We start from the raw sequence: 60,948 nt of genomic DNA on the forward strand, positions 1-60,948 counted from the left end.
TTCGGGTTATAAAATGTGGTTCCCTACTGGTTCCGTTGTGAAAAATGTGGTTCCGTAATGGTTCCGCCTTAGAAAATGTGGTTCCGTAGTGGTTTCGGCTTATACAATGTGGTTCCGTACTGGTTCCGGTTGAAAAATGTGGTTCCCTAATGGGGTGAAAACTGTGGTTTCCTAATGGTTTCGGGGTGAAAAATGTAGTTCTGTAATGGTTCCGAAGTAGAAAATGTGGTTCCGTACTGGTTTCAACTTATAAAATGTGGTTCCCTAGTGAATCCGGGGTGAAAACTATGGTTCCCTAATGGTTTCGCGGTGAAAAATGTAGTTATGTAATGGTTCCGCCATAGAAAATGTGGTTCCGTAGTGGTTTCGGCTTATAAAATGTGGTTCCCTAGTGGTTTCGGGGTGAAAACTGTGGTTCCCTAATGGTGAAAAATGTAGTTCGGTAATGGTTCCGACATAGAAAAAGGGGTTCCGTATTGGTTCGGCTTATTAAATGTGGTTCCCTACTGGTTCCATTCTAAAAAATGTGGTTCCCTAATGGTTTCGGGGTATAAAATGTGGTTCCCTAGTGGTCTCGGGTTGAAAAATGTGGTTCCCTAATGTTTTCGAGGTATAAAATGTGGTTCCGTAATGGTTCCGCCATAGAAAATGTGGTTCCGTAGTGGTTTCGGCTTATAAAATGTGCTTCCCTAGTGGTTGCGGGGTGAAAAATGTGGTTCCCTAATGGTTTCGTTGTGAAAAATGTGTTTCCGTAATGGTTCCGACGTAGAAAATGTGGTTCCGTAGTGGTGTGGGCTTATAAAATGGGCATCCCACTGGTGTAGAGTTGAAAAATGTTTTTCCCTAATGGTTTCGAGGTCTAAAATGTGGTTCCGTAATGGTTCCGCCATAGAAAAGGTGGTTCCCTAGTGCTTTCGGCTTATAAAATTTGATTACCTAGTGGTTCCGTTGTGAAAAATGTGGTTCCCATGGTTTCAGGGTGAAAATGTGGTTCTGTAATGGTTCCGACGTTGAAGAAGTGGTTCCGTAGTGGTTTCGGCTTAGAAAATGTGCTTACCTACTGGTTCCGTTGTGAAAAATGTGGTTCCCTAATGGTTTCGGGGTGTAAAATGTGGTTCTGTAATGGTTTCGGGTGTAAAATGTGGTTCCGTAATGGATCCGCCTTAGAAAATGTGGTTCCGTAGAGGTTTCGCCTTATAAAATGTGCTTCCCTAGTGGTTGCGGGGTGAAAAAAGTGGTTCCCTAATGGTTTCGGGGTGCAAAATGTGTTTCCGTAATGGTTCCGACGTAGAAAATGTGGTTCCCTACTGGTTTCGGCTTATAAAATGTGGTTACCTACTGGTCCCGTTGTGAAAAATGTGATTCCCTAATAGTTTCGGTGTGAAAAATGTGGTGTCGTAATGGTTCTGCCATAGAAAATGTGGTTCCGTAGTGGTTTCGGCTTATACAATGTGGTTCGAAAAGTGTAATAGTTATGTTTTGGTCCAATTAATATGATAAGTGTACTAATAATGGTTCTGATCGAAACAGGGTGTGCAAAAATGGTGGAAAACAGGGCTTCTTTTATGTTACACGTTGATGGGTACTTGAAGGATGAAGTATCATTCGAATATATTGGCGGGACGAAAATGTATTTAACTGTGAATCGCCATATAAATTTTCTGGAATTTCAGTCTCTAATTCACCAAAGGATTGGGACCACTGGATGTCGCGTGTCATTATCTATAAAATGTCGATATGTCATGGATCCATATCAAATCGTGTTATGCGACATTCGAAATGATCATGACCTAGGTATGGTGATGATGGTTTTTGAGAATAGCCTCTTTAATTCTATCAGCCTGTACATACGTAAAGAGTACAGAGTTGGAGAAATTATATCTGCACCCATGAAGAGGTAAAATATTAAGTCAGCTGGACTTTGGCATTCTTTAAATTCTCATTCCATTAGAATATTATCTCATGTGGAAATTTTCATTGCTCAGAAATGTAGTTCAGATAAATGAACATTATGAAGCTTCTACTCCAATCGAACCTGCTTTGAGTCCCAAAAATAATTCTGTTCGTGCAGTGTCAGCAACACCTATTGCAGCTGAAGCTCCCAGCAAACGAAGACGACATGGCGAAGGACATACCAACAATAGGTACTATCCGTGTATTGAATTGTGATTCCATTGATGAATTTATGATTCCATTATTGTTACTCTAATTGTTGATCGGGTTGGCAGATATTCAGTAGACTTGGATGAAGATTATGAGGATCCAATTTTTAATGAGACAGAGGAAGATACAACTGAACATAAGAGCACTTCCATGTAATAAATTAAAGAAATTATATTTAGTTGGGAGGTTATATTTTTCTCTCATTGAATTTCATTCTAACCTAGTCCTTTCCTTACCATACAGGCACGATGCACGGTTCAGTAGGGATTTTCATAGTGATATGCATGTTAATGATGCCATTTGCGAGGATGGTAATGAGGACTTTGATGAGGACAATGACGACTTTGATGAGGACGATGACAACCGATTCGGAGAAGAGCAGGATGGTGTAGATGATCAGGATAGTTTAGATAACATTATCGGGGACAAGGATGGTGTAGATAACATTATCGGAGACCAGGATGGTGTACATAACATTATCGGCGACCCGTTCGGTAATACGTATACAAGGGAGCCGATGGAAGTAGATGAAATGGTTGTGGATGAATTAAATGTGGGGAGAATAGGACTTGAGGAGTTCAAGGTGGGGGGAATCTTCCCGAATTTTAAAGTATTTAAGAACAAAGTTAGAGAGTATGCAATTGATAGGCGTTTTGTATTCGTCCCAGTAGACTCAAAACCTACAAAGTATGCTGTTAGATGCAAGAATGGAAGTTGTCCTTTCAGAATTACTGGGACAAATTACCTGGATTCTGTCAGGGTGAACAGGTTTGTGCCAGAGCATACATGCTCAAGTACGATGAGTGGTAATGATCATCCCCTTGCCACAGCATCTTGGGCAGCTGAAACCTGCCTAGGGTTATTTCCCCGTCCAGGAGACGTGACACCTAGTTTGATAAGAGCATACGTCAAGGATAAGTGGAGTATAACCTTAAGCTATACGAAGGCTTTCAATGCGAAGGTCATTATACACGAAATTATGTGTGGAAATGCGGAGGCTTCTTACCGCATCCTTCCTGCATATGCTCAGGAGATGGAGAGATGTAATCCCGGCACCATTATGCGTGTATACCGAACCCGGCAGCTATGGGCTAGTGGAGATAACACATTTGGTCGTTTATTTTGGTCATTCGGCCCCAGCATCCGTGCGTTCAGTCGCACAGTTAGACCCCTGATACTAATTGATGGGACACATTTGCGGGGGAAATATAAAGGAATCTTATTAGCTGCGACAACTGTAGATGGTGATGGTGGATTATTTCCGTTAGCTTTTGCTGTGGTTGAGAACGAGAACTTTGACAGTTGGCTATGGTTTCTTGTTTTACTCCGCCAGAGAGTGATGCCAATAGAAAAAAACAACAATGAATTTACGATTTCCTCCGATCGGATGAAGGGTCTGGTTAGAGCTGTTGCTGAAGCATTACCGGGATCATACCATAGCTACTGTATTCGTCACCTCAATGCCAATCTGTTGAAGACCTTTAAGAGTCAAAAACTTTGTAAACTATTTTCGAGAGCGGCATATGCCTTAAGGGAGAGTGACCATAAGGAGGCGATGGAACTCATAAAAGCAAAGAATGAAAAAGCAGAGAAATGGATATCTGATATTCCTAAAGAAAATTGGGCTAATGTACATTTTAAAGGGGCCAGGTGGAATGTGCTCACCACTAATGCAGCAGAGTGTTTCAACAACGTATTGAAGGGCGCAAGGGAGTTGCCGATTGCTGCTCTAGTTGATCACACTAGATGGAAAGTACAAGACTTCTTCCAGTTTCGCCGGAAAGCTGCGGCTACATGGAAAACGCATTTAACTCATAGAGCAGAAAAGTGGTTGGACAGATCATGTTCGTTTGGCAGTAAGTTTCTACCCCGCGCGTGTAGTTGGAATGAATATGAAGTGCTCTCATCCACTCATACGGATAGTGTGGATTTAGAGAAGAAAACATGTACGTGTGGTCTTTTCCAAACGATGGGATTGCCGTGTGGGCATGCCATAGCAGCTATGGGATTAAATAAGCTTGACCGATATAAATACTGCCAGGATTGGTTTTTGGCTTCAACATATCGGAGTACGTATGAGGAGGTGATTCATCCAACTTTAGATCGAACACAATTGCCCGAGCCATCCACTGATTTAGTAGTACTATTGCCACCGCGAGTAAGACGACAGCCCGGACGACCGAAAAAAGTACGAATAGAGAGAGGGTTGCAATTTGGCAAACATCACAACTGCAAATCATGTGGGGAACCTGGACATAACAAAAGAACGTGTAAAAATCCTCCCCTCGTAAATCGTCAGTTAAATATGACTCCCATCGGTCCATCCGCACCTACACAGAACAGGTATGTTTCATTATTACGCACTCGATATGATTTTCATATTAAACCCATAATTGTTATTGATTGTACCAACTTTCTCTTGTAGGTCCGGAGTGTCCTTCGCACCTCCTTTCTTTACTTAGGGATGGAGTTGTTGGTTTTTCTGTACAAAGTGGCAATGATTTTGGGAACCTTGTTACTACACATGATACTTACTCACACGAAAATTGTAAAAAGTGACAATGATTTTGGGAACCTTGTTACTACACATGATACTTACTCACACGAAAATTGTTCAATTTATACGTTGTTGTATCTACTACTTGCCCGGAACTGTACATTTTTTGGAACCACAATTTTGGAACACCTGGTTGAATAATTTTGTCTGGAACCACAATTTTAATTGCTATTGGATACACCCTGTTCATATTCGAACAACTGCTTCAACACTTTTGTTTCGTTATTGCCATGTTTATGTTGACCTCTCTCTATGTCTCTATCTCTCTATCCTCTCTCTCTTTCTCACTCTGTGTATAGAGTTGGTCTCCAATCTGGGTTTATTTGGGAGTCCGAAACAACCTTCGGAAGTCTTATCCGGAAGTCCGACGATTAATTCGGACTCCCGAATTCATGCAAGTAGAATTGCCATCCAATCTGGGCATCACCGGGGATGTCCAGTACTTTTTTGTTCCAACTGGGCATCATTCGGGAGTCCAAATGCGTCGTCGGAATTCGGAATCGGAAGTCCGATAGTTCCTTCGGACTCCTAAAGGATCTCCAGTAGTTTATGGTATCTACTGGACATAATTCTGGAGTCCGAATGCATCGTCGGACTTCCTCTTCGGAATTCCGAAGGTCCAATCGGACTCCCGAAGGATGTCCAGTACTTTTTGGGTATCACTGGCCATCATTCGGGAGTCCGAATGCATCGTCGGAATTCCGAAGGTCCAATCGGACTCCCGAAGGATGTCCAGTACTTTTTGGGTATCACTGGCCATCATTCGGGAGTCCGAATGCATCGTCGGACTTCCTCTTCGGAATTCCGAAGGTCCAATCGGACTCCCGAAGGATGTCCAGTACTTTTTGGGTTTCACTGGCCATTATTCGGGAGTCCGAATGCATCGTCGGACATCCGAATCGGTATTCCGACGGTCCAATCGGACTCCCGAATGATCTCATGTTTCTTTTAATTGTCAGTGGAGTTATAAATGTTAGTTCATCCTATCTTTAGAACAGTTTAAGATTAGGTCCCTTAGCTCTTAAGTGGTTTTATTTGATATAAAAACCTTGTAATGGCTAATTTTTCAAATCGATGATGAAATTTACCCAAGAATTGTGTATTTCAGTAGAAAGGAGGGCTGACTCATCCCTCGACATGGGAGAAGAGGTTGATCTTCGCTCTAAGAAAACCAATCACATTGGGAATGGATTTGGGTTCGTACAACCAACTAGCTTATCACATCCCACATGTAACAGAATGGAGTGCAATAAAAAAAAATTTGTTTCCAGAGGCAATCCATACCTCACTGTCCCAAAATTACTTACACCTGAGTGCCTGCTATAAAGTTACAACATCAGTTCCTCCCAAAAGTTAAATGGATACTTTCCCATACACCCCATTTAACATTTCAGAAAATAGAGAAGTTCGCATAGCTGTAATATCTTTCTGCGTGAAATCCAAACTAGCGTCACGGCTGAGGTATTCCATCTCTTTCAAAACGAATAGCCCACAATCGTAGCTGCAAAACATGAAGAATATGCAACAATAAGAATTAGAATTAATCGTTTACGTAGATTTCCCTAACTCAAGTAATTGGAAGTTACATCACCCGTTATTTTGTGGGCCGAACAACGACTTCATCAATGGGGAATGCACTGATATCAATGTCTTTCACCCTTTTGAACCATTCAACAAGGTAATCAACCTACAAATCAATAATTCAGTACGTTATGCAGGTAGTCAGCAGAAATTAATATTTGGCTAACGAAATTGGACTTAGGGTAGTACTCACAAGGGGTTGCACCCTTGTAGGATCCGTGCGAGCGACTAGCGAGTCGTAAAGAGCGAAGGTACACTGACCCATATCCAAGAGTAGAAGAACCCAATGAACCAAATCTATGTTGACTGGAATGAGTACTTTTCTTAGCTCTTTAACTGAGATATGCTCTAGACGCTGTACGAATCGGGAACATACTTCGGGATTTTCACATCTATCGGTTATTATAAGTTGCTGCAACCACGAAAAGAAATGTTATAATTGCCGGCAGCTTCAAATATAGAAATCATTACTTGTAATGTAAGTCACTTGAATCTCACAGCTAGATGGGTAGTCAGGGAAATGCATGCTCCCTTTTGTTCTTTTCGCAAACATTCGTCCCGCGAGTTCAAGTAGTCTGTATATACATTAACGATCTACAAAACAGACCATTGGTCAACGAGAAGGAACTTAATAAGAAATGTGCGCTCACTCTTTACGTTACTCAATGAACCATATCTAAGAAATAACATAAAATCTTACCGGAGATGATAACCACCCTCTACGATCGCTTAGTAGAAGCAAGTCTTCTTTACACATGTAGTACCCATCACTTTGAATGACTTTGTCACTGCAAATCCAGTAAAAAGTCATCTCCCTCTATGGACCTTAGCTCAGATCATTCTACTGAAACAACCTATCTATGAATTTGATCGGAGAAGATAGAGTTCCAAAAAATGAAACGGGCTTTCCAACACAATCTAAGTTATAAGGAATTTACCAAGGTTGTAGCGCTGCCAATGCATCCACCTTGGTCGCTGCAGGCCCGGTGACTTTGGCAAGAGCATCCTTGAATTTCCGCTGGTGGATGTAATATGGTGATCTCATTGCTCTACTAGGTCTTGTTCGCCTTCGACGTTGCTTTACATTATTTTCAATGCTCCATTGTTTACTCTTCATTTCGGGAGTGTCAAGCAAGATAGCAACTATATTAGCTGCAGCCTCTCGGTCATCCTCTGTAATTTGACTATTAATATAGATCTCGTCTTTTCGATCAACAACCACATCTTTCCCAACATCATACCCAAACTCTACAATATCCATCGTCTTCGGATCTTCTACTAATCCACCCTCCGAACGTCCCTTATCACTCCCTATCCCAACGTCCCCATCTTTCTTTTCAATATGTCCTGTTTTATCCATTTCTTCATCATCATTTGTTTGCTTCTTCTTTCTTCGACTATATTTCTTTTTATCCTTCACTACCTTCTCCTCCTCACCCGATAACTGTACATCTTTCTTCTTCAATGAATCTATCCCTTTCAACTGACTGAACTCACTTTTTAGCTCCCTCACTTCACTTTTTAGCTCCCCCACTTCACTTTTTAGCTCCCTCACTTCACGTTCAAGTTTCTCTATCGTCTCCAACGAAGAACTATGAGATGCAGATTCCTCTACTTCTTTCATAACTCCCTCTCTTACTTTCATCCCTCTCCTTCTTCGTTCTCTCCCCTTACATGCCACAATTGGCCCGATCGCATTCAGAAGTCCCTCTCTTACTTTCATCCGTCTCCTTCTTCGTTCTCTCCCCTTACATGACACAATTGGCCCGATCGCATTCAGAAGTCCCTCTCTTACTTTCATCCGTCTCCTTCTTCGTTCTCTCCCCTTACATGCCACAATTGGCCCGATCGCATTCAGAAGTCCCTCTCTTACTTTCATCCCTCTCCTTCTTCGTTCTCCCCCCTTACATGCCACAATTGGCCCGATCGCTTCCCCCACTGTAGGCGCAATTGCCCCAATCGAATCCCCCACTGAAGCCTCTACAGCACTAACAACGTCGGCCTCAACCTGGCCGAGCAGTAGGGCTTCCTCTCTCGCCATAGTTTTAACCATCAGAACCACCTGAAATAAATGTCATATTTTTTTATTACAAATACGAATGTAATAAAACAACACGCAAGACATACATACATACAACGACCAATTAACATTAATCTCTCACCTCAGTTGGTTTTACCATCCCATCACGAACACGGTCAATCAACTTTCTATGCTCCGTCTTCTTCGTATCCTCACCGATCCACTTAAATAGACGTGGATAAGCATCAGGGTAATCAGGTACCCAGAACGTGGTATGCTCAAATACCCATACCTGAAATGCGGCTACATTATTTACGCACTCCTAATAATTTAGAAACAAGTAACTATAAGGCATGAATGGAAAATTACCTGTAAAATGATAGAGCAACCCAATATATGGCCCTTCCCACCAAGTGCAGCATGTGAATTTAAGGACAGGACCAAGAATTCATGAACGAGATAAGCCCACGCAACATCTCCTATAGTCCCCATATCAATATAAGGGAATAGGCAAGAACATGCCTTGTGATCCCTCTGTGCGAACAACACAGTACTGCAAAATAACAATATCAAATGTTTCACTGTAGACTTTATCGACTCTTCTTCATTTGAATCCATTTCTGCATGAATAACGACCTCTTCGAAGGTGGCTGTTGGAAGCCGAAACCTCCAACCATCCACCGTTGTGATGCTATCCCAATCTAGTTGCACCCTCTTCCCTCTCATAGTTAAGCCTAATATTTTGGCTACATCACTAACTAGAAAAGGAACTACAATGCTCCCCAATCTAAATGCTTTCCGCTTCGGATCCCACTTTCTCACCAATGTCGACAAAATCCTCTTGCGCAACTCCACATCCTCGAGGTTCTTGTGTAGTACCAAATCTCTGAATGGGGTCTCATTTATCAAATTCTTATGCGCATCATGTAACCGGAACGTTTTGAAGGACTCCTGGAAGCGGGAAGGACAGCATCTAGAGAAGACATATTTGGCCTGCAAAAAAAGCTATTAGGAAACAGTTGAGGTAGAAAGTTAAGGAGATGCAAATGGAAATGGAGAAGTTAATCACCATGACGAACCCGCAACGAAAGAAATGGGAACCTTTGTATCCTTAAGTTAAACACAATCTGTACAAAGCAGCGACAACCACTTCAAACACAGTGTTAGTCCCATGCACAGGTAAACAGAATCAAAATTATCCATAAAGGCCTCACAAATATCCCCAAGTCACTTTAGAGTTGTACCATTCATTGGATTAGTAGGACCATTGCTATTCATAACAACCATGAAAACATACCAGTCATCCAAGACAGAGAAATTGAACAACCATAATAACATATCATCCATTCATCCATCCATAATAACATATCAAACCCAAATATAACATACCTACCATCCATTAATCCATAATATCAACCATAATAACATACCATCCATATACATGCCAAAAAAAGTAAACCAAAAAGTAAATAACTGCATAGGGATCATGTACAGTTCTCATCGGCAGCAACAACCTAATGATCTGGGGGCAGAAGGCGGCGGACGAACTCGCTGAGTGAAGAAACCTGCTCAGTGAGGGAGCTGAATGACGTCCCATACTCCTGCCGGAGGGTGGAGACCTCAGTGCGTAGGGCGCTCACAGCCTGCTGTGTCGCGACATGGTCCTCACGATGAGATGCAAGGAGCTGAGAAAGCGCAGCAAACTTCTCGTCAAAGTACTGACGATGTGCAACGAGCTCCTCTGCCGATACACGCTGAGCCTGCGGACGAGGTGGTGGAGCGGGCCTCTGGTCATCAAGTCGCATTGCCTTTATAGTTGTACGATTCATTGGATTAGAAGGACGAACGCGTTCTTCGCTACCTTCGATCAGCTTCTCATGCTGGAAGATACGTGTCAAAAGCATCCCAAATGGTAGACTAGCCAAGGCCTTTGTCCTGGTGTCCTCCATGAAGCTAAGTATGATATAGCCAAGGTGAAGGGGCTGGCCCTTTAGAAGTCGATACATAATAAACGCCTCAAAAGGCCGGACCATGTCACTATTACCTCCACGAGGCGTGATATTGCTGATCAGAATCTTGTGTAGGACTTTGCACCTACGGCTAAGGGAATTGTAGGACACGTTGGTTGACCCGTCATTAGGTGGGGGTCTGCAACCAAGCTCCCCATAAGCAGTGACAGGATCAACCATATAACGATCAAAGTCATCCATGGTACCGGGCCAAAAGAAACTCTCGTCGCCTGTGGTGGGAAGAGAGGCGACTTCACAAAACTTCTCCATGGTCATGCGAAAGGTTTTATTATTGACTGTGGACTGGAAGAACTTATAATCTTCGTCGACTCTATAATTGGCATAGAATTGTTTCACAAGAGTCGGGTATGAATCGCAATGTACTCCGAGAAAATTGACCCATCCAAAGGCCACAAAAAGGGATCGAACATCATATGCGGCAAGATCTTCAAAGACGATTTTCCTACCTCGCAATATGCCCTTCCTTTCTATACGACGGACGGAGGATGCCGCCTTTACGGAGCCGACCTCGACATCCTCCTCTCCTTCGCCCATATATTCGGCTTCCTCGGAGGAAGGTGAGGGAGGGGAGGGCTCACGGACAGCCTTCCCTTTCCGTTTGCGGCTGGAAGAGCGTTGGGGCACAGTGGCAGTCTTCTTCGCGTTCTTTGTGCGCGGCATGATCTCTATATTGGGGTTTTGGCTTACGCTTTTAGGGGGTTGCAAATACGAAAAAGGAAACCACTTCCACTTCTTCTCTGCAGAAACCAGGACAAGATACTTGAACGAAAACAAACTTCAAACACACTATTATTCCATTCACCAAAGTACGATGCAGTATAACACACTTCAAACCACATTTAATTACTATTACACACATGGAACACTATATAGATACTTGAATTTAAAAACATTTACAAACTTCAAACAAAACCACTCTTTACCGCAGAGAAGATCCATGCATACCATTGAAACCACTCAAAACCATTGAAACCCCAAGTGAATGAAACGCATTGAATGAAACCCTTTCACACCGAAAATCAAAAATGCTGAAATACCAAGTCAAATGAAACCCTTTCGAACAACAATTTCGACAGTTGGAACCACATATTAGACTGTTGGAACAGATTACTGATTAGCGCATCCAGGGAACCTTAAATTACACAGTTGGAACCAATATTACTAGATAGAGGATCCATCGAATACTGCTTCCAACTTTCTAATATTTGGTTCCATGGATCCAACTTCCATGGAATACTGGTTCCAATTTCATAAGCCCTAAATAAAACCCTTTCAAACCCCAATGCAACCATTGAAACCCTAATGCTCTGTTTGGTTGCCGGGTTCTTTTTGGCTCGTGGGAGTTATGTGGGAGAGTTAGTTAAATTTTGGTCCCATCCCATGTTTGGTTGCCTTTTACCACTAGGTTTATTTTAATCCCACTCTTGTAATGATTACTTGTGGGGTGACTTTTTTAATCCCACTTTTGTAATGATTGCCTTTTCATCCCATCCCAACATAACCCCAGGAACTAAAATAAACTCAGGAATCAATAATAAGCTTCAGAAGAATTTTTTTCTACCCAACAGTTCAACCAACCAAACAAAAGTTATTTTTTTCCCACCATATCTCCCAGGCTATTTTTTTCTCCCACATAACCAAACATGGGATTTTTATTTTACCAGGATACTTCTACGACTTTTTTTTCCGACCTATCTCCCAGGGTATTTTTTTCTCCCACATAACTCCCAGGAACAAAAATAACCCGGCAACCATACAAAGCATAAATGAAACCATAAATGCAACCATAAACCATTGAAACCTTTTCAAACCTTAAATGAAACCCTATGAACTAGAGTGAAATCCAACATGAAATATGCCGAAACCATTGAAAACCTAAATGAAACCTTTTCAAACCATTGAAACCCATTGAAATCCTAACTGAAACCCCTTAAACCATTGCAAGCATTGAAACCCTAAATGAAAGAATTCAAACCCCAACTAAAACCCTAACTCAAACCATTCACAACTATTGAAATCCTAAATCAACCCTAAATTTTACCCTAAACCATTGAAATACTTTGAAACCCAAAATGAAAATAATGAAACCCTACATGAAACCCTTTCAATCCCAAGATGCTGTTTGAAACCCTAAATGAAACCCTTTCAAACCATTGAAACCATTGAAACCAAACCCTAAATTAACCCATTCAAACCACTGAAACCATTGAAACTAGGGTTGCAACTTGGGTCGGGTTTTACCCGGCCCGCATCAGCCCGGCCCGAAAAAAGCATGGGCCGGGTTCTAAGTGGTTGGGTAGGGAGTTGGGTCGGTTTTCACTTTCCAAAGCCCGAGTGATTCTCGGGTCGGGCCGGTTTTAAAGGTGGAAAACCCGGCCCGACCCGAGAACCCGCATTTTTTTACTTTTTGATTTTGTATATTATAAAATTATACTTGTGTGTGTGTGGAGAGAGAGAGAGAGAGAGAGAGAGAGAGAGACCGGTCAAATACTCAAATCACAAGTTCGTAACAGAGAAAAAACAACGAGTCATAAATTGGAAGTTCGTAACAGAGAAAAAAAAGGCCTCTCTCTCTCTCTGTAAAAGAGAAACAAAAGGCCTCTCTCTCTCTCTCTCTCTCTCTCTCTCTCTCTCTCTCTCTCTCTCTCTCTCTCTCTCTCTCTCTCTCTCTCTCTCTCTCTCTCTCTCTCTCTCTCTCTCTCTCCCTCCTCCGTCCTTCACTCCTTCGTCTCCCCTCGTGAGTGGACTGTTGGAGGAACCGAGGAAGGTCTCTCTCTCACACACTAAACCAAGGTCTCTCTCTCTCTCTCTCTCTCTCTCTCTCTCAGCAAAAGCGAGAAGGGGGTTTTCTGGAATTTTTTTTTTTTTTTTGCAGTGAGAACTGAGAATTTGTGGAGTTCAAAAACCCTAAGCCCTTATTTGTTTTGGATTTTTAGAACCGACTATGAGTTCAAAAACTTATTATTGTACCCTAAACCCTAAGCCCCTATTTGTTTTGAATTTTTAGAACCGACTGTGAGTTCAAAAACTGAGTATTGGACCCTAAGCCCTAAGCCCCTATTTGTTTTGGATTTTTAGAACCGACTGTGAGTTCAAAACTGATTATTGGACCCTAAGCCTAAGCCCCTATTTGTTTTGGATTTTTAGAACCGACTGTGAGTTCAAAAACATATTATTGGACCCTAAGCCCTAAGCCCCTATTTGTTTTGAATTTTTAGAACCGATTGTGAGTTCAAAAACTGATTATTGGACCCTAAGCCCCTATTTGTTTTGGATTTTTAGAACCGCCTGAGTTCAAAAATTGATTATTGGACCCTAAGCCCCTATTTGTTTTGGATTTTTAGAATCGACTGTGAGTTCAAAAACTGATTATTGGACTCAAGTTATTGTTTTAACTTTGACCAATAAATTCACAATCAGATACCAAAATCCAAAGAAAAACAAGTCCTTTGGATTTTGACAATGATTTGGACCCTAAGCCCCTATTTGTTTTGGATTTTTAGAATCGACTGTGAGTTCAAAAACTGATTATTGGACTCAAGTTATTGTTTTAACTTTGACCAATAAATTCACAATCAGATACCAAAATCCAAAAAAAAAAAACAAGTCCTTTGGAATATGGTTCATCTATTTTCATTCTGTCTTTGTTTAGAGCATCCAGAGGTTACATCAATTGTACATGGAAATGGAAATGGAAATGGAAATGGAGGATATCGACAATGATATTGATGTAAGATTTATTTTTTTGCTTAGTATAGCTATGCATCTATCTCATTCTCAATTATGTAGCGTCCACTTAATCGTTTAACCCTTTTGTTTGTTATCAAATAATTACTTTTGTATCATATAGGAATTAAATTCTTCTGAGAATGCCGCTAATACTATTAGCACTGCTGGAGGTTCCACAACGAATACATCTAAGAAAAGAGCGTCTTCAGTCAAATCTTATGTGTGGAAACATTTTACAAAGGACAAAACAAGTGTAGGATTGAATCAGAAGGCTAAGTGTAATTATTGTAAAAAATTCTTAGCATGCCCAACCAGTAGTCTTATAAGGCATCTGAAAAATACATGTATACCGTACTCGACAAGAGATAAGAGACAGAAATTATTGGCTTTTAATCCAATTAGAGAGGGTGATGATGGTGAGGAAGGGGCAGGTCTTACTCCTTGGGTGTTTAACCAAAACCGAGCTCGAAGGGAATTGACAATCATGTTAATCATGCTTGAACTGCCATTTAATACTGTTGATAAGGTTGCTTTTCGAAATTTTATGAGGGTAGTTCAACCTCGGCTCAATATTGTGTCACGCACAACTGTGAGGAAAGAAGTACTGAATATCTATGGAGAGGAGAAGTCTAAATTGAAAAGATTGATAAGTACATGTCAGAGGGTTTCTTTAACTGCGGATATGTGGACATCAAATCAGACTTTAGGTTATTTATGTCTTACTGGACATTTTATTGATGATAGTTGGAAGTTGCATAAAAAAATTCTTAATTTTTGTATGGTTCCAGCTCCACATAGTGGAGAAGTTATGGCCGATGTAGTTGAAATGTGTTTGATTGAATGGAACATTTCTAAATTAACTACAATTACATTGGATAATGCTTCGAGTAACAATGTACTTGTGAGAACACTTGCTCCAATCCTTTCTAGAAAAGGAATGTTCCTACAAGAAGGTCGATTTTTCCATATGCGTTGTGCAGCACATGTGATCAATCTCATAGTACAAGATGGGTTAAATGAGATAAAAGAATCGGTCACTGTCATTCGAGGTAGTGTCAAGTATGTTAGAGGTTCACAAGCTAGAAAGCAACAGTTTGAAGAGTGTGTTTTGCAAGAAGGAATTTATAATAAGAAAGGCTTATGCATAGATGTGTGTACGAGGTGGAACTCCACATTTCTTATGTTAGAATCTGCCATACAATTTGAGAGTGCCTTCACCCGCTTAAAGGTACGGGATTCTAACTTTGCAAGAGACGCTCCTACTATCGATGATTGGAAGAAGGCTAAAGTTATTTGCACTTTTCTGAAAGTTTTTTTTGATGCAACAAAGCTTTTCTCCGGCCATAAATATACCACTTCCAATCTTTATTTTCATGAAGTTTTTGAAATTCAAGTACGCTTGCGTGATATGGCAAATCATGATGATGTATCTATTAATTTAATGGCTAAGAAGATGCAAATTAAGTTTGATAAGTATTGGAAGGAATGCAATGTAATGTTTGCTATTGCAGTGGTTTTGGATCCCAGGTATAAGATTGAATATCTTAGCTTTATGTATGATGAAATTTTTTCCAAGGATGAAGCTAAAGCACAAGTTTCATGTATTAAGCGGGAGACATTTGCAATTTATGATGAGTATGTATCTACTTATAGTTCAAGGCAAAAGCGTGTTGTACACTCAATGGAAAAAGATCTAGAAGTGGATAGTGGAACTTGTAGTGGTGAGAGAAGGATTTCAAATATGCAAGAAAATTTTTTCAAGATGAATGCAGCGAAAAATAATGTAGGGTCGTCATCGGAGTTGGAACAGTACTTGGAAGAAAAAAATCATCCCACTGATGACTTCGATATTTTGAGTTGGTGGAAAATTAACAGCTCAAAATATCCTCAACTTTCTCATATGGCTCGTGATATCTTGGCCATTCCTGTATCTACGGTTGCTTCAGAGTCAGCTTTTAGCACTGGAGGTAGAGTTCTTGATAATTATCGAAGTTTATTGAGTCCTGGGGTTGTGCAAGCATTGGTCTGCACTCAAGATTGGCTACGAGAGGATACATGTGAGGATACGAATGAAGAAATTGAAGTCTACCAACATGAAAATGATATTGAAATCATTGAATCAGGTACTTTAACAACTCATTTGCTTTGATAAGTATGAATATATTTGAAAAATTCTTATGTATTTTTTTCCTTTTTTGAAGGCCTCGCCGAACCTCTACAAATTCCGTAGCATGCAACAATCTTGCCATATCTATACCATATTTTGAGATGGGGTAAATTTCATTTGTGAATTTTTTAATCATGTATGTTACTTTTAATCACGTTTCAAAAAAACACTCACATATTATTTTTATACTTTTCTAAATAGTTGAGTGATCCTCTTTTCTTTCTGGTTGCAGAGTTGAATGATGTGTTAGGCGTCGTTATGTTTTCACCGCTCCGGAGCTTGATGACTAAGATTGAATGACTCTCTTTTTGCATTTCAAACTCTCTTATATGTGTCACAGTTGCAATTGTGGTTAAAAGGAACAAGGAACTTTTTTGCCTCAAATAACTTCCAACTTAAATGCATCCACAAGTTTGTTCCATATTTATTTTCTGCTGGAAAGTATGATATTTTAATATGTGTCCACATATTTGTCTATATTTACTTTTTGCCAAGCCTAAATTGTCTCTCACCATATTGGCCCAATGAATTAGGCAATAGAGCTGAAAGAAAAAAGATTGAGTGCAATTAACAGGCTGGAGTAAAGAGTTTGAGTGAGCTCAAGGATAACATAAACACAGACACAGAGCCAAAGAAGCTTGTGTTTGACACCATGAGGTTTGAAGAGTATGTGATTTTACTCCAGTAGACGAGAGAGACTAATGACTTCAGTATTATGAAGCCAATGATCATAGGAATACAATTTGAGTGTCTTATGTGGGATTGTAACAGTTCAGTTGTCCTATGCTGGAGTGAAAATTTTACTCTGTGTTGGCAACAGAAAAAGAAACACATGATAGAGGAAAGGGCTATTCAAATATTCTTGTATGGAAGACAAAGTCAGTTTACAAATTTTATTTCTGCTTGGAATATAATTAGAGGTCTAAGTGAAGCCGTAAAGTTTAGAGGTCAGTTTAAACTTAGATGTCACACCCAAAATTCTGCTCTGCCTACTTCCATTGCTGCAATCAATAGACCTATGAGGTCCAGTGAATAAGGGCAGTCCTCCTACGAGTCCTTTTTCCATGAATATGTTATGGCTGCTTTGTTTGGTTTGGTATTTTGTATTTGGTATTTCTAGGCCAAATATGTAGCCGCTTTGTTTGGTTTGGTATTTCTAGGCCAAATATCCCCCATTCATTTGGACAAGAAGCTGATATTATGTCTAAAGGTTGAATCTAAGTCGACCATGAAGCCCAAAAGAAGTACAATAACAGTATGGCTTTGTTTTTCTTCTGCTAATTGTGAACATTTATATACACATAACCGTCTGTAAAAGGAACAAGGAACATTTATATACCATGTTATCAAATGGTTCCAGGGCCTCCAATCTAACTTAGGCATTCTGTTTATGCTGTGGGAAAAATGAGTTTTGGTGGCCTGTAAAATGTTAATTAAGAATCTTCTTCACTAGTAATTTTCTCCTTCAATTATTGTCATGAAAAATCTTCATCATCCTCCAATATTTAGCATCTTTTCATTTATCCAATCATGCTTCTAGAGCCTCCAATTTAAGCAAGGCATTCTGTTTATGGCCTAGGAAAAGTGAGTTTAATTTGGTAGCATGATGAATAAAATTAAGAATTTTCTTCACTAGTAATTCTCTTCTGCAACTATTATGTCATGAAAAATCTTCCTACAACTCCGATATCTGGGATCTTTTCATTTATGTAATTGAAAGTTTCAAAAGGCGATGATATGAAAAAACCCGGCCCGGCCCGACCCGACCCGAGAAACTACCTCGGGTAGGGCCGGGTATAACAATCCTGGGTTTTCCAAAAAAAAACCCGACCCGACCCGACCCGAGATAGTTTCTCGGGTAGGGTAGGGTTTTAGAAAACCCGACCTGCCCGACCCGAGTTGCAACCCTAATTGAAACCCTAAATTAAAGCATTGAAAAACCCTACAACAAACCCTAAACCGTTCAAACCCATTGAAACCCTAAATGAGATCATTGAAACCATTTAAAGCTCTAAATCAAACCCTTTCAAACCAAAAATCAATGCCCAACGTTTCAAAACCTACAAACCCTATATCAAGATATTTTCCTCCTAACAATTAATAGTTCCAGCCCATTGAAACCCTCAAAATTCCGAAACCCTCCAAATGAAACCACTTCGAAACCATTTCAAAGCCTTAAAAATTACATACTAATGCATATCCGTTTCACACACTTGTCAAGAGGCACTTAAAAGAGCTTCAGAGAGCAATGTAGAGCAACATACATTGTTGAAAGTGTGTGAGATCCAACCCCTAAAAAAAACCCAAAATAAAATAAACCCTAGAAGAAATATTTGAAAATTACCTTCGTGTAGGGGAGGAAACTGAATTCCGGCGAGAGGGGGTGCTTTCCGCCGACTATGTCGTGCTTCCGGTGAGTAGAACGGGCTTCGGGAGAGACGTACGAGGTCGACGGCGAGTTTCTCCGTCGAGATAAACCGTCCTTTCGGAAGAGAGAATGGGAAAAGTGAGAAACGGTGAAAGTTTATGGGATCCTGCTTCCGGCGAGTACAACGGCTGTCGAGAGCGACGTCGGAGACGAGTTTCTCTGGCGAGTTTCTCCGGCGACTCGTTTGGGAAGAGAGAAACAGAGAGAAACAGAGAGAAGGTTAAAGGGTTAAAAGTAAAAACTCATAGGTTAAAAGTAAAACTAAAGAGGGGTATTTTCGTCTTTTAAAAACCTGACAACCCCTCTTTTACAAATTCTGCAACTCTACCCTTACTTCACAATATCATGAAATCTTTGCATTTTCCTAACAAATTTTCCTTTATTTAAATTGGCTCCCAAGAGCATTTCGATAAATGTAATAACCTTTGATAGCTGTTTACGTAATAAAAGACAAAATGAGTTAGTGCAGTTATCAAAACATGCAGTGCCAATATCAGTAGCCTAAACCTATTATAAACTGACATTTATATCCTTGTTTTATCGTGACAGTTTGAAGCACTGACAAAATCGTGTCTTCATATCGTTTCCCTTCTTAAAATAACGTAGTGTGGATATCAACTCCCACCAAGTAAGGCCATATTGCTTGTATTAATAATAGACAAGACATTATATGCAGTGTATGGTTATAACGCGTTATATTAATTAAACCCCACACTTTCTTGTCTGGGAAATTATGTATTGGCCCTTTTTTTCTTATTACTTGGTTGGGACTTGGGACAACACCCTCTAGCTTAAAAGAGTAGCAGTCAAAAACAAGGTTTTAAATTTCGGTTTCGGTACCGATTTCGGACCCCAACGAAATCCAAAATTTCGGGGCGAAATTCCAAAATTCCAAAATTTTGGGCAGAAATTCCGAAATTTTGTAACATTTCGTTTTTTTAAGAAAATGACATTTTCTCGAAATTTCAGGAAATTTCGGATTTCGGCCGAAATTTAAAACCTTGGTAAAAAATACACTAGAAGGGGCCGTCTCAGGTTAAAAAAATGGGCAAATATATCACCTCATTTTCTTGTCTCTATATCTTCAACTATACGTTCTACATCAACAATCAAGAAAAGAAGAAAAAGTGAGCTTGAAGTTGGGAATAAATTATAATGATCTACATTTGGTCCCACATTGGACATATGTGTAAAATTTGAACCGTTGATCTAGTTGATCATCACGAGGTGACTCACATGATCTTAGTCTCATCCGTAAGATTGAGGCCCACAAAAGTCATATGGTTTCTCTTCGCTTGGCGTGGAAGTAGATAAGGCCAAATAGATCAAGGGCTAGGATCATCCTACCAAGGGACTTGTGTTTGTCGGTTAGATCAATTGGCCCGATAATTGTTAGATAAAATTGAGGGTACTGTTGTTGATAGAAAATAGAAACTTGTTGCTTCAAGGCGTGATATCACTTTCCTTAAGACAAGATTCGCCCCTACTAGTAGTGTGCAAAGGGGATCCGCGAATTGCCTCCAAGATACAATGAAGCCTAGTAGGAAGCCCTACTAATGTTTGATGATGCGTAGCACTAGCGGAATCAAACTCGAAATGCCCTTCCAAAATTTCAAGTCTTAGAGAAATTTCTAGATACTGTTTCTGCAGAAAAACAGTATCTATAACAGTAAACAAAAGAAAAACAGTATGTAGAAATACTTGGGGATTTTGTATGAGGGTAGAAGAGAGTGTAAAGTCTGTCAGAATTGCCAATTCGTTTTTCTGTTATGAAATGACTGAATTCTGCACATTTTGTAGACCACCTTGTGTCTTTTCAGTGTGAAAAACACCTCTACAGGACACATTTCCAGAATGTTTGAAATCTGACTGTTAGATCGCACCCATTGATATTGAACGGTCCTTATCGATCCTAGATGTGCGCCTAAAAAAGCGCCACTATGCACCCATTGCCCACGCCGTGCGCGTGTGCGAACAGTGCGTTGCACCGTCCCGCAGGTCCAACCATGGGTTCAACCCAATGTGCAATTAATAAGTATTATAGAAGTGTAGTGCTTTATAAGCCCTTCTCTTTCCATTCTCTCATCCGGTACGGGACTATCTTTTCAACTACACTTCTACATCCTTTTGTAAAAGCAAATTTTTCCAAGAAAATATTTTCTTTTTCCCAAACGTTTTTGATAAAATATTTTCCAAAACACTAAAACATGCAAAATACATGATTTTGAAAATCCAAAATCACTAACAATAATGACCATGTGGCACACATGGGCTGCCCAAAGGTCTTAGTTAAGAAGAAATCCTTGTAATGATCATCTTCTTCCCCTTCACCTAAATAAAAAAAGGGAACTCATGTTACCTAAAGGCTCACCTTTCTTCTTAGACTAAATTTCAGTATAAGTGAACTTAAGTTGGCATAATAAAAAGGGTTATGTGTAGTTGGACTCAATATCTTCGCGTCAATCATCAACTCGTCCTGAGTTCTCACTTTTACTTTGGCTGAGTTCTCATCGGAGTCCAAGTTTTGCCCTATTAATTAAAAGTCATTTGACTCTAGTCCTTTGACACACCCGAGTTAATGAAAATTTGACTACAACAAGATAAGTTGCTGATCATACTTGTAGGGAATTTTCCGGGTAGAACTCACCCCTAAAAGCTAGCTATTAAAGGTGAGTTCTACCCTGCTAAGATTCCATAGAAATGATATCAGAGCTGGGGCGTGGTAACTCCCTGAAGATCTCGGTAATCCCGGTGTGCCTCCGAGGACGGTGGAATTCCCTCGATGAAGATCTCGTGGTTCCCACGTTGCCGCCGCGTGGAGGGGCGAGATGGTCCACGTTGCTTCCACGTGGAGGGGGAGATTGTTGGGGTTCCATGCAAAAGCAAATAGTCCCACGTCGGTAAAGTGGATTGGATGGGGATGGGTTATAAGGGAATGGCACCCTCCCTGTAACATGCTAGCTTTTAGGGGTGAGTTCTACCCAGTTAGATTCCCTACAAATGGTTTCAAAGCTGAGGCGTGGTAACTCCAGGGAAGATCTCAGTAACCTCGGGTGTGCCTCCGAGGAAGGTGAAATTCCCTCGGAGAAGATCTCCTGGTTCCCACGTTGCCGCTGAGTGGAGGGGCGAGATGGTCCACGTTGCTTCCGCGTGGAGCGGGAGATTGTTGGGGTTCCACGCAAAAGCAAATAGTTTCACATCAATAAAAACTAGTGGATGTGGGATGGGATATAAGGGATGGGCACCCTCCAGGGGCGGAGACACAAATATCATGAGGCGGGGCATGCCCGCCCGCCCCCCCCCCCCCCCCCCCCCCCCCCCCCCCCCCCAATGACATGCAAAATCCTTTTTATGTTCATGGCTGTACATGCATGATTGGCTAGTTTAGTGGGCATGGCGCCCCAATGGCCATGGTTTTAAATTTCGACCTAAATCTCTGTCCGAAATTTCGGGTTTCAGTCGAGACCGAAACCAAAATTACACATACCCGAAACAGTATTTTATTTCGACCAAAATTTCGACCGAAATTTTGGTATTTTCGAAATTTCATCCGAAAATTTAGGAATTTCGACCAAAATTATCGATTTTTTAAATTTTTTATTATTTTCCATAAATTTCGACCGCAACAGATGCATTTTTTCCCCATTTTAACGAGGTTTTTTTTGGATATCTGAGATCTCTCATCACGCAATTCACGCCCAAAATCACAAAATAAAGCACACTCCTCTCTCTACCTTAACCTAACCCTAAATAACAAGAACACCAAGAACAACTCTTTGTGCAGAGCAAAGCTAAGTTTTGTGGTCTCTGGATTTGCAGAGTTAGCATGGAGTGCGTTTTGGATTTGATGTGAATGCTATCTTTCAATTCTCTTTAAGGCTTATCTTTCAATTCAATTTCTCCCACAGAAACACCAGTGTAGCAGCAGCTAATTAGAACAATTTGCCATTCCATAAAGCATTAACTTGCAGTGTGAAATTAGGATGATCTAAACCATCCATTTGATGGGTCCATAAACGTTAATTTCACAACAACATAGGATGATCCAAACCATCCATTTGATGGGCCACAATATAAATTGATTGTGGCCCAAGAATCATTTCCATCGAATGGACGGTTTGGATCATCCAATGGTGTGGGTCTATGGTATGAAAGTACATTCCACAATTTACTTTTCGGTGACTTGTAGTGTGCAATTAGGATGATCCAAGCCATCCATTTGATTGGTCCATAAACTTTAATTTCACAACATAAGATGATCCAAACCATCCATTGGGCCACAATGTAAATTGGTTGTGGCCTAAAATTCATTTCCATCAAATGGACGGTTTGGATCATCCTATGGTGTCATCTGTGTAATGTGGACCAAGGGTAATAGGTGGGATGTTACCGTGATTTTTGGTTCGGATAAGGCGTCTTTATCACGTTTTGGATCAAAGAGAGGGAAAGGCGCGTTAATTGCTTGTTTTTCGTAAATAAAATATTTTAAAAAAAATTTCGACCGAAATTTCTGAAATTTAGGTTGAAATTTCTTACATTTCGGTCGAAATTTTATATTAAGAAAAATTCGAAATTTTTACGGGCTGTAGCGGATTTTGACTGAAATTTCGGTTTCGGAGGGTGGCGAAACCGGTTGCGAAGCCGAAATTTCAAACCATGCCAATGACCAATGCTTAGCAAGTATAAATTAGCCCGGCCCCCAAGTGTAAATTCCTGGCTCCGCCCTTGGCACCCTCCCTCTAAATGATAGTGATAGGAGCTATACTGTAGTAGGTTTAGGTTCATTTAGCACTTATCTATTCAAAGATAAGACCAACTGTCCTCTACTAGGTGTCTCCACTGTGCTACAATGAGGTTGGCCCCTAATAAAGCATTACTCATCGTTCGCATGTGCAATAATTAGAACAAAGTCAAGGGGTGGGCCTCACTGCGGAGCGATCCTGACCATCCAATTGATGGCCTACAAATTAATCGACCAAAACAAAACAAAAATCCAGTGATTCAGATCCAACTAGTAAAACTAAATCAATCAAACAGTTAAAAACATCCAATCAATGAGACTTATGGCCACTACCCATCAGGGCCCACTTCTTAAAAACTTCAAAACTTCGTATTGGGAATTAGCTATTAACATGTCTAATCTTAGATTAAGAAGACCCGCAATTTCAATGAATCCAGCAGGATAAAACCTATGCTGATCAAATAACTTCTGGCCACTACCCATCAGGGCCCACTTCTTAAAAACTTCCAAACTTCGTATTGGGAATTAACTATTAATAACATGTCTAATCTTAGATTAAGAAGATCCGCTATTTCAATGAATCCAGCAGGATAAAACCTATACTGATCAAACAATCCTGGCCATCCAAAACGTTCCAAAGATAAAGATCCAAGACGTTAAATTACATCAATCAAACGGTAACGGGCATCTGATCGATGAGAGCCCACACCCATCAGGACCCACTTTGAAGACCCACTGTTTCATCAAATCCCGTGGGCCAAAATCTATACCGATCAAGCAATCCTGACCATCCAATCGATGCGGCTTCTGACCCAGTCATCAGGCCCCCATTTCCTGATCAATTCTGAGATTCTAATTACAAATTAAAACATCTAATGTAGATTAGGATGACCCACATGGGCCCCAAACTAGTAAAGTCAGTCTTTCTTGAGTCTCACCATAACAAGTCTTTTCATTAGTCAGAAAGTCAAAAGCGCGTCCTTGCCCGTTGGCCTTTTTAACCGTTTTTCAAAAAAAAAAACTATGAAACAGAAAAAAAACCACTGAACCAGCTAAATCCATTCTCCTTCCATCATCCAAATCTACAAACCCGCAAAAGAAAAAAGTTCTAACAGAAAAGAAAAGGAACCCAACAGAAAAAAAAAACCCATAATCTCTCCCATGGCTGAAATTGGGGTTTTCAGATTCCAATCCGTCCACCACCTTCATCCTTGCCTAGAGCAAAAATGCCCCATTTGATCCCTCTCAAAAACCCTTAAACCAAGAAATATAATTTGGGCTTTGATCCCTTTCAAACCCTTAAACCAAAAACCCTTATTTGGGGAGAGGACTAGAAGGAAAATTATTGCTGATAATGGAGGGAGGAGGAGGAGATTTGGTGGAAGAGGAGAATGTAACAAAGGCCCAAGATGAGAATTACATGACACAGGGTATGATTTATATAATTTCATCCGTCGGATCATTTGTTGATTTTCAGAGAATGCAGAGGAAGGAATGTTTCAATCTCATCCGTCGGATGAAAATGTTATTGCCACTATTGGAAGAAATTCAAGAGATTGAGGAACCGCTCTCGGTTGAGGCGATCACGTGCTTGTCGAATTTGAAAAAGGTGTTGAGTAGTGCGAGAAAATTGTTGAGGAATTGTAATGAAGGGAGCAAGATTTATCTGGTTAGGGATTTTATTTTTATTTTTATTTTTTTTGTTTAATTTGATTTTTTGGGTTGGATTTGGATTTGATTTGATTTTTGATCTTTGTGTTAGGCATTGGAGAGTGAGGCATTCATGGGTAGATTTCATGCGGTTTATGAGAAATTGGGTCAGGCTTTGGAGGGTATGCCCTATGATGAGATTGGTATATCAGATGAATTGAAAGAACAGGTATTTTTCTCTGTGTTTCTTGTTTTTTTATTTATTGATGTTTTTATTTTTTTCATAAGAACATGTAGTTTTCTTTATGTTTCTTGTTTTTTTATTTATTGAAGTTTTTTGGTGATTGATATTGGCAATACCATGTTTTAATAATTACACAAATTCAGCTTGTCTTTTCCTTTTTTTAATTGGCTTCTGAGAGCTTTTTGGGAACTGTAATAACCTTTGACAGCTGTTTGAGTAATAAGAGACAAGATGAGTTTGTGCCATTATCAAAACACAGCAATGCCAATATCAGTAACTAGTTTTTTTTTTCCCATTACGGATTTCTGTTATATGGGTTTTAGGAATTACATATACTGTCTTCTAAATATGCTTTAAGTTCTGTGTTATCGCCAAAGTAATCAGATGAAATTGCCTTGAATCTTGATAGTCTTCAGTTTTTATATAGATTTTCTTTATGTTTCTCGGTTTTACGGGTTTTTAAGAACCACTGTATCTAACAGCTTGCTGCTTACTAAAAAAATTCTTCAAATAAGTAATAAATTATTGAAAAATCCTGAATTTTCGAGCATTTTAAACTTTGAATTATCCCGAATAATTAAAAAAAATCTCATATTTTTCGAACTAACTGCTAATTTCTGGATTAAACTCAAGCTTGATTAAAGTGATATTAATGAATAATTGACAAATTTCTAACTAACTGCTACTTTCTTATTAGAGGTATGAATTTGAACAAATTATGATAGACCAAAATATCCAAACACTCTGTTCTGGCTGTGAGAACTTACCATCTTCATCAAGTAGACCCCTCGTTGATGAGAAAATATGTTTGATGAGATTATTTTCTCATAATCCACCCAAATAACATTGAACACTTTCTAGTTATTAACGATTGAAACAAATATCTCCCATCTGTGAATTTTGTTTATGGTTCATTATTGTTTAAGTGATTTTCTGGGCAATTTGCATTAGCCTTTTGTACTTCTAAGAATTTCAGGTTGAGCTAATGCGGATGCAACTTAGAAGAGCGAAGAGGCGGACAGAAACTCAGGACATAGAGCTTGCAATGGATATGATGGTTGTGTTCTCGAAAAAGGATGGAAGGAATGCAGACATTGCCATACTAGAAAGGTTAGCCAAAAAGCTGGAGCTACATACTGTCCCAGAGTTGAAAGGAGAAACTATAGCTGTAAAGAAACTCATTAAAGAAAGGGGTGCTCAAAACGCTGAAAATAGTGAGCAAATCATAGATGTTCTAAACAAATTCAGACAGATTGCTGGCATGGAAGAGACCAATGGACTCGACGATGGTACATTGCTGAAAACTCTACAAAAGTGTCCATCTTTGACAATTCCTAATGATTTTCTTTGCCCAATATCTCTTGAGATCATGACAGATCCTGTTATTGTTGCTACTGGACAGGTAAACTCATTAAATCCAAAATGGGAATTATTCTGTTGTCGCTTATATTATAATGTTATTGTTGTGCACACGTCTTGTATTCTGGCAGTGATTAGTGACATTAGCATATAAGTCACATATTAGGGTTATGAGGAGTAGGTTTTTTTGTGGGTTTTCTTGGCCAAGAGGAAAGGAGAGGTTTGTAACCCTACAGCCCTGTTCGTTTAAGATTATGAAAACGGATTGCAAGTGCCAAACCTATTATTGGACTCAAAATTACGTTTAAACTTGAGTCCAATAATAGGTTTGGCACTCACAATCGGGTTGTCATAATCTTAAACGAACAGTGCCTAAGGTCATGTTTGTTTTGGATTTTGAGAATCGATTGTGTCCAAAACTGTTTTTTTTTTTTTTTTTTGAATGGTATGTCCAAAATTGATTATTGGACTGAACATAATCGGTTCTGGACTCACAATTGATTCTCAAAATCCAAAACAAACACGGCCTAACTGAAACAGTGAAACTCTTCTCCTGTGGACATAGGCACACTATAAAACCACATAAATCATGTGTTCTTGCTTTGTGTATTTGTGTTTCTTGCATCTCATCTTGTCATTTGCTGCACACCATGCTTGATCCTTTTTGAGAGATAGATTTCTCGGATTTCTACCGCTATAGCATAATCGAGCCAGATAATATTTCTTTTTACTTGCAGACTTATGAAAGGTCAAGCATACAAAAATGGCTGGATTCCAATCATCGGACCTGTCCAAAGACCGGGCAAACACTGGTTCACCTATTGCTTGCACCAAACTACGCCCTCCGTAACTTAATTTCGCAGTGGTGCGAGAAGAACCAAGTTGAATTGCCCAAAAAAGATGCTTGTGCTAGCTCAGAGAGCTCCTCAGACCACAAAGAAGAAATTTCTTTGTTGGTTCAAAACTTGTCTTCTAGTCAGCATGATGTACAGAGAATGGCTGTCATCAAAATTCGAATGCTTTCCAAAGAGAACCCAGATAACCGAATCTCGATTGCTAATAATGGTGGAATTCCACCATTGGTTCACCTTCTATCCTATCCAGATCCCAAGATCCAAGAGCACACTGTCACAGCTTTGTTGAATTTATCGCTCGATGAGGGAAACAAGAAATCTATTGCTAAAGAAGGAGCCATACCGGCCATAATTGATGTTTTGCAGAAAGGTACTGTGGAGGCTAGAGAGAACTCTGCCGCTGCCTTATTCAGTTTATCCATGCTAGATGAAAACAAAGTGATGATTGGGTCTTTGAATGGAATTCCCCCCTTGGTTGATCTCTTACAAAATGGGACAATCAGAGGTAAAAAAGACGCTGCAACTGCTCTCTTTAACTTATCTCTTAATCATATGAACAAAGGTAGAGCCATTGAGGCGGGTATAGTAACACCTCTACTTCAAGTACTTGGAGATAAACAATTGGGTATGGTAGACGAGTCTCTTTCAATTTTGCTTCTTATTGTATCGCATCCCGAAGGGCGTAATTCCTTAGCGCAGCAATCTTTCATTCAAACACTTGTAGATTTTATCAAAGAAGGAACCCCCAAGAACAAGGAATGTGCAATTTCAGTTTTGCTTGAGTTGGGATTGAATAATTCGTCTTCGATTTTGGCCGCACTTCAGTTTGGTGTATATGAGCATCTGGTTGAGGTATCAAAGAGTGGAACAAATAGAGCCCAAAGGAAAGCAAACTCTCTCTTGCAGCATATAAGTAAATGTGAACAAGTTCCATGAGATTCAAAGCATTAGATGTCAAATGTAACAGTTTAGAAGCTATTCCTTGTGTGATTCTGGGTGTGTACTTATAATCTTCATTAGTAAAAGTGTACATCTCAATGGGTATGTACTTATAATCTTCTTTAGTAAAAGTTCAATGTATTCTATCCCTACTGTGTATTTTAATACTAAGAATTGGTTAATAACATCTGATTTAAACACAATTCCTGTCAGGACAAGCTCTTTCACTGATAATAATTGTCGATAGCTAGCTGGGTTCATGCATGGTTAATGAAAGATTGTTTTTTGGTTGAAGGATTATAGTAAGGAACTAAGAAGGAATGTCCTAGACCTACAGAAGGGGATACATCCAAAAACTTACATTTCTAAGCCTCCTATTCAGACTATTGTTTTCTCTGCCTAGGAAAGCATCTGAGCTACATTCTTTGCTTCTAACACTAGTGGTGGACCTTCTATTGCTTAAAAATGGCGCAGAATGTAAACAGTCTAATACTGTTTACCTCAGGTTCCACGCCAAGAAATTTGTCTGGTTGGCACATTGAGCATCCAGGATTGCCTCTCAGCTTGATCGAGCCTGGTGGGTGTGATGATCAAATAACAAAGATAGGCTCAACGGGGAGCGGAGTGGATATGTCTAGGGGTGCAGTTTGGGTTGGGTCAGGTCGAGCTTTTGCTAAAAAAATGAACTAGAATCAACCCAAACCCAGCCCCATTTTATGGTAAAAGCTCAACCCAAGTTTCGGGGAAAAAAAAACGACCCAAGTTGCCCATTAACTTCCATAACTAACAAGTTAAATCACAAGTCTATCCCTTGTTGGCATTCTATCTAGGATTATCTACCATGCTAAGAGTAATTTTTGAATGGAATTCCACAGTGGTCTCCAATTGTTCGGGCTGAGGCCATGGCAATTGTAATTGCTAATCTTCTGTTTGATGAGTTCTTTATATGCAGTTTTTAGCCTGAATTTTCATGCAGAGGTTAAGGTTTACACACACTCATTCCTCTGGGAAAAAAGGTGTGTCTGATAAATTTTAGCAGGCCAGAGAGTTTTTATTTGGGCAATGATTCCCCCCTCCCTTTAGGATTATGCGCCCCTCTTTTAGCATCATTCGACGTCAAAAAGCGTTAAAGTCTGTCCACAATTATTAAAGTCCGTCCACAATTCACGTTAAAAGGGAGCGCATAATCCTGCACGAGGGTCGAAAAAATCATCTCCCTTTTTGTTTTTGTAATGTAACCATTTATTCTGTTCACCAATGGGAGTCTCACCCATCTGAATTCCCTTTCAAATTTAGTTTACCCGTCTAAGCAATGTTAACTTTAAATTTCTAAATTTCTAATTATCCTTCCGTATTAGATTGGCAGAAACTTTGCAAACCATCTTAGGCCGCATAAAAGAGCTCAAGCCTCCTCTTCATTGGAGTTACGATGGCCAACTGGTCTGAGAATAATTAGATGATGTTCCCTTCCTACTCTGTTTGGTTGCAAGTATTGATGGTGTAAGTAGTCAGCATGGAGGAGACAAGCATTGGATATACCTGGAACTTACCTCGTAGAATAGTGGTAAGTAGTGTTTGGTTGTCAACCACGTAGAGTAGTGATATTAGGTGTCATTACCAATAGAGAGAGAGAGATGAGAGAAAGAAAGAGCATCATTCTCAAGAAATCCAAGCAAAATTCCACTTTTTTTGGGAATTTTTTGCATAGATTTCACAGAGGAGACAAGGGTGACATATCAGCAGACCTGCAATGATTAACCAGGACACATTCCTGGTAGTTAGTCGCCTGGAATGTCAATGCTATTTTGGCAACCAAACAAAGGGGTTTTGCTGACATGGCACCCAAATGCCAAGCAAAACCGCTAAGCTTTCCAAGCTTTTGTGCAACCAAACACACTGGGATTCCCTTTCAAGCATATGCCCCGGATTCCAAGCAAAACCCCTAAAGATTCCACCAATTCAAAGTATGCCATGGATTCCCCTTCAAGCTTCCATCAAAATTAATCTTCAACCAGCCCACAAGGAGAAAGGCACTGGAAATGCATTTCTGAAGCTTCTTTCGTTTGCCCCACTGACAGGCATGAATCAAGCAGCACAGGATAAGCATGATAATAAAAAAGAAAGGAAATCAGAAACATCTTTTAATTATATAATGGACCTCAAAATTCTGAAACATGGGAGGAGGGAAATTTGTAATTCTTTTTTTTTTTTTTAAATGGACTTCATTGATAAGGAACGGACCCAGCAGGGTACAAGATGTCCCCAACCAGGGCTCAAGTACAGCAGCCCGAAAGCATTACATCGAAAAAGATACAGTACCAAAAATGAAATTACCCTTCCCCACCCCCCCTTACATTTCCCGCAATAATAACCTGCATGGAATCTAACAGAACACCTTTTTAGCCAAATAATCCGCCGTTTCATTATCCGAACGCCATTTGTAATTCTAATATGGAGCTCAAAATAGATAAATATCAAAAATACACTTACATATAATGTACAAGCAAAAAAAAAAAAGAAATTTGCTTACAAAATTGTTAACTTATCTGAAGAGGCTAGACAGGGAACGATGGCCCTTCTCATCCTTGACTGCCTTATGCTTCTCCATTCTTGTTAGCTTACCTTCATTGTCTCCTTTTTCTGTTATTTTTTCTCTACCTTGGCTGCCTCCTGTTTTTGTGCTTATGGTTGTTTCTCCTTCTGGACTCCCTCCTTTTTTTGTTTTTATTTTCCCTCCTCCATGGCCTCCTGGTTTTGTTGCTGTTTCTCCTCCTCGCCTTCCACCCATTTTTGTTCTTGTTCTTGCTTCTCCTCCTCGACTACCTCCTGCTTTTGTTTTTGCATTTTGTTCTTGTTTCGCCTCAATTACCGCCTCCAGGTTTTGTTTCTGCTCTTGTTTCTCCTCCTCGATTGCCTCTCCTCTTGGCTTTTGTTCTTGTTTCTCCACCTCATCTGCCTCCTCTTTTTTATTTTGTTCGTGTTCTTGTTCATGTTTCTCCCCAACTGTCTCCCACTTTTGTTCTGCTTTCTCCTCCTTGACCGCCTCATGTTTTTGCTCTGGTTTCCCCTCCTTAACCGCCCCATTTTTGTTTTGTTCTAGTATACACATGCTGCTCATCATGTCCATGATGACTTTCCCGAGCACAAATCTAGTTTCATTTTTATTTCCTTTAGAAAGCAGCTTGCAATCAATGTTGTAACTCTCTCTTTTCAAATCATAAGAATGCATATCCGTCGTGAAGACATCAAAAAGCTCGGATACAAATTTACCCTTTTGGTTGGATATAAATACCTAAAATTCCACATATTTTCATATTAGATCAACCCATGCAAAAGAAAGATGCATAGGCACACCAGCATGCATTTCTAATTAGACGGCACATGCCCATGCATAATTACAACAGAATGACAATACACTAAATATAGCGCCAACACTACTGGGCCATTTGGATACGCGGATTTTAGAATCTTGGATTACCTCAAAATCCTCGATGGGAGACGAGAGAAAGAGACGGTCCGTTTCGCTTCTCTTTAGAATCTTGGATTTTAGAAAAGGAGACCGTCCGTCATTTTTTTTTTCTCGCCCTTCTTTCCGTCAACAAGAGAGTAGGAGATCATCCCATGTTTCCAGGTTTTAGAAATCTCAGGATGGGGGAGAGATTTCTAAAACCTAGATTTCTTACTTAAAATCCAAGATTCTAAAGAGAAGCGAAACGGACCGTCTCCTTCTCTCGTCTCCCATCCAGGATTTTGAGGAAATCCATGATTCTAAAATCCGCGTATCCAAACGGCCCCTTACAGTAGGCAAATCCACTAACAGAAAAGACAGCAAAAATTCAAGCAGTAAGAAATGAAAACTTACATGTTTTTTACGCAAACAGTGAGGGGTGCAAAAAAAAAACTAGCAGGTTATATCTTATATGCACTGGACGAGGATGTGCTACAGCTCTGCCTCTTTCTCTATACTTAAAAACGGAGACAGCCGGAGAATATTTCAAGAGCGAAAGAGGTTTGAGACTAGGGGATCCCCTATCATCGTACTTGTTTATTATGGTGGTGGACACATTAAATCTCTTGATATCTAAAGCCGAATCAAAGGAATATATCGAAGGCTTAAATCCCAGCCGACTACCTCACCCCATTAGTCATTTTCAATTCGTTGATGACACTCTGATATTCCTTGAAGAGCGTGAGACATATGTCGATAATATCAAAAGGGTGTTAAGGTGGTTTGAAATTGCCTCCAGGTTGAAGATCAATTTCTCTGAGAGCATCTTGGCCGGTATAAATGTAAAACAGCACAAGATTAGAGAACATGCTGATACCATTGGTTGCGGTGAGTAAATTCCCAATGTCTTACCTTGATCTAAATTAGGTTTTGGAATTCCTACTCATTCATAGTGGGTTCTGGTGGTAGAAAGAATAGAAAGGAAGCTAGCAACATGGAAGAAAAAAAAATATATATCTCCTTTGGTGGGAGAATTACATTGATCAAGGCAGCTCCTGCAAATATGCCGGTGTACTTCATGTCGCTATATAAGGTACCAATTAAAATTGCACAAAGAATAGAGAAGCTGCAGAGGGATTTTCTCTGGGACGGGGATGGCAAGGGGAAGAAGCTGAAGCATCTACTAAATTGGAAAAAGGTCACTAAATTGAAGAAACATGGAGGCCTAGGAATCGGTAAAATTAGAATGCGGAATAAATCATTGCTTGGGAAATCGTTGTGGACATATGGAGCGGAAAAGAATTCTCTTTGGCACAAGGTAATTGGGAGTAAATATGGACGTGAATGGGGGCAATGGAATGCTAAATCACCAACCAGTGGAAAAGGGTTGGGAGCGTGGAAATCGATCTGCTCAACTCGATCGGACTTTGATTCTCTTATCCGGTTCAAAGTGGGAAAGGGGAATGAAGTTCGTTTTTGGAAAGATTTGTGGGTTGGTGAGTCGAAGCTGTGTCTCTTTCCCGACTCTGTTACGTCTTGCTTCTAATGCCGATGCAAAGGTTTCAGATTATTTGGTGAGAGGAGTGGAGGGTGGGAATGGTTTCTAGGATATTCGAATAAGGAGGGCCAACAGCCTTGCCGAAGTTCTAAATGTGTTCCAATCTTGCTATTGTTCACCTTTTCAAGAGGATGAGAGAATTTGAACCCTTGAATCTGAAGGAGATTTTTCAGTTAAATCTTTCTTTCCTGCCAGAAATGAGGGGAGTAGGAGTGCTTCACGATGAGCTAAAATTTTGATATCTACTGTCCCACCGAGGATAGTAGCCTTTGCATGGACGGTGGAGCAAAAGTGCATTAATACTCAAGATCGAATGAAGAGGAGGAAATTTCAACTGCCAAGCAGGTGTCTTATTCTATGTCTGAAGGAGGAGGAATCATTCATTCACTTACTATTACACTGCCCGTTCTCTTATCAGCTATGGTCCAATGCGTTGAAAGCTTTTGGTGTAGCTTGGGCCTTCTCTAAAAGGATTAGTGGGGTATTATTAAATTGGACTGGAGGCTTTTTCGGTGAAACCGGGCGAGCATTATGGAATATGCTCACATATGCTATTGTCTGGAACATCCGGAAGGAAAGAAACAATGGCATATTTGAGGAAAGAGTAGAGTCGGTGGAGAGGGTTACCCTTTTAATGAAAATTGAATGTATTTCATGGGTGAGACAAAAAAAGGTCTGACCTATGCAGTTGGTGAAATATTACGCAATTGGAGTGCTGTGATATGGGAAAGAAAAATAAAGACAGATTACTCCGATGTGCGTAGCACCACTTAATGGTTGGATGAAGCTGAATTTCGACGGAAGTTCTATAGGGAACCCCGGCAAAGCAAGCATTGGCGGTGTAGTTAGAGACTCAAAAGGTAATGTTAAGATGACTTTCTCGGGCCCGGTGGGCATCAGCGATGCGAATGAAGCGGAAGTGAGAGCTCTTTGTTTTGGTCTTAGGTGGTATTCTAGTAACAATTTGGGACCGTTAATTATAGAGGGTTTTTCAAAAAATGCGGTAGCATGGGCGAAGAATGAACCTCCGGGACCTTGGAAACTTCACAAATTCATTGCAGAAATACGTGATTTGGTCCGCAAGATTGGTCCCCAAATTCAACACAGAAGGCGGTCGGCAAATAAAGTTGCGGATCGATTGGAAAAGGAGGGTGTCCTATTGGAATCGATCACTATACTGACATCCGATTTTCATTTGGAAGTCGAAAATGGATAGATTGGAATCAGCGGGTTGATTTTTTGCTTTTTTTCTGGGACTTACATGTACTCCCGATGGGATGTTTCACTCGATGGCGGGGACAACTTGTCCCCTGCTTGTAACATTCATCATTGGTAATAAAGTCAATTTAAAAAAAAAAAATATATATATATATATATATATATATATATATATATATATATATATATATATATATCTTATATGCACTTACCAAACCAGAGCACGTAGAAAGTGGGTATTTGGACATTGATTCAAGAAGAATATCTGTGCTGGTCAAAGCATGTATGGAAGATTTCACCAATGATGCCAAATAAAAGACTGCTTCCTGAAGCGATTCATCTGATTCAATCCCAGAAGCCTCTGAAATTTCAGGGATGAACGGCACGCACATTTGAGAATTTTCTCTTGCAAATTCAACAGCTTTCACCCAATTTCCATGAAACAAAATGGACGCAAAAGTCCAAACAACAAGAGCCTCTTGAGGATGATTTACCAATGCCAAGTGAAATGACAACAAACCAACCCTGTCCCATGAACAAAAAACATAGACCAAGTCATGACTACCAGTACATCATTGGAGAAAAAATAAGCCCAAGATCCACAACTATTACTACCGTCACAAATAGTATCATAGAAGAGTAAATAATGTGCTGGACTATGATTCGCCGACACTCCCATTTCTTATCATGAACCCGTGTCGACACGGACACATGTGTGGACACGTGTCGACACGGGTTTAGACACCTCTAGAAAATGTCAGAACAAAACCACTGGTTTCTGTGATTTTTATGTTTTATCCAACAGTTTTGAACTTTCATGCGTGGTGATGATACTTTAAATAAATAAAAAACCCACTTTTTCACTCTTGCAGAGACTGATGCAGTATTTTAAAGTTTTGTATATGAGTTGCCAGGAGGATAATAGTTTTTTATTTGACACCGTAGCAGTTTTATAGTTTTTTATGTCACACAGTGCAGCGGTCACCTGCAACAGTCAAAAAGTAGTTTCCAACTTAATGAAGTGGCAATTTGAGGATTCCTCTTTCTTTTTTGCAAGCAATGCACATGTTTGCTAATCTAAGCCTATTATTCTTCAATTATTGCATGCAACAATCTTAACTGACACTGCCAAAAAATGCCTATACCCTAGGAAAAACCGAAGCTCCCCAAATATGGCCTAGAGGGGAAGACAACCTTTTTATGGTAATAATGGAAGGAGGGAGAGAAGGTAGAGAAATTTAAGAGAAAATCTAGTGCATGGGTCCAGAATCCAAAGTCATTTATCGGATTTAAAAATAAAGATAAAGACAAATTCAAGAGATCTATATTGATAATCTTAACTGACACCGCCAAAAAATTTCGATGGATATAGTTTCGATAATCCTGGTCTTTCCGGGGTTGGTTGACTCCTTAGAGATGAGGCGGGAGGCATGGTGTGGGCTTTTTCTGGCCCCATAGTTGTTGCGGATTCTAATGAAGCGGAAATCAGGGAGACCTTGCAGGGCATCAGGCTAGTAGAGGCTGTCGATTGGGATAAACTGATCGTTGAGGCAGACTCACTTAACGTCATCGGATGGCTTCAAAGGAAAACGTCGGGAGTTGGATAGATGAGATTAGGGATCTCATTGGATGGGCTAGTAATGCCTTTCAGCACGTTAAAAGGTCTGCTAATGAGGAGGCAAACAAGCTTGCAAGGGAAGGCGTAGGGAAACATGAGATTGAATTTTTCGATTTCTCCCTCCTTGAAGAGTCTTTGTTTTGTTTTGTTTTGTTTTGCTTTCTTTTATTTAGTCGTCCTTCTCAGTCGACTTGGTAAATTCTTTTCCTCTATTAATGATATCTAACAATTCAAAAAAAAAAAAAAACAAAGAAAGAAAGGCTATAATTCTCATCTTGTTTAAGGTTTCTCCTATGATCTAAAACACATACCATCCATGTATCCTATCCCATCTTATTCAACGTAAGGTTTTAAATTTCGGTTTCAGTCATCAGTGAAACCGAAACATTTCGGTATGAAATTTCGGCTGAAATCTTGTAAAATCACGTAAACATTTTGGTACAAAATCACGGACGAAATCCAAGCAAGATTGTTCCCTACTAGTTTTTTATTTTTATTTTGTTTTCCTTTTTTAGAAATATCTTAAATGAATCTCGAGGTTCTTCTCTTTTCTGCTAGTGGAGTTGATTTTTGGCTTTCCATCGGAATGTCTGTTTTTTTTATCTAGAAAGTTATGTTTCGCAAACATTAATGAAATTCCAAAATTTCAGGAAAATTCTGATATTTCAGGCAAAATCTTGTATTCATGTGGATTATGTTTCTGTAGCAGCAGCCAAAATCGAAATATTTCGGCCAAAACGAAATGTTTCAGCCGAAATTTAAAACCATGATTCAATGTTTCTCCTATGACCTAAAGCCCAAAAACACCCCCCATACCCCTCTCCTCTCAGATTTTCCAGTTACACTCACCTCTCTATGATTAACTAAGATCTTCCTGAGCTCTGACTCACAACCTCCAACCAATCCTAAACCTAATGTTGGTCTTAACTGTTTGGATACAAAGGTAGTGTTCCAGTCGAGTAACACGGACCTTGGCACCGAAACAGTTAAGACCAACAAAAGTCCCCTAGAGAAATATTGGTGTTTCGTGAGCCATTAGAATGCTGATGAGTTTTCACTGGAGAACTGCCGCAGCAAATAACTGGGAATTAAAGCATAAATATCCTTCGGAAAGGAATTAAAATACAGAACATTCTGTACTGCTAGTATCCATGATATAAAATTTTCAGTGCAAAACTTTTGAAATAACAGAACAGCAAGTAACACTGACTTACCACAATCCGCAATCACAGGGGCGATCAGGAGCAAGTAATTTATCCATGCTGGAAAATAATTTCTGCAGAAAACAAAACAGAAAATTTTAACCACAAGAAATTAGCAGAGCACCAACTACCATGCCTAAGATTAACAACCTAGATTTTAATAAGAACCAAAGTATACTTGTGATTTTGCGGAAACAAAGTGAATGTGGAACTAAAAGACACTAAAAGACAACCAAGAAGACTATAGTATATACACAGCTTTGCTATGAAAATTATTCAGTAGTTTCTGGTGAGCAAAAACATTAGACACGTAATTACTTTTGCAAAGATTAAATATAAAAGAGATGCATTATTGCCTACTAGTGAACCTTGTCAGTGTAAATCTACAATTGTCAATGGTGGAAAAAAAGAGACAACTCCCTGTTGTGAACCTTCTAAAAACTATGGCTATTAAATAGTGGTCCAACTTGGAAACAAGAAAACCCGAGAAAAATTTGTATCAACTAAAAATATTTTTAAATATAGTTAGTGTCTTCATGGACTCAATCAATATGAAATGATGAAAGTAACAAGGTCAACAAGGTCAATCGGTGAATGAAATGAAAAAAAATGGTACAACAGAGAGGCCTACCATCAACATATTTGAACTTTGAGCACGTTGGTTCTTAGCCTGTTCAACGAGATATGCTGCCTGTATTACAGAATCAAATTCAACAAAGAGAGGCTTTTCATCTACACAATTTTCATGACTAAAAAAGTGAACAGTGAGGCACTACTTGAACAGCCACTCACATGAATTGGAAGCATGATTTCAAGAACTTTGAAATTTTGAAGTACACGGAGAGAACGCTCGGCAGCTCCATAGGCCAGCATAAAGTTCAATTCCATCATCAGCCTTGACTAAAATCAAATGACAATATTTGTTATAAAGTCTGAGGAGGAGGAGCTGAGTGAAGGATAACCATACTCAGACCTATAAAATGGCTCAAGAAAGGTGGTCCAGTTACGTACCTTATCCAAATTCATTATAGATGAGGAAAGATCTTGTATAGCGGTTGCCGTCTCTTTAGAAAATGCCAAACCAAGACGAGCTGCAATTCTTAAGCCACGTAAAATTCTTGCTGCGAACCAAAGTTTGTATATATTAATTCGATGGTGCTCAATAGTCGATATTTGTGAACAGCTCCAAATGGACTAAAAGTAAAAAAGCAATGAAGAAACTATAAGAAAAGGTTCAAGCACCTACCACAGTCCTCTTTGAATGACAAATGAGCAGGGATAACAGTTTGCAACTGAGTACATAATTGTAACAAAAGGACACTAGTATATTAGATAGAATGCGTGAAAAAAAAAAATGAAGCAACTAATGTACTGTGCCAACCATTGTTTTAAATTTCGGTTGAAATCTGAAATTTCGGATTTCGATTGGGACCGAAATCTGAAATTTTCGGATTTCAGTTTGGATTTCGGCCGAAATTTGATCATTTTGACCAAAATTGTAAAAATTTTGGCCGAAATGACCAATATTTGAAAAAAAAAAAAAAAAATTTGGTTTCAGTACAAATCCACGGTGCCAACAAAAGTAATAGAAAATCACCTTGGCTTTCTTTAAATCTCTCATTCCATCAGCATAGTCGTAGATTTTATTCATAGATGGATCATAAAATAGACTGTTTTCCATAATCTATAATTAGTTAAATTACATCACCAGAAAGCTCATAAAATAAATTTTCAAATAAGAAGGAAGATGCCAAAGCTATTGCAGGAATCCTAACATCTCAACCAGAAAACTTGGTATAAACAGCGCATCTCGTGTGACAGAAACTACATCAGCATTAACTTGGAAAACAAAATCCATGGAATACCTGTTAATTGTGAAATCCCGTTTCATGGAATTTTTCCAACGAATGAAATCTTCATTATCACAACTAATTGGCAATTGACAGAGAACTTGCTCCTTTTCTTTTATATGCTGGTCAGTTGTTTCAAAGCTAGAAACCTGGTACAGAAAATGAAATTGACAAAGTAAGCTGGACAATCAAGTCTGGATACCAAAGAAACCTACAAAGATCTCATTGCATTGTCATTTCACAGAAAGAACAATAACAAGTACAATAAGTTTAAGTATGGTCTTTAGAAGGGCCAGACGAACCTCAATTACGACATCTTTAATTTTGACATGACATATTGGAAACCGCCGCCCCACAATTAGAGCACGACGAAATTGCTTCTTAATCTGCAATAAATCCAATGTAAGTCCAACAGAAAGGATGTGAACACCATCTCACAAACCACTCAGGGAACCCCTCATGTAAACCTGTTTAAGAGATGCAGTGGTAACCACATCATAATCTTTTGGTGTTTTACTTAGAATTAAGTCCCTCACACATCCACCGACAAGATAGGTTGCAAACCCTGCACATATGATAAAGCATAGCATTCCTTCCCAATTCAGAATATTATTAATGCAAGCATCCATGTATAACAGCCAATTCTAAAGAACAATCATTTTACAAAATCAATTTCAATTCAATAACCCAATGCTACAAACTTAGAGGACTTTATGACAGAATGTTCACTTGGTGGAAGACACTACCGTAGTTTTTTGTTTTTCTTTTCTGATGACATAGGGTATCCCCACCCCATTTTAGGACGAGACTAATCCCTATGGAAGCACGCAATCACCCATAAACCACGTGCATCGGGTAACTCCAAGAAAATACACTACCATAGTGACCCTAACCGTTATGATTTTAGCTAATTGCTGTACTCGTGACTCGTCATACTCTGAAATTGCCGCTTTTATGCATGAAATACTAGTTGATGCACCAAAAGAATGATACTGAGCCATATTTGTAAAGAACTAATTTATATTTATAGATTCCAAATATTCACATACAGTTAGCTTCCAGATTAACTAGCCAGAGTCCACCATTAAATTTATCCAGGCAGATTTTCCTGGTTGTAAAAGTCATCGTGCGATGCTACTAATTTTGGACGACACACACAAGATTCACTTTTTCCTCGTCGGCAGCCCCATGCGAGCGCCCTAACATACCATATGCTAAGGCCAGACTACTCTAATACAAGACTCTGAAGGCCCAACAAGCCTGACACCTATTCATGTCTCATCCAAATGAACCCCTCAAGCAATCTTGTGATGTTAGATCGCCCTCGTCGTTCCCAACATTAAGCTCAAATCGTGTGACCATTATGCATCATGAGCCAACCCATATAAACCCTTCAAGCCTTGTACATGTCCCCTCCTAGGCGTGAGGCACATCCATTCCACATACCGATCGGCTGATTCCTCTGAATCAGTTCTTCAAGGCACAAAGCCGTGCCATGAACTAATCCATGCACTGCAGGCCCTGCACGGAAGCTAAAGCTTGTGCCGCGAACTAATCCATAGACTGTAGGCCATGCATGGAAGCTAAAGCTAAAGCCAACTGGGCCCGAGGCAAGGCCTTGAAAAGCTTTACTTTCAATGACTCGGACGCTTAAGGCAGAAGGTCATACCATGAGCTAATGCGCAGGACTACACATCCAGAGATTATAAAACCAAGGTTTTAGCTTAAAAGTAGAGTTTGGATAGCTAAAATCTTGGATTCTATAATCCAGCAATTTGAATTTTAAGGAAAAAAATCCAGGATTTTAAAATCTCTCTCCCATCCAGAGATTTCTAAATCTCTCTCGATCCAGTCTTAGTCTTAACCACGTACCATCTCTCTCTCATGTGATCCAGTCTTTAGTCCTTAACCACTTACCATATATGAGAAATTTAGGATAGTTTACGTTTTATTGAGCACTTTCTATCTCTATCTTGTTTCTATTTTGAGAGCCTCGATGTCTGGGTGGGTAGGAGCGAGGGGACGGTGGTGTCTGCATCACCTATGGCCTACACCACGCTACCGCTGACCTATCCACATACCTAGGTCATGTCCCATATTAGCCTTCAATGATAGTTTTCCATTGACCATTAAGGAAGAGCATTTAAGTCGTTAACTAGTGACTTAAGTGAATAAATACTATTGGCCAATAGGGTGGGCCCACATGTCCCTCACGCAACTCATTAAAAAAAGAGGTAAAGTAGGGGGAGAAAATCGCAAGTTGGAGAACATGCACCCTCCCCCCCCCCCCTCAAAAAAAAAAAAAAAACACCACCACACACCCACCCACCTCCACCACCCCAAAAAAACCTAGCCTCGAAAGGGAAGCTCCCTTTCTTTGCTGCATGAGGTAGGTATCTCCCTTCTTCCTCTTAACTTTTCTTCTATTCGTCCTTCTTTTCTTCTTCCTCCTCCCTTCTCCTATCATTCTCTCCTCTCCCCACTTCTTCCTCTTCCTTTCTATCTTTCTTTTCTTTACCCCCACGCAAAAAAAAAAGAAAAAAAAAATTCTACCCACGGTTTTCCCTTCTAATCCAAATGGAGGATTGGTTTCAATCCACAACTGCCCCGGTGACGCAGTTGGATTCAGAAGCGTTTTTCAACAATCTTAGAGACCGGATAGATCTGAAAATTCTGTCTTTTTTTTATTTTTCTGTAGAAAAAGATAAATCTTTATCTAAACCACGAGCAAGGGGCGCACGAGCTCGATCAAGAGCGGAATCCTCGAATGCTTCTTGCATTCAACAAGGAATTATAAGAGATGGAAGACATGGAAGAAAGATTAGCAGTCTAATCTTCATTTTCCATAATCTTGGAATAAGGAGAAGAGCCAAGCTCTATCTCAAATTTCTCTCCAAGGAGAATCTCAACAAAAAAAATTTAATTCCAAAAACTAAAGAAAAATGACATGAAGGGGCTTTATATAGACTAGCCTAATATAAGGAATGCTTAAACTACCCTTAATGAAACTTAGATTCCCAAATTACCCCTAATGATCTAAATCTCTGGCACTGGTATTGCGTGGTGTGGGTGGAAGGGTAGGCCTAGGTGGTGCTGTGCGCTTTTGTGGTGCTAAACCTAAGTGCTCCCTGATCCTAGCCAAGGAACTGCTAATGTCAGTCAACGTATTGAAATGCCGGCCCAATGTGGCCTGTGTGTGCTGCTGCATGGCTCCCCTCGGCTGAGGTTGACCAGGTCCCTGACGTGGAGCATTGCCCCTGTTAGCCGTGTGTTAGATATGTGTGATTGGTGTTAGGACAACCCTATAAGTACTGGAATAGTAGAGACAACCGGTTATTCGACTCATGACTCGGTTTCTTAATTTTATGACTCGTGACTCGTGACTCGTAAGAGTTTTTGACAAGAACAGAAATTTAGTTGAAAAAAAATAAAATTATATATCAAAAGATGAATCATGTAAAATTTAACCCAATAGCACATAGATAAAGCACTACGCTAAAAATATAAATAACTATATGTTTGCACTTGCATGCACAAAAATAATTAAGTTCTGGTTGGAACTTAATCATGGGTGAAAACCCTTCCTTGTTTTAGATTTGTATCCGCCCATGATTTATGGTGTGGTTGAAAGGAGATTTGTAGTGGTTCAGGCCAAGAGCCCAAGATTGTCCAAGACTGGAGCCTCCCGCACATGGTTTGTTGAAGCTAAACTTTGACGGTTCTAGCATGGGGAACATCGGAAATTAGGGGAGTCTTGAGGGATGAATTTGGAGCTATGAAATGGGTTTTTGCAGGTCCCATTGAAGTCGTAGATGCTAATGAAGCTGAAGTGTGTGCTATCCCCCAAGGAATAAGGTATATTGAGAATAAAGATTTGAATAAGATAGTGGTAGAAGGAGACTCGTTCAATGTGATAAGGTGGCTTAGTGGTTCTCATTCATTCCCTTTGAGATTTGCCTCTTTTTTCGTTGACATCCTAGACAGGGAGGGGGATGCATCGATTTCAATCCATTATGTTATGTGGTCAGCTAATGATGTGGCGGACAGTTTAGCTAGAGATGGTGTCTCTAGGAGAGAGTTGAGCTATTTAACCCTGTTCCTCCTTGACCTTTGTAGTGGAGCTTGTTCTTGTCTTTCTTTTTTTGTCTCTTATTTGTGCAGACCTCCCCGGTCTCTTTTTCGCATTTAATGCAATTGCCTATCATTAAACAATAATAATAATTAAGTTCTAAGTTCCAACTTCCAAGTTTTCAATCATCAAAATAAGAAAGCCCAGGCCCAACGACTCGACTTGACTCGTAAGTCTTAGTTTTTCAACTCGACTCGCAGCGACTCATAAGAGTCTTCAACAGAGGCAAGTTGCCCATGCGACTCGACTTGAAAGTCCAGCGACTTGAATCGACTCGAGAGTTGACTCGTAAGAGTTTGACAACTATGCCCTATATGGTTAGGCAGAAGCCTACCTAAGACACCTTAGATGGTAGAAATGGCAACTGACTAACCCAGACAAATCCTACAATCTACACCTACTATCTGAAGATTCTGAACTCTACTACTATCTAAGACACACTAACAAAGGACAATGCCAATCTAAACCCTAAACAGAACCTATTGACCGCCGAGATGGCGTTTGAGTCCGGAAGCGACTAGGAATCCGAGCGTTGGGCTCTAATACCATAGGTGCAAACTCATGGGTAGGAGCTTGATGAATTAACCTCCAAGGTAAATAACACAAACCAATCTCAGTTGAAGATTAAGCGTTCAAGAAGCTAATGAAATTGTGTTAGGAAGTTTACTTTAATTTAACCCTTGAGACAATTCAACAATAAGCTTAAAAACATTGGAACCGGACTTCCAGAAGGCCATTCCACAACTAGACCTCCTTTCTTTGATGGGTCCAACTATGGACATTGGAAGACAAGGATGCGCATCTATCTTCTTTCGATAGATGTGGAGCTTTGGCATATTGTTAACAATGGATACACTTTGCCTTCCAAGCCATTTGAAGAATGGAATGTTGTTGAGAAAAGGCAAGCAAACTTGAATTACAAAGCTATTAATTCTTTATTTTGTGCCTTATGTCTCTTTTTTATTCCGCCCTTCTTGACGATGTTTGACCTGTTGCTAGGAATGACGGATTTTCTAGCAACGACCTTGTCAAAATTGGCAACACTTTTAAAGGCCTTTCTTTTGTGGCTTTTCTCTGTTTCTTCTTTGAGATTGGGAAGATATTCATACTTGAAACACCCATCCCAGAGGGCCATAAGCTCTACCTCCACCATGACGGTTTTGGTTGTTAGAGCTTTCTTCCTGGCCACTCGTACATGTAGTCGTCATCTCGTCAAATGGAGCATTCATAGCAAAAAAAAAAAACTCCCACATCTCTTGATCATTATCTCTTGTCCTACAGCAAAAGAACGCACCTCAACTTCCAATCATCCGAACCTAGGATCATCCATGCCTTGCTCTAATATCAAATGTTACGAACTCGATTTATAGCAGAATTGATCTTCTTAGAGGGAAAGATCAGCCTCTTGACCCACTTCGACGGAAGTGAGTCCTTGTGCAAAAACACAATTTCTCCTTCTTGTGTAAAAACACAATTACTGGGATAAATTTCTTCATTAATTTGAAAACGACTAGTTACATGTTATTTATAGAAAACCCACTTGACCATTTCATCTAAAACTCCTACCCATGTCAGTCTAGAAACCCTCTAACCCTTATCTCTAAAACTCCACATGCCAACACTACAAAGCAAATCCTAAAATCTAAACAATTTTATTTCACCCAAAGTGGGGCCACACTAAGGGGTCATGTCGTAGCTGATGTGTAACAAGTGGATGCTAGTAAATCACCCAGCCTTCCACCGTCCCTTTTCCTACCTTTTCTACTTCCTTTCTTTACTTCTTTCTCCCTCCTCAACATCCTTTTTCCCCCTTGTTGTTTCCCTGCAATTTCTAGAGTCATACGACTGTCGGACAAAACCGCGGGATATAGACCTTAGCCGATAGCCCCTTCTCCCTCTCCCCTTTGCTTCCTGCATCATCCTTCCTCATCTGAGATCGTTGGATCATTCTCCTGGCACTTGTAGTGCATCCAACAATCTACCTATGCTATTTTGTTTCTCCTTTCATCATTCGGTTGGAAACCTTGTTGGGTCAAACCTTCTCCGCTTTTCCCACTTCTCTCCTATCCTATCTTCTTTTTTTTGTTGAGGGACTGTTCGCTTGTTCGAGGAACTGAACCACTGATATATTTAGTCACTCACCACTTTTGGCTACAATATACATGACTAATCAGTGATCTAGTGGCCTGAGTTGTGCACGATTATCTCCTCATCATATTTTCCCTTCCTTGACTTTTCCCACTTCTCTCCTCTACACATCGGTAATGGCTGTTGTCTCCTTTGGCTTATCGGCTTCCCGGCTTCTCCACCACTTCTCTTGGGTTTTCTTCACGCGAGACTTCAGACCAATGTGTTTACCTTCAAGTGAGATATGACCCTCCCACTACAATTTCTTGCATTTTCAGACCCTATTTCACTACTTGCCTTTCAGCCAGCCACTTTGCATTTAATTTGCTATTGAGCATGTTTCCCCACAGTTAGATGGTTAGTTCGGGCCCAAGATTTGTCATTTTCTTTATTTTTATATTGTGATCAAACCCTACACTTCTTGTTGCCATATTTATATAGATCTTGCTATATTTTGGTGTGATCTTTTAGTGCAATGCAATCCTAACACTCTAAAACATTATTGGAACATCCTAAGAGTGAATCAAGCTTGTTTATGCCTCTCATCCTCTAGATTTAGGATTTGGATCATAGGCTCTCATTTGTACATCTTCTTCAAGATTGTAACCCTTGTGAAGGGATTTTTCTTTGTTCTTTCTTTCTTGATAAACCGTGTACTTGGGCGAGTGTTCGGAGAAGCGAAGCCCTCTCTTCGTGGTGAGGATTGCCACCAAGGTTAAAGCATTTGAACAACTCCTCAGAGGACCGGTCTAACCCAAATGATGTGTCTGAACCTCATGAGGAGCCGAGGCGGTACCACGATGGACCTTTGCCATAGTGCGAGCCTTAGAGGGATCTAGAGACTACGGGAACCGAGTCAATGTTGGGAATTTTATGGTCACCTCAACCCAGACAAATGACGAATTCCTTGAATGGCTAGATAGCATTGACCACTTCTTTGAATGTCCCATGGTGTATGGTGCAAGCTAAATCAGATAATGGCACCATTGCATAAGCGGTAAATATAGTTTGCATCATGGTGGGCATGGCACACGATATAATGCATGTGAAGCGCAATAGGTACAATATGCCATGCTTACGTATGACATGACTCAGCCAATAAATAAATTCGAATTGATGCATCAGACAACAGTAGGCAACAAGTGGCACTTATTGCCACCACCATCTAAGAGTGCTACAGGAAATCATTTTGTAGATCTATAAAAAAATCCTACAAATGAATGACTTTTGTCAATGCCAATGAGCACAACACGGTTTTCAGCATGTGGTTCCCTACAATATGTGTCTCTGGTCTTCTTTGTTCACTTTTTCCTTTTCCCTTTTCTCTTTTTTCCTTTTTGGGTTCTGTTTTGAAAAGAAAAAAAAAGATAGAAGATGCTATGACATATCATGGCAACGGCCGGTGGAAGGAAGAACACTATAATACACTATACTATTGCTTTATTCAAGGAATCGACTTGGTTCAATAGGGAGCCTCTTAAACAATTACCAACATCTAGGTAGACAATGTGTGTATCTTATCTATGTAGACAATATGTGTATCACATGAAGAAGCAAATTGTAGCAAGTTCCAAAAGAGGCTCTCAATTCCTTGAACAAGAGATAGATTAACTAGATGATGAAAAGAACAACAAAAGAAAAGAAAATAAATGTTTTCATAAATGAAAAAGTCAATCTGATCAAGAAGAATAAAAAGGCATGTAGCATATCCTCAGTCAAAGAACAAAAGCTATGATAGGATTAAATATTAAAAAGGGAATAAGACGTTAAAGAACAGCATAAGATGTTGACACCACCTTTTTCTTTAAGGACTTTCAGAACAGTCCATATAGGAGATGAAATCATCCAGTTTTTAATTCCAACAATCCTTGAATCCACAGTCTTCCAAGTTGAAGTGTCAAAGCGACCTACATTACAGAAAAGGCTCAATATAAATATCCTGATCACCACATATAAACAGTACTCAACTCAGCTAAGCCTTTGTCCCAAACTAGTTGGGGTCGGCTAATGAATCCTCTAGAAAATTTTCATGAAGAAGGTGAAAGGATCGGCTCAAATTGACTAAGTCTAATCCTGACACTAGTTGGGTTCATCTACATGGATCATTTTCTTCCATTCTCTCCTTTTACTCCATCAAGCCATTTCCACATATAAATAGTAACAAAGAAAAATCCACAATATAATGGGTATGTCAGGGTAAAGAAGCATCAGCACCTTTTACATGTAAGAGGGATGAGAGAAGGAAAGGAAGAAGGAAAAGAAAAAAAGAGAAGAGAATTTCATGTGAGTAGAATTTATTTATATAATCACACTTGTCAATAATTACATGTAGTGGCATTAGGACCATCCATGATGGACATGATGGACACTATCTGGATAACTTAAGAAAACAAGCTTTCTACTCACAAGAAATGCACCATAACGTAACGTCTATCTAACTTAAATTCTTGACACTCTCCCTCAAGCTGGTACATAGATATCATCCATGCCAAGCTTCGAACATATGTATGGCCAATGGCCTTATGAGACATGATGAATTGAACGAGATTTTGAGCTGCTCCCAAGCTTTGGTGATCCAGGATTGGATTTCTCTTGCTTTCCTTACACCCTTTCTTCTCTTCTTATCCCCCTTCTTCTCTCATCCTCCAATATTCTTTTATTTTTATTTGGCTCTTTAAACCCTACAACCTACGAACATCATTGCTTCCCAGTCCACCAGCAGAATCCATAAAACTCAACCCCTACACCTTTCTTTGGCTCTTTGAACCCTACAACCAAGGAACATCATTGCTTCCCAGTCCACCGGCAGAACCCATAAAACTAAACCCTTACACACTCCCCTTCCCCACAAACCTGCGACCTTCAACAGCTTCCCTAACCCCAGCCTTAAACCCTTTAAATAACCTATACCCTATGATGGCCAAGTGACCACCTTTCCCATCCTAGAACTGTATACGGACCCCTCCAACCTTGTGGAAGCCATGCATCCAGCCCTAGACCTTAAACTTTAGCACGAAACTAAAGTGCTACAATTCTGTTCCAGAATTATTTTACAGACATTAAAATTATCGCCAGCCCAGAAACCTAACCCTAGCACTTCAGTCCTATTCCCCTTGAAATTTAAACACTATTTAACATCAAGAACCCGTCCTACACCTTCCGGTTATTAACCTATCTTAACCTTAAACCCAATACTTTTTTTTTTTTTGAATGAAAACCTTAAACCCAATACATTTGTCTGACTCTTTTTTCTTTTGAATGGCACATTTGTCGAAACTTCTATTTACAGGCTTTGAACATAACCCTAAAAGATACATTTCAGGTTTACAATCAATTACAGATTTTTGTTAACAACTGTCCATTAAGTTCCATCCAGCGCTACTTTCAGACCTTGGTAACCTCTCTCCAACCTTACAATTACTCTGAAGTTGCTGCTCACCTATCATTCACCATAACGGGGCCTATTTCAAAAGTAAAACAAGGCCCTGCAAATTTCTCCGTGAACTTTCTCACCTTTAGACCCTCCCCACCAGTCCCCTATTTAACCAGAAACCATCTGATTCCCCTTTTCCTAAACCTATGAACTTATCTCTTTTTATTTTTGGTTCAATATAACAAGATTTATAGACTGTTATATCTATAACAGTTCTCTTTTGACCTTGAAACAGTCCTGTTTTAAACCAGTGACACCTGTCCTTATACCCATTATCACCCAACCTTGTCTAGGTTTCTTACTTAAAACCTATAGAGTGACCACAGCAGTTAGCTGTCCTACGTCAGTGTTTCCAAGGTTTTAAATTTTGGTTCCGATCATCACGAAAATGGAAGCAATTCGGTTTCGGTGGAAATCCTGTAAAATAACAGAACGCATGGAAACATGTGCAAATGATGAAAGTTTTTAATCTTTAAAAAAATTGTGCAAATAATGAAATTTTAAGATGAAACTTTGGGAACTAGAATAAGCACAAATACAAACTTAGAAACCATCACATGTTTTTTTTTTTTAATGGAACTTATAATCCATCACATAAGCAACAATAACCAACAAAACCATCCATAATGGCTTAATCACATCGAACACCTAGTGGCATGTGTTGTCACACATTTCTAGAACAATAAAGTCAATCAACTCAACTCAACTCAACTCAACTAAGCCTTTGTCCCAAACTAGTTGGGGTCGGCTAATGAATCCTTTAGAAAATTTCATGAAGAAGGTGAAAGGATCTACCCGGCTCAAAATGGCTAAGCATACTCCTGACACTAGTTGGGTTCGTCTACATGGATCATTTTCTTCCATTCTATCCTATCCAAGGTCATGTTCCCTGTTATGTTCCTAGCCCTCAAGTCTTTCCTCATTGTTTCCACCCAAGTTGTTTTCGGTCTGCGCCTACGTCTTTTTACTCCATCAACTTGGCACGAGTCACTTCTTCTCACTGGAACATCCAAAGGCCTACATTGTATATGCCCAAACCATCTTAAGCGGTGCTCTCTCATTTTCTCCTCAATTGGTGCCACCCCCACCTTTTTACAAATGTCTTCAATTCGATCTAACCTTGTGTGGCCCAACATTCTGAGCCGTACAGCATGGTTGGCCTCACAGCTGTCGTGTAAAACTTTCCCTTCAACTTAATAGGGATTTTACGATTGCACAGAACTCCTAAGGCAAGCTTCCACTTCAACTAACCTGCTCTCTTATTATGTGGTTAGCATCCCCTTCAATCTCTCCTTATGTAGAATTGAACCAAGATAAAGAAATATATCCCTCTTAGGTACCTCTTGTCCAGTCATATTTACTACATCCTCGTCCCGCCTCCTTACATTACTAAAGTTGCACTCCATATGCTCTATCTTAGTCCTACTCAGTCTGAAACATTTGGATTCCAAAGTAGTTCTCCATAACTCTAACTTAGCATTTACTCCTGCTTTGGTTTCATCAATTTATACTATGTCATCTGCAAATAACATACACCACGGCACCTCATCCTGGATGCCTTCTGCAAGTTCATCCATAACTAGCGTAAAAAGATAAGGGCTTAGAGCTGATCCTTGGTGCACTCCTCTTGTAATTGGAAACTCACTAAGCGTGCCATCCATGGTTCTAACATTAGTTACTGCTCCATCGTACATATCCTTAATCACATCAACATATTTAGTAGGCACTTTTTTCCTTTCAAGAACCCACCACATAACACTCATGGGAACCCTATCATACGCTTTCTCCAACTCAATGAAAACCATATGAAGGTCCTTTTTATTTTCTCTAAATCTCTCCATTAACCGCCTAATCAAGAAGATAGCTTCCATAGTCGATCGTCCGGGCATGAAGCCAAATTGATTCTCTGACACGTCTTTTCTTAGTCTATGCTCAATTACCCTCTCCGAAAGCGTCATGGTGTGACTCATTAGCTTAATTCCCCGATAATTGGTGCAACTCTAAATATCTCCTTTATTCTTATAAATAGGTACTAATGTACTCTTTCTCCACACATCAAGCATCTTCTTAGTCTTCAAAATATTGTTAAATAATCTAGTTAACCAAACCAAACCCACATCACCCAAGCATCTCCAAGTCTCAACAGGTCCCCTAGCCTTACCTAATTTCATATTTTTCATAACTACTCTTACCTCTGATGTTCAAAAGCGTCATCAAGTTCTCCCAAATTCACTACAGGTTCTCCATTAAACAACTTATCGAAGTAACTTCTCCACCTCTCTTTAACCTCGTTTTCTTTTACTAACAATCTTTGATTCTTATCTTTGATGCATTTTATATGATTCAAGTCCATGCTCTTCCTTTCTCTCATCTTAGCAAGCTTGTAAACATCTTTTCCACCCTCTTTTGTCCCTAAGCTGTGGTACAAATCCTCATATGAATAATTTAAAAATCTAAAAAATTGGTCAAAATCCCTAAAATTTCGCACGAAATTTCGACCGAAACTTCAAATTTCGCATCAAACGTTGTAAGAGAAAAGATAGAGATGTTAGGCATACGAGGACTAGGTGGTGGGATCTGAAAGGGGAAAAACTAAAGATCTTTAAGGATAGACTGCTTAAAGAAGGACCTTGGAGTCTTGACGAGGGGACTAATATTATGTGGAATGGGACGTTTAGTTATATCAGAAAAGTGGCTAGAGAGGTACTTGGGGAATCTAGAGGAAGTAGGCCGCTGTCTAAAGATACGTGGTGGTGGAATGAGGAGGTCCAAAAGGCGATTAGGTCTAAAAGGAAGTGTTATAAATGTTTGCATAACTGTAGAAATGAGGAGAACATTGAGAAGTATAAATTGGCTAGAAAAGAAGCTAAGAAGGCAGTAACGGAAGCTAGAGGCAATTCATATGCCTCTAGCTTCTCCTGGGTAGAACTTTACAATCTTTACACACAGCTCTGTCCTCTCTCCTAGTGAGGATAAAATCTATCTGGCTACAATTGGTGCCACAGTTAAAGGATATCAAGTGTAAATCTCTTTTCTTAAAAAAAAGAGTATTTGTTAACATCAAATCATATGCCACTGCAAACCCCAAAATATCTTCTCCTGCCTCATTCCTATTGCCAAAACCCAGTCCTCCATGAACCCTCTCAAAACCTCCACTAGTTCTTCCAACATGTCCATTTAAATCTCCTCCTATAAATAACTTCTCTCCATGTGGTATTCCTAAAACAATAAAGTCAATAAAGAAGTAAAATGTAAAGATGTATAAGACAGACAATAACAAGTTCCCCTCTAAGGACCCAAACTCTAAGTCAATACCACATAGAGTTACGAGGTATCGGTGGTCTCATACTGATCTAACATCTCATGCATAAGATACAATTACTTTGCTCTTCAGTTTTATGGTGTTGCCTACCAAATATCATTCTCTGCATTAGTGGAATGAAATGAAATATAAATAATCTTTCCATTTTTTTGCCGTTCCAATCGTTTCAGCCGAATTTTGAGAATTTCGATCGAATTTTCGTGGAAATAATGACATAAAAGAAAATCATGCAAATTTCATTTGGGGGAAATTTCGAGGAAATTTAAAACCACAAGTGCTTCCAATTGGCTGCATGCAAGTGGCTTTTTAAATATATTCGCTAACTTATCTTTCAACTTCACACATGAAGCAGATATCAAATTACTAGGAATCTTTTCATGAACAAAATGTTAGTCTACTTCAATGTATTTCAGTAACCTTCTCACAGTTGTTCCATATCAACTACATTGACTAAGATATTGTCTGAGCCATTGCATGATACACTACTGCACTGGATCATAACAACCACATTTTGCTTCTTGTTGCACCAAGTAACTAGATTACCCCAAAAGAAAGTAGAATAACCGATTGTGGATCGTCTGCTTGAGCCAATGAATATCTGGGACTTTCTTTCAGTTATTTTTCAGAGTTCTCATGGTCTAAAAGAAAAGGTGATCCTATGTCTCACTTTCTATTTACTATTGTGGGGAAGGCTATTAGCAGGACGTTGGAGGAGGCTGAAAAGCAGCCTAGTTTTAAGGGGTTTTCTTTTTGGAGATTGGAACATTTCCCATCTGCAGTCTGCTGACGATACTGTTATTTTCTACAAAGTCTGACGAGAACAGATCCATAAGTTGCCTATTATCCTAAGGTGATTTGAGGTGGTCGCTGGACAACACAGCATTCTCGTTCAAATATAGGCCATCCGTACTTCTGATGGTTACCACTTAGGTCTACGTTGCCAAGATATTGTTCTATGGAAGTGGGAGGGATGCTTTTTAGAAGTTCGGCACGACTTTTTTTGTAGGGGATGGATTGACCTTTCTAGTGCATATTCTGTCATACCGGCATGGCCCTCTAGCTAGAAATTTAATTTTAGGAAGAGCTCTATGGACAAATGCAATGTGGACCCGCCCGATATTTGGATGCAGTGCCACCAACCTTCCTATGCAGCAGTAACGGCTGTCGTTGGTTTCTCGCATCCCATCATAATCTTTATGGAATACTATCATCAAGTAGATGGAGCAAAATTTGGTAGGATGGCAGTTCTTTTCTTTGAAATGGTAGGATGGCAGTTCTATCTTTTGGTGGTCAGATTACCCTTATAAAGGCTACCCTATCCACCATTCTTACATACTTTGTGTCTCTCTTTAAAATCTTTTTGGGGTGGCAAAGAAGATAGAGAAATTAAAGTGTGATTTTCTTTGGGAAGTGAGAGACACAAAAAAAAAAAAAAAGAATTAAGCATTTGGTGAAAGGGGATAAGGTGTGCCTACCTAATAAGGGTGGTGGATTTGGCATGGGTAACTTGGTGGCTAGGAATAAGGCTCTTTTTACGTAAATGGTTGTAGCATTTTGGAGAGAAGCGTGAAGTGCTTTGCAGAAAAGTCATTGTGGATAAATATGGAGAGGGAAAGAATGGATGGGATATTGGTCAGTTAGGAAGGGTCGTTGGGGTCGAGGCTCGGGTGCTTGGAAGTCCATTTGTCCTATTAGGGAAGAGGACACCCCAATGGATTAGGCAAAGGATAAGGGAGGCAAGGTGAGATTTGGCATAATTTATGGCTATATGAGTATTCATTGTCCCAAGATTTTCTGAGCTTTTTTAAGATTGTAAGAGATAAAAATGCTAAAACTGTCGTGTGAGCGGGTCGGGGTAGGTGTTTTCTTAGAAACAATAAGGACCCAGAGTTTGATTTTCTAGTTAGCTTGCTTTGTATGCTTGAGGATTGTTCCAGTTCTAATGTATTACTTTTTTTTTTGGGTAAGTAAGCAGGGGTTAGGCAGACCCCGACCAGATATATAACGAAAAAGATAGGAATGCAATCAAGAGAAGAGGCAACAAAGGCCAGCGACGGCTAAACGCCCAAAACAACTAAATAGAGAAAATTACATTCAAACACTGAAAGCTATAAACGAACGTAGATTTTCCCATCTCGGTCCGAGGAGATCTGCTCGAGAAGCAGAGGGGGGCTCATGAAGGGAGGGATATTGGAGCCTTTGATGGTGCATTCTCTTTTGGATAGAATATCGGCGGCCATGTTGGCCTCCCTCCAAACATGAGAGATCCTCTAAGATTGGAACCTTCCAAGAAGCCTTTTGATTTGTGTGATCAGCTGAAGTTGTCTCCAAGGAGGATTTGCTTTTCAGTTAATGATCTCTGCAGCATATTTGGAGTCAGTTTCACACCAGATTTGGGTCATGTTAAGAGATGTGGCAAGCTGAATGCCTTTTTGGATCGCCATAAGTTTGAGGACATAAATTTCAGCTTTGTCTGAGTTCTCAGAGAATAGTGCCATAGCCATTCCATCACTATCCCGAATGATTCCTCCCAGACCTCCCCCATTACTATCTAAAGACGCATCAGAGTTTATCTTTATCTCTCCGAAATTCGGCTTCTCTCATGTGCAAGTCTTCAGCTCTGAATTTTTTCCCCGAAATTTATGCTTAAAATTCTCTACCACCAGCTGATTTGCATTGGAGATAAGAGTCATCAAGGTTCAAAAAGTTCAGCTTGGTTCGAATATCCAGTAGAATGTCTATGAGTAGCAACTGCTTATGGCGAGCTTTGCTCTCAAAAACTCTGGTATTTCTTTTTATCCAAATCCGGTGAATCGAGGATGTGAAGGCGATTCTTAAAGCAATTGCCGACTGACCCTTTCCTTTCCAGTTTGATCGAATCCATTCTTCCTCTTCATGTAGATTTCTCAACGGTTTTCTCCTGGCTCCCACCCTCCACAATATAGGTCTCCAAATTCAAGCAGAATAGCAACACCTGAAGAATAGATGGTTAATGGATTCCATGTCAGATTTGCAGAGGGGACATCTGAGATCAATATTATGGATGAATTTCGAAGCAATGTTTTTCGTGTTCAATTTATTCAGCAAAGCCTTCCATGTAGTGAGAGAGTGATTTGGCGTGTGTCCCCTGAACCAAACAGAAGAGTCCCATTGAACTTTTAGAGAAGTCTGTCTTAGCACATTCCATGCACTTCTGATAGAGAAGACCCCATCGGTCTCAGGTTTCCAAATGGGGATCGACCTTTCCTCATTGTTCCAAATAGCTTCATTTAATGCATTACTTGAGTGTGGTCTGCAGAGTGTGGGCCCTGTTCCTAGCAATGTACCCATAGTTAGCTCCTTTTTGCAACCGCCTTGTATACCTTCTCATTTTCATGGAGTAAAGGTATGATTGCCCTCTATTTCACGAAAATTCAACTTTTTTGTTGGATGGTCGAGTTCAAGAAGATCAGCATGAGATATAAAAAAAAAAAGGTGCAAATTCCAGTTGGCTAAGTAATGCATCATGTGTGTGAAGGAGGAATCAATCGACCATTAGTTCATTCATTGCTTGGGAGATTCTTACATTTGACAGCACATTCTTGAGTGGTTTGGCTTTAAGTGGGTTCAAAAAACATCGCTTGTTGGTCTTATTGAGAGTTGGTGGATCAACCGCCTTGGGGGCTTGATTCTTTGGGAGATGGTTCCTTTTGTTCTATTATGGGAAAAATTGGGGGATAAGTGTGCCTCCTTCAGCCAAGGTTTTTGGTTTTTGTTTCAATTTCGACCACAAAAATAGAAACATTTCTTTTTCAATTGGAATTTTCATTAAAAATCCTATAAAATCACAAAAAAAATGTATGAAAACGTATGCAAAAACTTCAGAAAAAATGCTAGAATAAGCTCAAATACATACTTAGAAGCCACCACATAAGCAAGAGAGACCTCATAGTGGTTTGACAACATCAAACATCTAATGACACGCGTTGTCTTGCATGTCTAATAATTCAACATATACCATGGTTCACATGTAATTCATATACATATTTATACATAATACATGCGCCACATTTCACATGCAATTCATTAACTATAAGTATGTAAAATATACTGATATGGCATGCCCACTAATACACTTACAGTTTTGGTTTCAGTATGCGTTTCAGTTTTGGTATGCGTTTTGGTGGGGATGGAAATGAACAAAATTTGATTGTTTCGTGTCGATTAGGTGGAAATTGGGCACCAAGTACCAAGGAATTTTGGGGAGCCTCGGTAAGATATTATTGTGAGGAATTGGCATGAGATTTTGAGTGATAGGATTGCTAAGACGAAACATAAGGCCATTTGAAAACCTCCTGATCTCAACTCCACCAAACTTAATTTAGATGGTTGCTCTCTCAGCAACCACGGCTCAACCAACATTGGTGGAGTTATTAAGGAGGATAGAGATAATATCCTATTGTCTTTTTTCGGTCCAATTGGCCATTCAAGTTCATCGGGGGGGGGGGAAGCTACGGCCCTTCATTTTGGATTACCATCTTCCTTAAGTCTTATGAGAGGGAGGCAAGAGTTTGAAGGTGACTCGTCAAGTGTGATTTCATTAGCCCAAAGAGTCAACCTAGGGCCATGGAGATTCGCTAGAAATATTGATGTGATTATTAAGATGTGTAGGGGGAGAGAGCTCAGTTTCGTTCACATTCCAAGGAATGCTAATGATCTTGCTAGAAAGCAAGGTATGAAATTTTGATTTTCGTTTCTATTTCGATCATCAAGGGGGAAACGGTTCGATTTCAATTGGAAATTTCAGAGAAATCTGGTAAAATTAAGGAGACGCATGGAAACATATGCAGATGATAGTAGATGAAACTTTAGAAAATGCTAGAATAAGCACAAATAGACACATAGAAACCATCTCACAAGTAACATAGCCATCCATAATAATTTAACAACATCAAACACCTAGGTAGTGATAATTCAGTCCATGCCACATTTTACATGTAATTCATGTAAATATTATACAAAAACTATATATACTACATTTCACATGCAGTTCATATAAATATAATTGTGCAATACATTGATATAATATATCACTAATATACTTGTGGTTTTGGTATTGGCAGGCGTATCGGTTTCAGTATGTGTTTCGTTGGGAATTAAAAAAGAAACATTTCAGTCGTTTCGTGTCAGTTTCGGTGAAAAAATTAAAACCATGCTGATAAGTTGGAAAAGCCAGGTTTTTGTAGGTATCAAATGCATATTGGGCCTCCTCTCTTGCCCAATTATATCATGTCACAATTTAATTTTATTATGGAAACTCTCTGCAAAGCAGAGGTAAGGCTGCGTACATCTAGCCCTCCCCAAACCCCGCAATGGCGGAAGCCTCGTGCACTGGGCCGTGCTATGGCCACTCAGCTTGAGGACAATCTCTCAAAGGCGCATAAAGACCCGTTTTTATTTTCTTTGTTGATTCCAAATTTTTTTCTGTTCTTAATAAAGTATTATACTTCTGCAAAAACAAATTATACCATTAATTCTTATAAAAGAAAACTTCTTAGATCTTATAAAAGAGCCCGCTATCTGCCACATTTGAATCTCGATCCTTGAATGCTTAGAAGCCACGAGGATGCCCACCCCACACTTTCAAAATGGTTCCATATCACAATTCCTACAAGGATCGGGCCAATATTACCCAAAAAACTTCAACCAAAATAAATCTTAACAGCAGCAACGGGAAGCACTTTCATCTAGCCCGGATTCTATCTCTTTTATTATTATGTTCTATGATTTCATTGCACTTTCTATATAATTGGAACCCTCTCACATCCTTAAACTCATTCCTAGTAAATGCAATGAATAATGATAACTTTAATCTTTTCCGCAATCTTCTGTGAAGGATTTTCTATTCGTGAAGATAAGGCTATTGCTCTTCTTTAATCTAATCAAACAACTGCATGAAAAGTAATTTTTCCAAATGATATGCCCCTCGGAATAAAAGTGTCACAACCATCAACCACCACCAGCACCACTCTAAGGAACACGCAACTCACCTTAAAAATCAGAAAACAGCAATGGAATCCATGATATCGTATTATGGCAATGAATAAATAATGCACTGCCTCTTCCACGATTTATGCTATGCATGAAGCAACCATCTAGTTGTGAAAATTTATTTATCATAAATGAAAATTAAAAAGACCCAAAAAGAGGACGGGGGAATTTCCAATACACCAGCCAGACATTTTCCTTCAAATAGACATGGGAAATTAATCCAACCTCAAAATTTTGGAGAGGATGTCCATTTTCAAAACGTAGGACTTCATAAGTCATAATTATCAATTGTACTCAATTAATTGTTAAACCATCAAATCAAGACCTATACTTTCACCAAACAATCTATATTGGGTAGTGAGAGAGTCAAATTGTCTGCTACCAATCTTTTAACTGCCTCATCCTTAGGTTGTTAGATCAATTCTTCGTAGAATTTGGCAATTACAGTGTAGAATCATGTATCTCAACTCCTAATAGCAAACTCGGGAGCAAACATATCCCCAATATCTTGTTGTTTATAATGAGTTCTAGGAGTGCAAGATTCATAAGATTGGCAACAACATGTATGTGTGTGCGCGCGCGCGCGTGCTCATGCATAAAATTCTTAATATAGGGGTTGAGCCTCTAGCTCAATTGGTAAAGACTGTGTTCTTCGGCCCTGAGGTCGGAGGTTCAATCCCAACTTTTGTTTTGACCAACAACCTATAAAAAAAAAATCTTAACAGAATATACATTAGGAACAAATATTTACACCACCTTGTTTGATATTTGAAAAATCTTTCTCTTTATTAAAAAAATGCTCTAATAGGCTATTACAGTTCCCAGCAAACTATCAACAGTCGAGTAAAGAAGTACATAAAAAAAAGTGGGTGCATATTAAAGGATGATAGAGTAAACACAAAACTTATGATACATATCAAATAGATTTATAATCATAACAGCATTGATGACAAAAATAATAAAAATAAATACACGTATAAGCAATACTGTAACATAATTAAAAAATTTAATGTGACTGGGCTACTCTCAAATTGCTGAACATGAATTCCCTGTCTCATTCTTGAGTACATCTCATTGATTGTCACATTAAAAAATAATAATAATAAATAAAAGAAAAACAAAAATTTGACAAAGGGAGCAGTATTAACACCCTCTTTGTTTTTGAATTGTACACCCTTTATTTTATAAGTCTCTGCATTAGTTATCACAATACCAGTGAGCTGATGGAGCAAATGAATGTGTCTAACTCTAAAATTAACAAATGGGTACTTATAAGGAACATAACAAAGGGGTAAAAATTAAAATATCAGCCCTCTAACAATCTAAGATTATCGCCTTTTTGGAAGAGGAGCAAAAAAAAAGAGATAACAATAGGAAGTGAAAAAAAAATATACATTTTTCCACGAATTCAAAACCTACCAATAGACGAAGCAGAATCCGAAACGATCGCTCCATGAAGAGAAACGCTCTCTGTTTCCCCAGCAAATGTATGCTTTAATCTCTGAGAAAAGATAAAATAAAATAAAATAGAGCGAATGAAAGTTAGAAAAAAAAAAAGAGAGAGAGAAGAGAGAGAGAGGACCTGTAAATCGAAGATTAGGGTTTGGAGGAAAGAGAAAGGGGACTTCGAGTGGAGTAGAATATTTCTGTGAGAAATCGCCATTAAAGGATGAGACAAAGGTCTCAAGGTACAGAAGAGGGTTCCATTGCAAATGCCTGAAAATTCTGCACTTCTTTTCTCAAATTTATGAAGGAGGGAATGAGAGCGAAGAAAAAAATGGGGCATCGAGGGAGGCCCGAATTTGATTTAGAGTCCGCTATTTGGGCTCCCCGATTGGACATCCGTGTGTAATCAAGACCGTTGATCCGTGTGAAAAAAATCAACGATTCACGTTATCTTACGTGAGGCGGGATAAATTGAGGGGCTAGGATCATCTGATGAAGGTGGGGTCTACATAAATGGGACCAATTTGTGTTTCATTTTTTGGAACATGTGGGATGTTGGGGCCCTAAAGTAATCCATGGCCCATGGCATATGATAAGAACCGAGGTCTAATATGATTGATATAGGTTTGAGAAATCCAAAAGCCAATATCTTCTTACTTAATTACTAAAATTTTGTACAGTATTCTAGTGGATGTGCAGCTAATTAGAGATTTTCTCACAATTTTCACATGTAATCGCACTTCTCTTCATGACTGGTTGACTCTAAATTTAATACATTGGGCGGTGATAAATCGACTCCCGAATATCTTAAATTGGTCTGTGTCTTTCTCCTCTGGGGGTCGATTTAAGATATATGGGGGTCGATTTATCAATCCCCGATATATTTTGTTTATGTTTGCTCAATGAGAGAATCCTTTGATACTTTCAATGAGTCACGAGAATTGAGACGCCGACAACTAGGATGTTCGACTGAGCTGGTCGTATTTTGAGTGGCATAGTGTTGCCCAGAAGATGTGAAAAAATCCAGTGTCACTTGTTAAGGGTAGAATCCGACGACCAATAGGACCCGAACACATGGCGCCAAGGTTCAAATCTGATCAGCGGC

The 60,948-nt window shown here is 39.5% G+C and overlaps 4 protein-coding genes across 4 annotated transcripts; 3 read left to right on the top strand and 1 right to left on the bottom strand.

Moving 5' to 3' along the window:
* The first annotated feature begins 2,680 nt into the window (after positions 1-2,680).
* On the top strand, positions 2,681-5,235 carry LOC143886051 (uncharacterized). Its single transcript, XM_077390038.1, has 2 exons — positions 2,681-4,321; positions 5,020-5,235. The coding sequence occupies exons 1-2, from the start codon at positions 2,681-2,683 to the stop codon at positions 5,233-5,235; spliced, it is 1,857 nt and encodes a 618-aa protein (XP_077246153.1).
* An 8,795-nt stretch (positions 5,236-14,030) lies between these two features.
* Positions 14,031-16,547, top strand: LOC143886052 (zinc finger BED domain-containing protein RICESLEEPER 2-like). The gene is made up of 3 exons (XM_077390039.1): positions 14,031-14,081; positions 14,202-16,203; positions 16,480-16,547. Exons 1-3 carry the CDS (start codon positions 14,031-14,033, stop codon positions 16,545-16,547), a joined length of 2,121 nt encoding a protein of 706 aa, XP_077246154.1.
* A 7,908-nt stretch (positions 16,548-24,455) lies between these two features.
* On the top strand, positions 24,456-28,649 carry PUB15 (Plant U-Box 15). Its single transcript, XM_077390207.1, has 4 exons — positions 24,456-25,085; positions 25,179-25,295; positions 26,287-26,712; positions 27,407-28,649. The coding sequence occupies exons 1-4, from the start codon at positions 24,771-24,773 to the stop codon at positions 28,457-28,459; spliced, it is 1,911 nt and encodes a 636-aa protein (XP_077246322.1). The 5' UTR covers positions 24,456-24,770; the 3' UTR covers positions 28,460-28,649.
* Positions 28,650-30,858: 2,209 nt separating this feature from the next.
* LOC143886662 (uncharacterized) lies at positions 30,859-60,198 on the bottom strand. Its single transcript, XM_077390721.1, has 14 exons — positions 59,980-60,198; positions 59,817-59,898; positions 47,409-47,519; positions 39,824-39,921; positions 39,659-39,742; positions 39,372-39,505; positions 39,104-39,176; positions 38,753-38,798; positions 38,518-38,627; positions 38,299-38,406; positions 38,138-38,197; positions 37,519-37,580; positions 34,899-35,211; positions 30,859-31,754 (listed from the first exon to the last, which is right to left on the bottom strand). The coding sequence occupies exons 1-14, from the start codon at positions 60,181-60,183 to the stop codon at positions 31,005-31,007; spliced, it is 2,235 nt and encodes a 744-aa protein (XP_077246836.1). The 5' UTR covers positions 60,184-60,198; the 3' UTR covers positions 30,859-31,004.
* Positions 60,199-60,948: the final 750 nt, after the last annotated feature.

Source organism: Tasmannia lanceolata, unplaced genomic scaffold, assembly GCF_043159265.1.
Source record: "Tasmannia lanceolata isolate RefF3 unplaced genomic scaffold, GAP_Taslan_0.1 ptg000011l, whole genome shotgun sequence".
Lineage (NCBI taxonomy): Eukaryota > Viridiplantae > Streptophyta > Magnoliopsida > Canellales > Winteraceae > Tasmannia > Tasmannia lanceolata.

Bases quoted from the DNA above. Each gene is read 5' to 3' on its own strand.
- LOC143886662 (XM_077390721.1), bottom strand. From the start codon at position 60,183: ATGCCCCATTTTTTTCTTCGCTCTCATTCCCTCCTTCATAAATTTGAG. The intron at 47,520-59,816 runs GTAGGTTTTGAA...TCTGTAATGTAG, and splicing joins GGATTCTGCTTCGTCTATTG to GTCGCTTTGACACTTCAACT. The intron at 39,506-39,658 runs GTTCGTCTGGCC...TTTCTGTACCAG, and splicing joins TTAAAGATGTCGTAATTGAG to GTTTCTAGCTTTGAAACAAC.
- LOC143886051 (XM_077390038.1), top strand. From the start codon at position 2,681: ATGGAAGTAGATGAAATGGTTGTGGATGAATTAAATGTGGGGAGAATA. The intron at 4,322-5,019 runs GTAAGACGACAG...CTCTGTGTATAG, and splicing joins TAGTACTATTGCCACCGCGA to AGTTGGTCTCCAATCTGGGT.
- PUB15 (XM_077390207.1), top strand. From the start codon at position 24,771: ATGGAGGGAGGAGGAGGAGATTTGGTGGAAGAGGAGAATGTAACAAAG. The intron at 25,086-25,178 runs GTTAGGGATTTT...TCTTTGTGTTAG, and splicing joins AAGGGAGCAAGATTTATCTG to GCATTGGAGAGTGAGGCATT. The intron at 25,296-26,286 runs GTATTTTTCTCT...TAAGAATTTCAG, and splicing joins CAGATGAATTGAAAGAACAG to GTTGAGCTAATGCGGATGCA.
- LOC143886052 (XM_077390039.1), top strand. From the start codon at position 14,031: ATGGAAATGGAAATGGAAATGGAAATGGAGGATATCGACAATGATATT. The intron at 14,082-14,201 runs GTAAGATTTATT...TGTATCATATAG, and splicing joins ATATCGACAATGATATTGAT to GAATTAAATTCTTCTGAGAA. The intron at 16,204-16,479 runs GTACTTTAACAA...TTCTGGTTGCAG, and splicing joins TATTGAAATCATTGAATCAG to AGTTGAATGATGTGTTAGGC.